The sequence below is a fragment of the Staurois parvus genome, unplaced genomic scaffold (assembly GCF_062004578.1).
Source record: "Staurois parvus isolate SC_StPar_1 unplaced genomic scaffold, SC_StPar_1.0 ptg001754l, whole genome shotgun sequence".
Classification (NCBI taxonomy): Eukaryota; Metazoa; Chordata; class Amphibia; order Anura; family Ranidae; genus Staurois; species Staurois parvus.
In genome coordinates, this window is record NW_028319550.1 from 511,013 (window position 1) to 583,101 (window position 72,089).

The window sequence follows — 72,089 nt, forward strand, 5'->3', positions numbered from 1 at the left end:
CCATCTCCCTGCTGACATTTACCTACAAACTCCAGGAACGCTTAGCCTACAATCACCTGAGCTCCTCCCTCACCGACAACAACCTTCCTGACCCTCTACAGTCTGGCTTCCACCCCCTACACTCCACTGACACCGCCCTACTAAGACTCACTAATGATCTACTAACTGCTAAAACCAATGGCCACTACTCCGTACTCCTCCCAACCAATGGCCACTACTCCGTACTCCTCCCAACCAATGGCCACTACTCCGTACTCCTCCCAACCAATGGCCACTACTCCGTACTCATCCCAACCAATGACCACTACTCCGTACTCATCCCAACCAATGGCCACTACTCCGTACTCATCCCAACCAATGGCCACTACTCCGTACTCATCCCAACCAATGGTCACTACTCCGTACTCATCCCAACCAATGGCCACTACTCCGTACTAATCCCAACCAATGGCCACTACTCCGTACTAATCCCAACCAATGGCCACTACTCTGTACTCATCCCAACCAATGGCCACTACTCCGTACTCATCCCAACCAATGGCCACTACTCCTTACTCCTCCCAACCAATGGCCACTACTCCGTACTCATCCCAACCAATGACCACTACTCCGTACTCATCCCAACCAATGACCACTACTCCGTACTCATCCCAACCAATGACCACTACTCCGTACTCATCCCAACCAATGGCCACTACTCCGTACTCCTCCCAACCAATGGCCACTACTCCGTACTCCTCCCAACCAATGGCCACTACTCCGTACTCCTCCCAACCAATGGCCACTACTCCGTACTCATCCCAACCAATGACCACTACTCCGTACTCATCCCAACCAATGGCCACTACTCCGTACTCATCCCAACCAATGGTCACTACTCCGTACTCATCCCAACCAATGGCCACTACTCCGTACTAATCCCAACCAATGGCCGCTACTCTGTACTCATCCCAACCAATGGCCACTACTCCGTACTCATCCCAACCAATGGCCACTACTCCTTACTCCTCCCAACCAATGGCCACTACTCCGTACTCATCCCAACCAATGACCACTACTCCGTACTCATCCCAACCAATGACCACTACTCCGTACTCATCCCAACCAATGGTCACTACTCCGTACTCATCCCAACCAATGGCCACTACTCCGTACTCATCCCAACCAATGGCCACTACTCCGTACTCATCCCAACCAATGGCCACAACTCCCTACTCACCCCAACCAATGGCCACTACTCCGTACTCATCCCAACCAATGGCCACTACTCCATACTCATCCCAACCAATGGTCACTACTCCGTACTCAACCCAACCAATGGCCACTACTCCGTACTCAACCCAACCAATGGCCACTACTCCGTACTCATCCCACCCAATGGCCACTACTCCGTACTCATCCTAACCAATGGCCACTACTCCGTACTCTAACTACTTGACCTCTCTGCAGCTTTTGATACTGTTGACCATCCCCTCCTCCTCACAAAACACCACTCTCTTGGCCTCAGAGACTCTGCTCTCTCCTGGTTCTCCTCCTATCTATCACAGCGCTCCTTCAGTGTTACCTATAACGCTGCCTCCTCCTCTTCACTCCCTCTTTCTGTAGGGGTCCCTCAAGGATCTGTCGTTGGACCCCTTCTCTTCTCCATCTACACCTCCTCCCTTGGTCACTTGATAAACTCCCATGGCTTTAAGTACCATCTCTATGCTGATGACACACAAATCTATCTTTCTACCCCTCACCTCACCCCTTCAGCCTCCTCCTCACCTCACCCCTTCAGCCTCCTCCTCACCTCACCCCTTCAGTCTCCTCCTCACCTCACCCCTTCAGTCTCCTCCTCACCTCACCCCTTCAGTCTCCTCGCGCATTACTAACCTACTAAGCGACATATCGACATGGATGTCACTCCACTTCCTCAAACTCAATCTTTCCAAAACTGAGCTCTTAGTATTCCCCCCAGCCCGTGCCCCCTCCCCCGACTTCTCCATCAAGATCAATAATACAGCCATCAGTCCCTCCCCTCATGCCAGGGTACTAGGTGTAATCCTAGACTCCCATCTGTCCTTTCAGCCCCAAATCCAATCGCTGTCCAAATCTTGTAGACTTCGACCTCCGCAACATCTCCAACCTCCGCCACACCTCCAACCTCCGCAACATCTCCAAACTCCGCAACATCTTCAAACTCCGCAACGTCTCCAACCTCCGCAATATCTCCAACCTCTGCAACATCTCCAACCTCTGCAACATCTCCAACCTCCGCAACATCTCCAAACTCCGCAACATCTTCAAACTCCGCAACGTCTCCAACCTCCGCAACATCTCCAACCTCTGCAACATCTCCAACCTCCGCAACATCTCCAACCTCCGCAACATCTCCAACCTCTGCAACATCTCCAACCTCCGCAACATCCAACCTCCGCAACATCTCCAACCTCCGCAACATCTCCAACCTCCGCAACATCTCCAACCTCTGCAACATCTCCAACCTCCGCAACATCCAACCTCCGCAACATCTCCAACCTCTGCAACATCTCCAACCTCTGCAACATCTCCAACCTCCGCAACACCTCCAACCTCCGCAACATCTCCAACCTCTGCAACATCTCCAACCTCCGCAACATCCAACCTCCGCAACACCTCCAACCTCCGCAACATCTCCAAACTCCGCAACATCTCCAACCTCCGCAACATCTCCAACCTCTGCAACATCTCCAACCTCCACAACACCTCCAACCTCCGCAACACCTCCAACCTCCGCAACATCTCCAACCTCTGCAACATCTCCAACCTCTGCAACATCTCCAACCTCCGCAACATCTCCAAGATATGACTGTTCCTAACCCCGGAAACCACTAAGCAACTTATTCCCTCCCTTATTAAATCACGCCTCGACTACTGTAACTCCCTCCTCATTGGCCGACCTCATCGCAGGCTAACCACTCTTCAGTCTATCATGAACGCTGCAGCCAGACTCATCCACCTTACTAACCGTTCTATATCTGCCACCCCTCTCTACCAATCCCTCCACTGGCCTCCATTCAGTGTCCTCCACCCCTTTCTGCAAATCCCTTCACTGACCTCCACTCAGTGTCCTCCACCCCCCTCTGCCAATCCTTCCACTGGCCTCCACTCAGTGTCTTCCACCCCTCTCTGCCAATCCCTCCACTGGCCTCCAATCAGTGTCCTCCACCCCTCTCTGCCAATCCCTCCACTGGCCTCCACTCAGTGTCCTCCACCCCTCTCTGCCAATCCCTCCACTGGCCTCCACTCAGTGTCCTCCACCCCTCTCTGCCAATCCCTCTACTGGCCTCCACTCAGTGTCCTCCACCCCTCTCTGCCAATCCCTCCACTGGCCTCCACTCAGTGTCCTCCACCCCTCTCTGCCAATCCCTCCACTGGACTCCATTCAGTGTCCTCCACTCCTCTCTGCCAATCCCTCTACTGGCCTCCATTCAGTGTCCTCCACCCCTCTCTGCCAATCCCTCCACTAGCCTCCATTCAGTGTCCTCCACTCCTCTCGGGCAATGGGAAGCCAGTGGAGGGATTGGCAAACGGATAAAATTCAAACCATTAATAATAACATATAAAGCCATTTATAACTCCGCCCCAAATTACATCACCGATCTTGTCTCCAAATATCACCCAAACCGTCCTCTCAGCTCCTCGCAAGACCTCCTGCTCTCTATCTCCATTGTCTCCTCCTCCTCCTATGCTCATCTCCAGGACTTCTCCAGAGCTTCCCCCATCCTCTGGAACTCTCTACCCCAATATATCAGACTATCGCCTACTCTGCTCACTTTTAGGTGATCTCTGAAAACCTCTCTCTTCAGGGAAGCCTATCCTGCCCTCAGCTAATAATGGAATCTTCTATTCCTCCTACCAGCCCCTCCCCCACAGTTACTGCCTTTTGTACCACTAGCCCCTCCCTCTTAGATTGTAAGCTCCAAGGATCAGCCCCTCCCTCCTAGATTGTAAACTCCCAGGATCAGCCCCTCCCTCCTAGATTGTAAGCTCCCAGGATCAGCCCCTCCCTCCTAGATTGTAAACTCCCAGGATCAGCCCCTCCCTCCTAGATTGTAAGCTCCCAGGATCAGCCCCTCCCTCCTAGATTGTAAGCTCCCAGGATCAGGCCCCCCTCACCCTCTTGTATTGATCTGTATTGTTGCTGTATTGTCTCCCGTTATATTGTAAAGCGCTGAGGACACTGTTGGTGCCATAAATCCTGTATAATAATAATAATAATAATAATAATAATAATAATAATGATATAAATCCTGTATAATAATAATAATAATATAAATCCTGTATAATAATAATATTAATAATATAAATCCTGTATAATAATAATATTAATAATAATAATAATAATAATATAAATCCTGTATAATAACAATAATAATAATATAAATCCTGTATAATAATAATAATATAAATCCTGTATAATAATAATAATAATAATAATATAAATCATGTATAATAATAATAATAATAATATTTTAAGGGGTTTATGCAATCTTCAGGCCTAAAATGTTTTTTTTAAATATGTGTGCAAAAAATGCAAAAACAGCTTAAAACATATTTAGAGCGCCACATGTTGCCAAGCCCCCCAACCGTCACCCCCCATCAATGCATTTGTGGTCCTTCTCGGCTTCCTGCAGACTTCCACCTGACAACACTGGAGGTGGTGTCACTCAGGCCGTAGCTGAACGCAGGGCAACCCTCCACAGCATGCAGCCATAACATGCCATCCGCAGAGCTCCAATATCTGGAATCCAGGAGGACAGACGTCTGCCTCATCTATGACCTTCACAAGGTACGATTTGCTGGATTCCCGAGGCCTGGAATCACTTCCACAAATATTTCTGGGAATAGAGAGAAGTAGTGAAATCCAACTTGATTGAACTCCACATTCAGCAACTAAACGCATTTATTGACACTATCATCGTTCAACGAGAGAAATATTCGTATTGTCTAAACATTTCCCTCCCTCCATACCTAAACATGTACCATCCAGACCCGCTGACTGCGGTCATTTGTTACATTTGCAGTGATAATCCTCGGGGAGTCCACCACACACTTCCCTGCGTCACGTCAGCGCTGGCAGATTCATGTTCCCGTCACACTCATAACAAGGACAGTTTTTGTTGGAAAAAAAATGTTTTTTGATATCAATAGTTCTACCAATACTTGGGATCTGTTCTTCTCTTCCCTTGTCCTGTGCTCCGCGATGTCCCCCCTGCAGTGTCCCCTGTAATGTCCTCCGGCTGATGCCGGCATCTGTCTTCCGGGTTCCGTTCCCTGCGACGTCATGACGTACGTGGGACGGAACTGGCGGGAAATGTAAAAATGTGAAAAAGTGACATTCACTAAATCCACTAAAATCACATAGTATAACATTCCTGTATCAACCCATTTCACATACATTGTGTCCCGAGTGCTTTGTCCAGCGCCCTGCCTGCATTTTTACCGCCCTTTCTGCCTGGAAACTGAGAAACGTCCATGGCGTCCAAAAAGCGTCCCTTTATGTCAGACGCGGTTTTAGACCGGCTAGAGAACAGCGATAGTAAATCAGAACCACTTGCAGAATTGAGTGATAATGATTGGTGGGGGAAATTCCTCATCAGACACTGAAAACGATTCTGCGACTGAGCTCAGCGATGGGCCAACTTGGCGCTATATTTCACATTTCAGTGTTTTTGGTGATTATATTATTGAATTACATTTATTATATTATTATTATTTATGATTATTTATTATATTATAATTTATGATTTCGTGTTTCAGATTCTCCTCCCCGGGATGGTTACTAGACTCTTGTCCGGACAGATTTCAGGGAGTTATTCCTAAAAATTACAGCCTACAATACAAAAAATACACATTTCCGTGCAAAAAAATGTACCGCTTTGAGCACAGAAATCCTGACATCATCAGACCGCCAGGGAGGCTGCAAGAAATATTTTACAAGAAAGGAAAGCTATGAGTCTGTAATGTACATCACACACCAACATTGTATGATACGTCACGCGTGTTCACGTGACTTCACATTAGTTGTGTCCCCATTACAGCGCCTCCCTCAGGTATATCAGATCACTGCATGGAGTCCTCCCAGATCACTGCATGGAGTCCCCCCAGATCACTGCATGGAGTCCCCCCAGATCACTGCATGGAGTCCCCCCAGATCACTGCATGGAGTCCTCCCAGATCACTGCATGGAGTCCTCCCAGATCACTGCATGGAGTCCCCCCAGATCACTGCATGGAGTCCCCCCAGATCACTGCATGGAGTCCCCCCAGATCACTGCATGGAGTCCTCCCAGATCACTGCATGGAGTCCTCCCAGATCACTGCATGGAGTCCCCCCAGATCACTGCATGGAGTCCCCCCAGATCACTGCATGGAGTCCCCCCAGATCACTGCATGGAGTCCTCCCAGATCACTGCGTGGAGTCCTCCCAGATCACTGCGTGGAGTCCCCCCAGATCACTGCATGGAATCCCCCCAGATCACTGCATGGAGTCCTCCCAGATCACTGCATGGAGTCCCTCCAGATCACTGCATGGAGTCCCTCCAGATCACTGCATGGAGTCCTCCCAGATCACTGCATGGAGTCCCTCCAGATCACTGCATGGAGTCCCCCCAGATCACTGCACGGAGTCCCCCCAGATCACTGCATGGAGTCCCCCCAGATCACTGCATGGAGTCCCTCCAGATCACTGCATGGAGTCCTCCCAGATCACTGCATGGAATCCCCCCAGATCACTGCATGGAGTCCTCCCAGATCACTGCATGGAGTCCCCCCAGATCACTGCACGGAGTCCTCCCAGATCACAGCATGGAGTCCTCCCAGATCACTGCATGGAGTCCCCCCAGATCACTGCATGGAGTCCCCCCAGATCACTGCATAGAGTCCTCCCAGATCACTGCATGGAGTCCCCCCAGATCACAGCATGGAGACCCCCCAGATCACTGCACGGAGTCCCTCCAGATCACTGCATGGAGACCCCCCAGATCACTGCACGGAGTCCCCCCAGATCACTGCATGGAGTCCCCCCAGATCACTGCATGGAGTCCCCCCAGATCACTGCACGGAGTCCCCCCAGATCACTGCATGGAGTCCCCCCAGATCACTGCATGGAGTCCCCCCAGATCACTGCATGGAGTCCCCCCAGATCACTGCATGGAGTCCCCCCAGATCACTGCATGGAGTCCCTCCAGTTCTGGAGTAAGAAACATTGTATTATTTATCATCTGCTACAACTGGCCAACATTATCCCGAGCAGCTGAACGTGTCGCTGAACCCCCAGCAGTGAAATCAGGCTGTAGACGCAGCAAAGCATGCTTGTTGTACTCACTATGGAAAGGGTAATCCTCCACACTGTGTAAAAAGGCTGTTTGATCCTGTCTTCTCTGATCCTCCCCTTCTTTTACTGTCCCCAGTACATCTGCTGATAGTACAGAGCTCTAGGAGTCACTCTGCACATGCTCAATTTAGTGTGTATGGCTATAGAGTTTTTTTTCTTTGGGAGGGTGCATGCAATCAGCACAGGGCCAATCAACACTGTCCAGACAGAGGGTCAGGGGTCATGCAGCTTCATAGGACAGTCAGAAGAGAATGAAAACACAGCTCAGCTGGACACTGATAGAGGTCACAAAACTGCTCTATACTGCTGATGAGAAAAGGGAAATAGCAGTTTATATTTACTAAAATAATTGCATTTCCTTGTTCTATGTACTGTGGGAGACCAGATATAGTGAATGCGGGGTCCGGGGAGACCAGATATAATGAATGCGGGGTCCGGGGAGAGCGGATATAGTGAATGCGGGGTCCGGGGAGAGCGGATATTGTGAATGCGGGGTCCGGGGAGAGCGGATATAGTGAATGCAGGGTCCGGGGAGAGCGGATATTGTGAATGCGGGGTCCGGGGAGAGCGGATATAGTGAATGCGGGGTCCGGGGAGAGCGGATATAGTGAATGCGGGGTCCGGGGAGAGCGGATATAGTGAATGCGGGGTCCGGGGAGAGCGGATATAGTGAATGCGGGGTCCGGGGAGAGCGGATATAGTGAATGCGGGGTCCGGGGAGAGCGGATATAGTGAATGCGGGGTCCGGGGAGAGCGGATACAGTGAATGCGGGGTCCGGGGAGAGCGGATATAGTGAATGTGGGGTCCGGGGAGAGCGGATACAGTGAATGCGGGGTCCGGGGAGAGCGGATATAGTGAATGCGGGGTCCGGGGAGAGCGGATATAGTGAATGCGGGGTCCGGGGAGAGCGGATACAGTGAATGCGGGGTCCGGGGAGAGCGGATATAGTGAATGCGGGGTCCGGGGAGAGCGGATATAGTGAATGCGGGGTCCGGGGAGAGCGGATATAGTGAATGCGGGGTCCGGGGAGAGCGGATATAGTGAATGCGGGGTCCGGGGAGAGCGGATACAGTGAATGCGGGGTCCGAGGAGAGCGGATATAGTGAATGCGGGGTCCGGGGAGAGCGGATACAGTGAATGTGGGGTCCGGGGAGAGCGGATATAGTGAATGTGGGGTCCGGGGAGAGCGGATATAGTGAATGTGGGGTCCGGGGAGAGCGGATACAGTGAATGCGGGGTCCGGGGAGAGCGGATATAGTGAATGTGGGGTCCGGGGAGAGCGGATATAGTGAATGCGGGGTCCGGGGAGAGCGGATATAGTGAATGCGGGGTCCGGGGAGAGCGGATATAGTGAATGCGGGGTCCGGGGAGAGCGGATATAGTGAATGCGGGGTCCGAGGAGAGCGGATATAGTGAATGCGGGGTCCGGGGAGAGCGGATACAGTGAATGTGGGGTCCGGGGAGAGCGGATACAGTGAATGCGGGGTCCGGGGACAGCGGATACAGTGAATGCGGGGTCCGGGGAGAGCGGATATAGTGAATGCGGGGTCCGGGGAGAGCGGATATAGTGAATGCGGGGTCCGGGGAGAGCGGATATAGTGAATGCGGGGTCCGGGGAGAGCGGATATAGTGAATGCGGGGTCCGGGGAGAGCGGATATAGTGAATGCGGGGTCCGGGGAGAGCGGATATAGTGAATGCGGGGTCCGGGGAGAGCGGATATAGTGAATGCGGGGTCCGGGGAGAGCGGATATAGTGAATGCGGGGTCCGAGGAGAGCGGATATAGTGAATGCGGGGTCCGGGGAGAGCGGATACAGTGAATGTGGGGTCCGGGGAGAGCGGATACAGTGAATGCGGGGTCCGGGGACAGCGGATACAGTGAATGCGGGGTCCGGGGAGAGCGGATATAGTGAATGCGGGGTCCGGGGACAGCGGATATAGTGAATGCGGGGTCCGGGGAGAGCGGATATAGTGAATGCGGGGTCCGGGGAGAGCGGATATAGTGAATGCGGGGTCCGAGGAGAGCGGATATAGGGAATGCGGAGTCCGGGGAGAGCGGATATAGTGAATGCGGGGTCCGGGGAGAGCGGATATAGTGAATGCGGGGTCCGGGGAGAGCGGATATAGTGAATGCGGGGTCCGGGGAGAGCGGATATAGTGAATGCGGGGTCCGGGGAGAGCGGATATAGTGAATGCGGGGTCCGGGGAGAACGGATATAGTGAATGCGGGGTCCGGGGAGAGCGGATATAGTGAATGCGGGGTCCGGGGAGAACGGATATAGTGAATGCGGGGTCCGGGGAGAACGGATATAGTGAATGCGGGGTCCGGGGAGAGCGGATATAGTGAATGCGGGGTCCGGGGAGAGCGGATACAGTGAATGCGGGGTCCGGGGAGAGCGGATATAGTGAATGCGGGGTCCGGGGAGAACGGATATAGTGAATGCGGGGTCCGGGGAGAGCGGATATAGTGAATGCGGGGTCCGGGGAGAACGGATATAGTGAATGCGGGGTCCGGGGAGAGCGGATATAGTGAATGCGGGGTCCGGGGAGAGCGGATATAGTGAATGCGGGGTCCGGGGAGAGCCTTCCTGTAGACATGGAGATGGGGGTGCCGCCATGTTGGATGTGATGTCAGAAGTCCCAGCACTCCAGTGACAGTCTATAGTATTCCCCTTCTCTCCTCCCCCAGCACTGCTTCTAAGGTTATGTAGGGAGGGGAGGAGGGGAGGAGCTGGGCCAGCACAGACAATAATTATACACTGCCAGAAGGAGGGAGGGGCTGTGCCAAGCAGATGACTTTTCCTGGAGGAGTCACATTTTCTATCAAGTTAAACAAACAAAATGATTTATAGAAATAAAAAACTCTGATAATTATCTGCTTTTTACTGGAATTGAACAAATGTGTTGCTGAGTGAAATGTTGTCCTTGTTGTGGTCACAATTAGTGGGTGTTAGCAATACAAACTGGTGCAACCAGGGGCAGACTGACAACTCATGGGGCCCCGGGCAATAGGGGATCATGGGGCCCCTGTGTCCTTGTCCACACTCAAACCACACCCAAAAAAGCCTATGAAAAAGATACCAGGGGCATCTCATGGGGCCCCCTACTGACCCCGGGCCCTCGGGCAGCGCCCGAGTTTCCAAACGGTCAGTCCGCCCCTGGGTCCAACCCACCATCTGAAGAGACCCACCAAACCCAACAAGTCTACATCGAAGTCTAAGCAGAAACAATATTTCTCATGAACATAAAATCTCAGCGTTCACTCGTTGTATTTGCCGAAAAAGCTGAACCAATCGGATGTTGAATGTCATTTCCTTCGAGCTTCGAGTTCACTTCGGGAAGAATGTTTCCACCTCTATGAGATGCTGGTGTTCGGGAATCCTGCGGACGCGGACTTTGTGAGCGACGATGGAAGACATTATTATTACTCTTTGGCCTTCGCTTCATTGTCTGCAAATTGTACTTCTTGGCTTTGACCAAGTGAGGTGAAGCGGCAGAAGAAAGGAATCCACGTCCTTCCCATTCCCAGACTAACATGCAATATTGGAATTCAGGAATTCTTGTACTTGTGATTTATAATTCTGGCCGTTTCAGAGATTATTGTAGCGCGGGATCCAATCCCTCGTTAGATACACAATGAGATGTGGAACCAGAACCCGAGGAACAGAGAAAAGTCAACTTCAGTCAATAAGGGGAAGCTGCGTTCACCTGAATACCTGAACATGCGCAAGGCAAGGAAACCCAGCCTGTCCCTTACAATGCACATGATTGGATGGTTGCCGGGGGGCGTTGCCTCATTCGCTAAGCTGGGAACTTGTATTGTGCTGATTGGACAATCCCCAATCAGTTTGTAAATCTATCTCTCACCCCTCGCCTCACCCCCTCAGTCTCCGCCCGAATCACCCGCCTACTGAACGACATATTGGATTGGATGTCACTCCACTTCCTGAAACTGATCCTCTCCAAAACCGAGCTCCTAGTCTTCTCCCCAGCCCGGACCCCCCACCCCGACTTCTCCATCACGACCAACAATGCCACCATCAGCCCCATCCCCAAGCCAGGGTACTCGGTGTCATCCTAGACTCCAATCTGTCCTTCCAGCCCCAAGTCCAATCGCTGACAAATTCATCCAGACTCCGCCTCCGCAACATGCAGACTCCACCTCCGCAACATCTCCAAACTCCGCACGTTCCTAACCCCAGAAACCACTAAACAGCTCATCCACTCCCTCATCATATCACGACTCGACTACTGCAACTCCCTCCTCACTGGCCTGCCTCGCCACAGGCTATCCCCGCTTCAGTCCATCCTGAATACGGCTGCCAGACTCATTCACCTTTCCAACCGCTCCATCTCCGCCACCCCCCTCTGCCAATCCCTCCACTGGCCTCCACTCAGTGTCCTCCACCCCCCTCTGCCAATCCCTCCACTGGCCTCCACTCAGTGTCCTCCACCCCCCTCTGCCAATCCCTCCACTGGCCTCCACCCCCCTCTACCAATCCCTCCACTGGCCTCCACTCAGTGTCCTCCACCCCCTCTGCCAATCCCCCCACTGGCCTCCACTCAGTGTCCTCCACCCCCCTCTGCCAATCCCTCCACTGGCCTCTACTCAGTGTCCTCCACCCCTCTCTGCCAATCCCTCCACTGGCCTCCACTCAGTGTCCTCCACCCCCCTCTGCCAATCCCTCCACTGGCCTCCACTCAGTGTCCTCCACCCCTCTCTGCCAATCCCTCCACTGGCCTCCATTCAGTGTCCTCCACCCTTCTCTGCCAATCCCTCCACTGGCCTCCATTCAGTGTCCTCCACCCCCCTCTGCCAATCCCTTCACTGGCCTCCACTCAGTGTCCTCCACCCCTCTCTGCCAATCCCTCCACTGGCCTCCACCCCCCTCTGCCAATCCCTCCACTAGCTTCCCATTGCCCAATGGATAAAACTCAAAATCCTAACACTGACGTACAAAGCCGTCCACCATACTGCCCCGAACTACATCATTGACCTGATATCCAAATACCACCCAACACGCACTCCGCTCCTCACAAGACCTCCTTCTCTCTAGTTCCCTGGTCTCCTCCTCCCATGCCCAACTGCAGGACTTCTGCAGAGCTTCCCCCATCCTCTGGAATTCCCTACCCCAATCCATCAGACTATCACCTACCCTCCTCACCTTTAGGCGCACCCTGAAAACCCATCTCTTCAGGGAAGCCTACCCCACCCCCTGCTAATTGCCGATCTCCTCCGCTCTTCCTACCACTCCATCCCCCACAGCTATCTCCTCCTGTGCCACCATCCCGCCCTCCTAGATTGTAAGCTGCAAGGCGCAGGGCCCTCGAACCCCTCATGTATTGTATTGTAACTGTACTGTCGCATGTTCTGTCCCCCTTTGTAATGTACAGCGCTGAGCGAACTATCGGTGCTATATAAATCCTGTATAATAATAATAAGTCCCGCCCACCTGGTCATGAAGGTCATAAATAACGAACTTCATTCTAACACTTGAATGGAACCACATTTGGCTGTACCAGTAAAATTGTGAAACGAGGAGAGAAGTCGGCTTCTGCCGTATCTGTAGGACACGGATTAGTGTTTGGATGGAATACCAATAATACTTTCCAAGGTCCGTCTTCTCCAGAAATCACCATAATACAGAACCCAACATGTGCATCCCACCCATTAGGACATTCTTCGGCTGGGATGGAAATGACGCATGTCTAAGTGCCGGGCTGCTGACCTCTCCTACATCCCGTGTAGCAGCCGGTCTGCTCAGCATCACAATGAGAGATATGTGTTTATTTCCCCGCAGGTTCCACTCGGCTCCTCCCATCATGGAGACCTCCGTAGGTCAGCCTGGCGTCTCAGCCAATGTTCAGCAGACATCTACAGCACTTTACAAGGAACCTACAATGGTCCTGCTGATCATTTGTATTTGTTATGGTGACGGATACAATTTACAGTTTTGAAATGTTCTTCATTTTTAGTCTGGTAAATATTTCAGATTCATATTTTGTATTCTAATTCTTAGCCAATAGGGGCGGCTCTTCTTTGGGTTGTCCACAAACCATGGTGAGAAGGCTTTTTGTCTACAGAGATCATTAGCTCGAGTAGAAGAGGAACTCCAGACAAATCTGCGGGTATTATTATTATTTTATTATATATTTCAGGTCCTTCAATGTACGCAGCGCTTTACACATATATTGTACGCAGGGGTGTATGTACCACAAGGCACTTACCTAGGGCGGCACTTTTCAGGGGGGCAGCACCTCCCCCTGGAAGAAGGGATGGAAGAAGGGACATGTGCACCATGGGAACCAGGTGGGATCCAAGATAGGCTGTGGGCCGTTTGATGGTGAATGTAGAGCCTGGCTCTCTCTCCCAGGGATGTCCAGAGCTGAGGATGAGTCTCTCTATTGCCGGGGGGAGGGGTAGCGGAAGGCTCTCCCAGGTAGGGTGCAGGGGTATTGTTGGTCAGTGTCATTCTCTCTCCGTGGGAGGGGGAAGGGGGAGTTGTGTTGGTTGGTGTCTATGTGGGCTTACGGTTTTTGTGTTGCCTAGGGCAACACAAAACCTAAATACACCCCCGATTGTACATTCACATCAGTCCCTGACCCTCAAGGGGCGTACAATCTAAGGTACCTGGCCCTCAATAGGCGTACAATCTAAGGTACCTGGCCCTCAAGGGGCGTACAATCTAAGGTCCCTAACTCACATTCATATATACTAGGACCAACTTAGACAGGATCCAATTAACCTCCCAGCATGTCTTTGGAGGAAACTGGTGTACCTGCAGGAAACCCATGCAGGCACAGGGAGAACATGCAAACTCCAGGCAGGTGGTGCTGTGGTTGGGATTTGAACCAACGACCTGAGTACTGCCAGGCGGAAGTGCTAACCAGGGGCGGACTGACCATTTGGAGACAGAGTCAGTAGGGGGCCCCATGAGATGCCCCTGGTACATTTTTCATAGGCTTTTTTGAGTTTGGGCGAGGCCCCATGATCCCCTATTGCCCGTGGGCCCCATGAGTTGTCAGTCCGCCCCTGGTGCTAACTACTGACCCAAGGGCCCAGGGTCAGTAGGGGGCCCCATGAGATGCCCCTGGTACCTTTCATAGGCTTTTTCATAGGCTTTTTTGGGTGTGGTCAAGGACACGGGGGCCCCATAATCCCCTATTGCCTGGGGGCCCCATGAGTTGTCAGGCCGCCCCTGGTCTCCAATATAAAGTTCGTAAATAAACAGTTCAAAAAGTGAATAAAAACAGTTCAAAAAGTGACTCTTGTGCTCTTACTATTCTGGAACCGGTGTCTGGGCAGTAATATTGTAAGTAATGCGCACTCACCGGACGCGCATATAAAATGCGCCTTTTTATCAATCTACCAAGTGTCATCAAGGGGAATCAGGAACTAGGTGGTCTTCCCTCTAAGGGATGGTCATCAGACCCCCACATTTCTGTAAGATATTGCACCGCTTCACCTTAGGGTTACGGGCTGTAAACGTCTTGACAATGTTGTGCACGGTGGACGCAGGAACATTAAGATCTGTTAATTGATACCGGCGAGTTTAATTACAAATTACAGCAGCATCACAAACGTGGAATGCCATTATTTCTGACAATTTTGAGAAGGTGCCAATAATTTTGTCCGGTCCATATTTGGGGTTCTGCGTGGAATGGGTCCGATTTGGCTTGTTGTTTCTACACTTTTTTTGCGTCATTCCGATACAAACAAAAGAAACAAACACGAGAATGCCGAAACATTTTGCAACAATTTTCCGGGCGAATTGGTGCGTTATCCGACAGAAATGCAGGGGTGCCAATATTTTTAGGCTATGACTGTACATATATTAGGGCCAATCATGGGTGGACTAACAACTTATGGGGCCCCCGGGCAATAGGGGATCATGGGGGCTCCTGTATCCTTGCCCACACTCAAACCACACCCAAAAAAACATTTGTGTACCAGGGGCGGACTGACCATTTAGAAACTCGGGCACGGGTCAGTAGGGGGCCCCATGAGATGCCCCTGGTACCTTTTTCATAGGCTTTTTTGAGTTTGGGCAAGGACACAGGTGCCCCATGATCCCCTATTGCCTGGGGGCCCCATGAGTTGTCAGTCCGCCCCTGTTGTGTATAGATATAAAAAACATGAGAAATACCCTTTTTCCCCCTTTTCTTATAAGTGATCACATTTCCTCTGTTCTCAGCTGGAAAGAGAGCCGGGGGAGGAGAAACCACAGTACACTGATCTTGCCAGTGAATGGCTGTGTCAGCAGAAGTTAATCTTTGGAGGAGAGCAGGCTGAGCTCCCAGCGCAGCTAGAGAAATGGCCACACTGTGCTGTCATATGCCTAGTGTAGTCAGTTTTTAATAGTAAAGCAGAGGGACTGGCAGGAGTTCTGGAAGATCTGGCATTTCTGCCAGTACTCTGCATGGCCGCAGAAGGACACATCAGCCTCAGTTTGGTGCCAGACGGCCTTTAAAAGGAGGCTCATCACTTCCTCTGGTTGTTGGATGATCTCTAGCTCCCCGTTCCCTGTTCCTGGTTCCTGTAACTTTGACCTGTGATTCCTGTTACTGACTCGGCTTCCTCCTGGACCCGTCTACTCTGCCTTACTCCTGATCTGACCTCGGCTTGGCTTACGGGTACCCTCTCTCGCTCCCCTGTGTATGACCTCGGCTATCCCACCTGACCATGTCTGCTCTGATTCCCACCTAGTACCTGACCTTGCCTTGAACCGACTACCCAGTAAACATCTAAATCCCGGAAGAGCTTGCATACTACGCACAGGCGCCTCCTGTCTGCAGACCTATCTCCGTGCACCAGCTGTGCTTCTGGGTGGACCACCAACCAGCACTCCTACAGGCGACCTGTGCCACTTTGGGCCTGACTCCTGCTGTCCCACTCTCAGGGAAGTCCGGAACTTAGCCGCAAGGGAAGCCCTCTCTCCATTGGCCTCCATCACCAGGTACGTGATAGTCCGAAACGTATCCGCAAGGGAAGCCCTCTCTCCATTAGCCTCCATCACCAGGTACGTGATAGTCCGAAACTTATCCGCAAGGGAAGCCCTCTCTCCATTAGCCTCCATCACCAGGTACGTGATAGTCCGAAACTTATCCGCAAGGGAAGCCCTCTCTCCATTGGCCTCCATCACCAGGTACGTGATAGTCCGAAACTTATCCGCAAGGGAAGCCCTCTCTCCACTGGCCTCCATCACCAGGTACGTGATAGTCCGAAACTTATCCGCAAGGGAAGCCCTCTCTCCATTGGCCTCCATCACCAGGTACGTGATAGTCCGAAACGTATCCTCAAGGGAAGCCCTCTCTCCATTGGCCTCCATCACCAGGTACGTGATAGTCCGAAACATATCCGCAAGGGAAGCCCTCTCTCCATTGGCCTCCATCACCAGGTACGTGATAGTCCGAAACGTATGCGCAAGGGAAGCCCTCTCTCCACTGGCCTCCATCACCAGGTACGTGATAATTCCTGCCTGCAGTGATGCTTAAAGTACTGGGAATGGGGAGAAGGAAGAGAGGAGCTGCTCATACTTCCATTCCCTTCACTGTCCACCAGAAGTGATGAGTGGAGGTCCTGCATAGGTTCCACACTGTTGGCTTGGCACTGATACTCTTCTGAATACTCTTCCTCATTAAGCACAAGTAATGTCATGTGGGAGAGTGCCAACCTTCCCATACACAACAGTATTGGGCCCAGGGGTGGACTGACCGTTTGGAAACTCGGGCACTGCCCGAGGGCCCGGGGTCAGTAGGGGACCTCATGAGATGCCCCTGGTACCTTTTTCATAGGCTTTTTTGAGTTTGGGTAAGGACACAGGGGCCCCATGATCCCCTATTGCCCGGGGGCCCCATGAGTTGTCAGTCCGCCCATGATTGGGCCATTAAACTTTGCCCCTTTCCCCATGTTACATCAAACATAAGGTAAGTAAAAGCTGCTGGTGGGGCCTCTATTAAAGAGAACCTGCCGCTTTGCCCTGCATGGGCAGAGGTTCATGTTAAGGACATCTGCTGGTGAAGGGTATGAAATCTTCTGGCTTCAAATAAATGTATTTTTAAGATGAATTGTTTTTAAGATTTGATCTAGAGATGGAAATCTATGTTTTCCCATAATAACAATCAGGCCAAATATATATATAATTTCTTACAATGGTTGGCCAGCTGTTTTTCTATTCTTGTCTAGGTATGAAGTAGAGCCTCTTGTGCTGACCTCAGGGGGGATGCATTGCTGTAGGGTTTCTCAGGTGGGGTTCCATGGAATCCTAGGGTTCCTCCAGTGGTTGCTGGGGGTTCCTTGAGCGATTTCTGTCTCTCAGATTGGTTCCCACGGACACCGTTGGTCTTTCAGCTATCTGTAAGGGGATAATTCTTCCCAATGACCACAAGTGTAAGGATCGTTCTTCCCCCTGATCATCATGTGATGTATCATACGTTGTGGAGATAGTCATTTGTAGCCGGGATTTCCTGAGACCATAATGTTTTTTCAAGGGTTCCTTTGTTTAGAAAAGGTTATAAAGTCTGGTCTAGATGATTGCATGGATGGGTATGGATGGATATGGATGGGTATGGAAGGGTATGGATGGATATGGATGGGTATGGATGGGTATGGATGGGTATGGATGGATATGGATGGATATGGATGGGTATGGATGGATATGGATGGGTATGGATGGGTATGGATGGATATGGATGGGTATGGATGGATATGGATGGGTATGGATGGGTATGGATGGGTATGGATGGATATGGATGGGTATGGATGGATATGGATGGGTATGGATGGATATGGATGGGTATGGATGGATATGGATGGGTATGGATGGGTATGGATGGATATGGATGGGTATGGATGGATATGGATGGGTATAGATGGGTATGGATGGATATGGATGGATATGGATGGGTATGGATGGATATGGATGGGTATAGATGGGTATAGATGGGTATGGATGGGTATAGATGGATATGGATGGATATGGATGGGTATGGATGGATATGGATGGGTATGGATGGATACGGATGGGTATGGATGGGTACGGATGGGTATGGATGGATATGGATGGGTATGGATGGATATGGATGGGTATGGATGGATATGGATGGGTATGGATGGATATGGATGGATATGGATGGATATGGATGGGTATGGATGGATATGGATGGGTATGGATGGATATGGATGGATATGGATGGATATGGATGGGTATGGATGGATATGGATGGGTATGGATGGATATGGATGGATATGGATGGATATGGATGGGTATGGATGGATATGGATGGGTATGGATGGATATGGATGGATATGGATGGGTATGGATGGGTATGGATGGATATGGATGGGTATAGATGGATATGGATGGATATGGATGGGTATGGATGGGTATGGATGGATATGGATGGGTATGGATGGGTATGGATGGATATGGATGGGTATGGATGGGTATGGATGGGTATGGATGGATATGGATGGGTATGGATGGATATGGATGGGTATGGATGGATATGGATGGGTATGGATGGGTATGGATGGGTATGGATGGATATGGATGGGTATGGATGGGTATGGATGGGTATGGATGGGTATGGATGGGTATGGATGGATATGGATGGGTATGGATGGATATGGATGGGTATGGATGGGTATGGATGGATATGGATGGGTATGGATGGGTATGGATGGATATGGATGAAGGAGTAGCTCTAGGTCTCAGCATCAAAGCAAGTATAGAAAAGCTGCAGTCAAACGCAATTGTAGAAAATGGACAAACTGTCTTTATTACCCAGAAATCATCTTTCTTCTTGTCACGTCAGATCTCTACCTCTCTCAGACGGCACAGATAGTTGTCGTTCATCTAAACCTTTCAATCCCGAGGCCTGCAGGAGTTAAAACAATAGATGGGAAATGGTGAGTTTGGTCAGAGAAATTCACATCTCAGGAGATTTAAGAGACATCAAACTACGTGAGGAATAGGAAGTATGGTGAGTCATATGGGGTCATAAAAACACAAATAACAAGTCTGAGCTTTGATCTTCACACAATAAGAATGTCTTTCGAAATCAGAAGATACGTTTCTAACAAATGTGTGAGCAAAACCGAGAACCACAAACCGAGCCTGAAAACCGCTGGGAATGGATGAAAAGCTGACCTGCTGTACATAGAACTGGGTGGAAGGTATATTGAGGGAAAGGCAGATGATTGTATCTGAACACAAATCGATTTCATTATGGATCAAGCAGTAAGGGGTTCAAATCTGCCAGTTTTCCATTTGTCTTCTGCGTCCCCTTAGGCCAGTGTTTCTCAACTCCAGTCCTCATGGACCCCCAACAGGTCATGTTTTCAGGATTTCCCTCAGATGAAACAGCTGTAGTAATTACTAAGGCAGTGAAACTGATCAAATCACCTGTGCAAAATAATGGAAATCCTGAAAACATGACCTGTTGGGGGTCCATGAGGACTGGAGTTGAGAAGCACTGCATTAGGGAAATGTCTGTTTACTTTCTCTCTCGTAGGCACCACAGAAAGTTTGAGGAAATCTCTCTAAATCCCTTCAGTTTTCACTAGAACAATTCATTGAAAGATTTTCCTCTGTTCCTCTTCTGGTGACAACTCAAAATGTTGGGATTTTCCCTCACTTCCGGTTCCAGTGACAATGTTGATTAGGACCAATAGAGAGGATTAATCTATCCAGCAGAGGCTCAGACCAATAAAAACCCGAGTTTCAGACCCTTTAGTCACTTCACTACCACAGGTCAGATCAAAGACACTATGTACAAAGCTAATCTGAGCGGCTCTATACCTTGCGATCACTACGATCAAAATCATAAATGTAAACACTCTAGTGTTTACATTCGAGACTCCTCCCCTTCCTGAGGATTTCTCAATGAGGGTAAATGAATGACGGAATTGCAGGCAGTTGCAGATTCATAGTGAGGGCTTTTATTAGATTGTGAGATTGCCTTTATCAGTCTGAAAACAAATCAGATTACTTCAGCTACAATACTGCGTGGCAGAGTAATTGTCAATCAAACTATCACACCACTGAAAGCTGAGCAATGGCCTGGTAACCAAGGGGTGTATACAGGCTGGTACTCAAGTGTTTAAAGGGATATCATGGGTATTTTAGGATCTGATAGGTATTAATTAGAGATGAGCGAAGTATTCAAAAATTCGATTCGGCTGATTCGGCGAATTCGCGGAATAAATTCGATTCGAGTCGAATATATTCGCTGCGAATTTAACTTATAAAAAGGGTGTTTTTGTTCTAGGCTTCAGAGAGCCTTCATATTAGTGCAGAACACTGTACCTTTAATGTAAATGCCCTTGGAGTCTGCTGGGGAAGAGAAATAATACTGTCAGTCAGTATGACATGCAGATGAGTGCCGTCCATCTTAGAATCACCGCACACTTCACTCATTTGGCCAGTCACGGGGCCAAAACCAGAGTGTGGAGCCACAGTGTGGCGGTGGAGGCAGCAGCAATGGGAGGCCATACAGCACCCTATGACAAAATGGAAACCAGCAGCAGTGTGAGGAGACCTGAAAGTGGCACATGGCAGAGTGTGGCGATGGAGGCAGCTGCAATGGGAGGCCGTACAGGGACCCATGAGACACTCTGGACCTGGCAGCAGCATGAGGAGGTGGTACAGGGGCCCATGACAGATTACGGGCCTGGCAGCAGCATGAGGAGTCAGTACGGGGGCCCATGGCAGATTACAGGCCTGGCAGCAGCAATGGGAGGCCCGTAATCTGCCAGCACCCTATGACAAAATGGAACCCACCAACAGTGTAAGGAGACCTGAAAGTGGCACATGGCAGAGTGTGGCGATGGAGACAGCAGCAATGGGAGGCCGTACAGGGACCCATGAGACACTCTGGACCTGGCAGCAGCATGAGGAGGCAGTACGGGGGCCCATGGCAGATTACGGGCCTGGCAGCAGCAATGGGAGGCCCGTAATCTGCCAGCACCCTATGACAAAATGGAACCCACCAGCAGTGTGAGGAGACCTGAAAGTGGCACATGGCAGAGTGTGGCGATGGAGACAGCAGCAATGGGAGGCCGTACAGGGACCCATGACACACTCTGGACCTGGCAGCAGCATGAGGAGGCGGTACGGGGGCCCATGACAGATTACGGGCCTGGCAGCAGCATGAGGAGTCGGTACGGGGGCCCATGGCAGATTACGGGCCTGGCAGATGACGACGAGGCTGCCAAGTGCGATCAGCCTCATCATCATCAATTAGGGTCTCCGCCTCACTACTAGCCCCCTCGGCTGCGTGTGGGTCAGGAGACAGACCTGTCTCTAGACCGGCTACCGAGCCACTCTCCTCGCCACTACTTCTTCGCCTGGCTGCTGAAGAGGCGGATGTCTCCCCCCGTTCCTGACCGCCCTCTGTTAGCTCTTCCTCACTGTACAGTGGGGCTGGGCCCACAGCATGCGATACTTCGCTTGGTGAGGGAACACCAAAGGACAGGGGCAGGTAGAGGACACGTGATTTCAGTGGGCTTGCTGATCGTTGCTGATCGTTGTAAGCACCCCTGTCAGTGGGAAATGGTTTGTCTTAACCCTCTAACTGCTGCAAGTGCCGAACAGCTTGTTGTAATGCCTTCCCCTGACATTCACTCTGAATTGATTGGTATTATTTACTGCCCATCACTTATGGAACACCCTGCCGTGATCCTGCTTGCAGGATGTTAAAAGCCCACAAGATGGCAGCGTCCTGAAGCCCAATTGTTCAGGCCCCGTTGCAAAGCTTTGTGGGATTTGTAGGCTGACTGCAGGAATTTGCTGTGTGACAGAAGGCCTAACGAACTAGATATCCCAGAGGAGCTGGCGTGTGGGTGGAGGCAGATAAATACAGAGGCACAGAAACCCAGGGCAGGAAGTGAGGGGTGAGAGCTGGAGAACATGTGTGGGAGAGAAGACCGTGTGGGATGCCAGAGGACAGGGGCAGGCTAGGCCTCAGAGAGAGAGAAGGAGAAGCTGCTGACCACTGATGAGTCTGGTGAACTGTCCCGCGGGTCAGTGGTCCAGAGTGCCGTTGTCCAGAGGGAACGCTGAAGGAGGTTTTCTATCCGGTTCTGCATCCAATCACCTTTGTAGTTTGTCTTATCCATAATAATGCCGGAATCTGTAAGAGAGGAATGTCTGTGATGGCGGACATATTTTTGAAGACTCTACAAAATGTCAGCCGCTCTCTCAGGACACAAAACATTTCCATCTGCCGTGACCGCCATTTTCTTGAAGATAAACAATATTTCCAATACAAAATGGCAGCAGACTGGGCATACGCTGTACGTCATAGAGTTACTAAGCTGCCATCTGCTGGCCGTTCCTGGAAGCGCTCATTGATTTTCTATACCAGAGAATTAAAGCTACTTTGTCGCCGCCCTGTGGAAAGATCTGTTAGTACACAAAATGACATTACTGCACTGCCATCTGCTGGATGATCCTGGAAGAGCTCACAATTATTTTCCTATAAATAGAATATAACTGGTACTCTGCTGCTGCCTTGTGGATGGATGTGGTAGTACTTTGTATTTCTAAGCACAGAACAAGAATGGACTTCGTTGCCATCTGCTGGCTGAGCCTGGAATGACTCCCACCAGAGGTCTGATAGAATATTATTCCTCCCGGAAGTAGTAATCTGCACAATTTCCTTACTTTCTACAGTGGAAACAGAACTGATATGTGGAGGAGGCTGATCCTTGGGTTCTGTCTACTGCGACCCCCATCTTGTTGAAGACCGTCCATGTTTTCTCCCTTCATGGATGGAGCCTCGTGCATGCGCAGTATAGTATTCTCCTTGGCAGTATGTCCAGTCACACATATCTATCAGGCAGCCATTGTGTTGAGGATAATACATAAAATGATATAATCAGGATCCCCTTCCTGGGTAGTTCAGCCCCGCCCCTCCCACCGGTTGGCTGGTCTCTAGTCTTTGATTTATCGTTCGGTTTATAGTTACCTAATAAATAATGGATGGATATAGATCGCCAAATCAGGGGGCGGGGATACATGATCTCAATTAAACTCCAGTCAATAAGGAGATAGGGGCGGAGCCTCACAACCACACGCCCTGGAACGGAATTGTAAGAAAATATTGTCTTTGATGGCAGCCATGTTATTTAAGATCAGGCCATTTTCTCCTCTCCATAATGGCAGCTGATCTGCATAAGTGCAGTACATAGAACAGAAATGTCCGCCACGGCCATTGTTTTCTTCAGGATTTGGTAATTATTTCCCATAAACAATGGCAGCAGACTGGCCATGCGTCTTATATGTCCTGCAATGTGCCGCCATCTACTGGCTGAACCTCGAAGAGCTCACCTTGATTTTTCTATAGACAGACTAATACTGGTACTTTCCCGCCACCTTGTGGATGGATGTGGTAACACTTCATATTTCTAAGCACACGATATGACAGGACTCCGCTGCGATCTGCTAGCTGAGCCTGGGATGACTCCCACCGAATGTCTGACACAGAATATTATTCCTCCCAAAACACATGTGTAGGGAAGGAGCAAGAGGCTACACAGATTCAGGATTTTCTACAGGAGAATAAGAACTGGATATGGAAAGGAAGCTGTTCTTCGGGATATCTTTTCATGGCTCTCCTTTCCAAGATGGCGGAACAGACATGCGCACAAGTATGTATAGTAGAATATGTATAGTATGTTTAGTACTCGCTAGTTGTATGTCCATTCACACATCTTTCAGTCCGCCATTGTGTTGAGGTTAATACAGATAATTATATAATGTATATCATTGTATAGTAACACATGAAGAGTCATACCAGGATCATCCACAAGGTGGAAGCCGAGTGTCGGTATTATTATGTGTATAGAAACACAGGGGGGTCATACCAGGATCATCCATAAGGTGGAAGCCGAGTGTCGGTATTATTATGTGTATAGAAACACAGGAGAGTCATACCAGGATCATCCATAAGGTGGCAGCCGAGTGTCGGTATTATTATGTGTATAGAAACACAGGGGGGTCATACCAGGATCATCCATAAGGTGGCAGCCGAGTGTCGGTATTATTATGTGTATAGAAACACAGGGGGGTCATACCAGGATCATCCACAAGGTGGCAGCCAAGTGTCGGTATTATTATGTGTATAGAAACACAGGAGGGTCATACCAGGATCATCCACAAGGTGGTAGCCGAGTGTCGGTATTATTATGTGTATAGAAACACAGGGGGTAATACCAGGATCATCCACAAGGAGACAGCAGAGTGTCTGTAATATATGTATAGTAAAATAGGGGGGTCATACCAGGATCATCCACAATGAGGCAGCAGAGTGTCTATAATATTATGGATGTCATACCAGGATCATCCACGAGGAGGCAGCAGAGTGTCGGTGATATTATGGGTGTCATACCAGGATCATCCACAAGAGGGGGCAGAGTGTCGGTGATATTATGGGTGTCATACCAGGATCATCCACAAGGAGGCAGCAGAGTGTTGGTCATATTATAGGTGTCATACCAGGATCATCCACAAGGAGGCAGCAGAGTGTCTGTAATATTATGGGTGTCATACCAGGATCATCCACAGGGAGGCAGCAGTGTGTCGGTAATATTATGGGTGTCATACCAGTATTATCCACGAGGAGGCAGCAGAGTGTCGGTGCTATTATGGGTGTCATACCAGGATAATCCACAAACAGGCAGCAGTGTGTCAGTCAAATTATGGGTGTCATACCAGGATCATCCACAAAGAGGCAGCAGAGTGTCAGTCATTTTATGGATGTCATACCAGGATCATCCACAAGGAGGCAGCAGAGTGTCGGTCATATTATAGGTGTCATACCAGGATCATCCACAAGGTGGCAGCCGAGTGTCTGTATTATTATTTGTATAGTAACACAGGGGGGTCATACCAGGATCATCCACAAGGAGGCAGCAGAGTGTCTGTAATATTATGGGTGTCATACCAGGATCATCCACAAGGAGGCAGCAGAGTGTCGGTGATATTATGGGTGTCATACCAGGATCATCCACAAGGGGGGGCAGAGTGTCGGTGATATTATGGGTGTCACACCAGGATCATCCACAAGGAGGCAGCAGAGTGTTGGTCATATTATAGGTGTTATACCAGGATCATCCACAGGGAGGCAGCAGAGTGTCGGTAATATTATGGGTGTCATACCAGGATCATCCACAAAGAGGCAGCAGTGTGTCAGTCATTTTATGGGTGTCATACCAGGATCATCCACAATGAGGCAGCAGAGTGTCAGTCATTTTATGGGTGTCATACCAGGATCATCCACGAGGAGGCAGCAGAGTGTCGGTGATATTATGGGTGTCCTACCAGGATCATCCACAAGGGGGGGCAGAGTGTCGGTGATATTATGGGTGTCCTACCAGGATCATCCACGAGGAGGCAGCAGAGTGTCGGTGATATTATGGGTGTCCTACCAGGATCATCCACAAGGAGGCAGCAGTGTGTCGGTCATATTATGGGAGTCATACAAGAATAATCCACGAGGAGGCAGCAGAGTGTCGTAATATTATGGGTGTCATACCAGGATCATCCACGAGGAGGCAGCAGAGCGTCAGTAATATTATGGGTGTCATACCAGGATCATCCAGGAGGAGGCAGCAGAGCGTCAGTTATATTATGGGTGTCATACCAGAATCATCCACGAGGAGGCAGCAGAGCGTCAGTAATATTATGGGTGTCATACCAAGATCATCCACAAGGAGGCAGCAGTGTCGGTCATATTATGGGTGTTATACCAGGATCATCCACAAGGAGGCAGCAGAGTGTCGTAATATTATGGGTGTCATATCAGGATCATCCACGAGGAGGCAGCAGAGTGTCAGTAATATTATGGGTGTCATACCAGGATCATCCACAAGGAGGCAGCAGTGTCGGTCATATTATGGGTGTTATACCAGGATCATCCACAAGGAGGCAGCAGAGTGTCGTAATATTATGGGTGTCATATCAGGATCATCCACGAGGAGGCAGCAGAGTGTCAGTAATATTATGGGTGTCATACCAGGATCATCCACAAGGAGGCAGCAGTGTCGGTCATATTATGGGTGTCATACCAGGATCATCCACAAGGAGGCAGCAGAGCGTCAGTAATATTATGGGTGTCATACCAGGATCATCCACGAGGAGGCAGCCGAGTGTTGGTCATATTATGGGTGTCATACCAGGATCATCCACAAGGAGGCAGCAGTGTGTCGGTCATATTATGGGAGTCATACAAGAATAATCCACGAGGAGGCAGCAGAGTGTCGTAATATTATGGGTGTCATACCAGGATCATCCACGAGGAGGCAGCAGAGCGTCAGTAATATTATGGGTGTCATACCAGGATCATCCACGAGGAGGCAGCAGAGCGTCAGTAATATTATGGGTGTCATACCAGGATCATCCAGGAGGAGGCAGCAGAGCGTCAGTAATATTATGGGTGTCATACCAGGATCATCCACAAGGAGGCAGCAGTGTCGGTCATATTATGGGTGTTATACCAGGATCATCCACAAGGAGGCAGCAGAGTGTCGTAATATTATGGGTGTCATACCAGGATCATCCACAAGGAGGCAGCAGAGTGTCGTAATATTATGGGTGTCATACCAGGATCATCCAGGAGGAGGCAGCAGAGTGTCAGTAATATTATGGGTGTCATACCAGGATCATCCAGGAGGAGGCAGCAGAGTGTCAGTAATATTATGGGTGTCATACCAGGATCATCCACAAGGAGGCAGCAGTGTCGGTCATATTATGGGTGTTATACCAGGATCATCCACAAGGAGGCAGCAGAGCGTCAGTAATATTATGGGTGTCATACCAGGATCATCCACGAGGAGGCAGCCGAGTGTTGGTCATATTATGGGTGTCATACCAGGATCATCCACAAGGAGGCAGCAGTGTGTCGGTCACATTGTGGGTGTCATACCAGGATCATCCACGAGGAGGCAGCAGTGTGTCGGTCACATTGTGGGTGTCATACCAGGATCATCCAGGAGGAGGCAATGCGGTTTTATTTTAATTAATCTTAGGAGTCATACTAATTGTGGCCACAGGGCGGCAGTACTGATTATTGATAGTATTACTGCGCATGCCCATGCCGCCATTTTGGTCTTCAGGAAGATGGCGGCTACAGCGGACAGGTCTCAGCGCACAGGTCACAGGGGACAAATCTTCAGGTTTTATTTCTTTATATAACATGCAGAACAAGGATCTCCTCAGCAATCGGCGATGGTGTCATCACATTCCCGCTATTCCCATCTCCGGGGTCGCGGTGTGAAGGATCGCATCTGTTTCCCCAAAGAAAAATGGCGTCCCAGTTCAAAACATATTAATCAGCCAATAGGTATGGTGAGGGGCGGAGCCTAGTAACATTTCCCGCGCTTGTCATTGTAAATACAGTTTCTGTCAGTTTCGCTCAGCCCTCCATCATCCAATCACCTCCCTGGATTGTCTTCTCCATAATCATGCCGGAACCTGAGAGAATCTGGAAGAGAGGAATGTCTGTGATGGCGGCCATATTTCTGAAGGCTGTTCAAAATATCCGGTGATAACAGACACATCCACAGGGCGGCGACAAAGTACCTGTTATATAGAGAATCAAGCTGAGCGCTTCCAGGAGCGGCCAGCAGATGGCAGCTATGTATGACGTACAGCGCATGCCCAGTCTGACGCCATTTTATAGTAGATATTTGTATCAGTCTTCGAGAAAATGGCGGTCACGGCAGACGGAAATGTTTTGTGTCCTGGGAGAGCAGCTGCCACTGTGTTGAGTCTTCAATAACATGTCCGATATCACAGACACTTTTTCATATTTTCTCTCCAGATTGCGGCATTATTTTGGATAAAACAAACCAGGGCCGTGATTGGATGCGGAAGGAGAGCTGAGCGAACTTGACAGAAACTGTATTTACAATAATAAGCGCCGGAAAACATTTCCGGCTGCCGTAACCGCCATTTTCTCGAAGATATAATATATTTCCACAATAAAATGGTGTCGGATTGGGCATGCGCTTTACGTCATTCAGATACTTAGCTGCTATCTGCTGGCCGTTCCTGGAAGCGCTCTGCTTGAGTTTCTATATGACAGGTACTTCGTCGCCCCCTGTGGATGTGTCTGGTAGCACACGATATGACAGGACTGCGCTGCCATCTGCTGGCTGAGCCCGGAATGACTCCCAGCGGAGGTCTGACAGAATTATTCCTCCCGATACAATCGGCCGGGAAAGAGGAATTCCTGCAGTTTCAGCATTTCTACAATACAAACAGAACTGATGTGTGGAGGAAGTTGTTCCTATCTGTCTTCAGTGGCCGCCATCTTATTGAAGACCATAAATTGCTGTGTACCTGTCAATGATGGAGGCCCGGGCATGCGCAGTAGTATGTATGGTGGGACATGTATTAGTTTGTATACTATATCTTTATTTGTATGTCTTGTCAGACCGCCATCGTACTGAGAATGATAGAGAACTCCATCATTCCCTTCATGTCCGCCGGGTTGTGCGGCTCCGCCCCCTATCTTCCGATTGGCTCATCTCTAGCCTATGATAGATTGCTATAGATGGGGGACACTAATTAGAAAGCAGCCAACCAGAAGGTAGGGGCGGTACACCGGTAATCATACAAGGTGACGTCATCTTCTGCCCCACCCCCGGAAGTCCTTTTGTAAAGCGGGCGGGAAAGTGATAATGGCGGGAGTGTCGTGTTCTCTGGGTGTGGCTGAGGAGGATGGAGCCTGAGGTAAAAATGTCTGCTATGGCCGCTCCATTGTAAAGTCCTTGTACTCCCCCCCCCCCCCCGCCATACCCTGTACCCCCTCTACTCCCCCCCCCCCCCCCCCCCACATTGTACCCCCTCTCCTCCTCCCCCCTCACACACTGTGCCCCCCTCACCCCCCAACACACTGTACCCCCCTCACCCCCCCCCGCACACTGTGTCCCCCCCCCCGCCATACCCTATACCCCCTCTCCTCCTCCCCCCCCCCCCCCCCCACTGTGCCGCCCCCCTCCACAGTCTTTGCCCCCCCCCCTCCTCCACAGTCTTTGCCCCCCCCCCCTCCTCCACAGTCTTTGCCCCCCCCCCCCCTCCTCCACAGTCTTTGCCCCCCCCCCCCCCTCCTCCACAGTCTTTGCCCCCCCCCCCCTCCTCCACAGTCTTTGCCCCCTCACCCCCCTCCACAGTCTTTGCCCCCTCACCCCCCTCCACAGTCTTTGCCCCCTCACCCCCCTCCACGCATTGTGCCCTGTGCCCCCCTCACCCCCCCCCCCCCCCATGTATCCTCACGATGGGATTATGTACAGGCATGGAATAAGTTGTACTGGGGTCCCGGCGTGGCCCTCTGGCGCTATGGGTCCTGACTGCACTATGGGCCCGCTGGCGCTGTGGGTCCTGGCGTGGGCCCTCTGGTACTATGGGGGGTTTTCAGGAAGTGAAGTTAGATCTCACAATCTGCATTGTTTGGGTTGGATGGTCTGGAGATGTGGAGGCGGTCCTTGGGGATGATATCCAGGAGGCGGTCCTTGGGGATGATATCCAGGAGGCGGTCCTTGGGGATGATATCCAGGAGGCGGTCCTTGGGGATGATATCCAGGAGGCGGTCCTTGGGGATGATATCCAGGAGGCGGTCCTTGGGGATGATATCCAGGAGGCAGTAATTCCGCACACTGTGTTCAGCCTCTGTCATGTCAGGTTACTCCGTGTCTTCTGATGGTTCTCTCTGACCCGGAATATTGTCCCCTTTCAGCTGGTCTGAGGAGTGAAGAGAGAAGCTGTGATCTGCCAGATGTCAGAGACGTCCCGTCATCTACAGAGCACTTCTCCTGGTAGGACGATGGGAAGAAGTGATGGAGCAGCGAGGACACCCGGAGACTTGAGGTAGGATGACTTCACAAGCACATGTCAGATACCAACCTCCTCGCTGCTGATCTTTGTGAACTATAACATGGGACTGAGCAGCGGCTGGGATTTACACTCACGGTCACCCAGATACCAGCCTCTTCATTACCGCTCAGCAGCTGAGACACTGTGATAGGCCGGAATTCGGGGGGGTTGGGGCTCCATGACGCTGAGTAAAGCATTTGGTGTTTGTGGCTCCATGACGCTGATTAAAGCATTTGGAAAGGCTGTTTACAAAAAAGTAACAAATATACTTACCTGCTCTGTGTAATAGTATTGCACAGAGCAGCCCCGAATGTCCTCTTCTGGAGTCCCCAGTCAGCATTCTAGGCTCTTCCTCTTTGTTTGACCCCAGTAGCAAGCCACTTACTGTGCGGCACCCCGGGGCTGCGGTGTCACTCGGAGAGAGCCGGAGTATCAGACAGACGGCAGGTGCATGGCCGGACGGCTGGCGGATTATTAGAGCTGAGCAACTTATCCTATACCGCATATCATATATGTGAGTGTACCTGTTGGAAAGTAATAAAGGAGAAACCTTTTTATAAGGATAAAACACGATGTCTGGCAATTTGTCCCCACATATGGAAAAACGCACATGGGCTAATTGAGGATAACGCATATCCACGTTCTTACCATCCGTAAGGGAGGAATTCCATCCAAGCAGGTTCCATAGGAGGTGAACCACAAGTGTGTATAGCCTAATTGCAGGCTAACAAGGAGGTGAGCGCACATCTTCACCAATTAAGGATTCAAAGAAAGTCACAGATTCACAAAAAGTCACCAAATCAAGATTTAATCAAGCACAAAGTCACTGAATTTAAAGGACATTTATATCACAATTATTTGGCAGTATATAAAATAATTTTTTTTTTTTTTTTTGTATATTCACTATTTATGATGTATATTCATTTTCATATGTTTTAGTACATAATTCACCATTTATTGGTTTTGGGGTTAATATCTTCACATTTACATATATATTAGTGGTTTACTTTTTCTCAAATAACCTTTTGATTTTTCATGTTTTTCGTTTACCACCTGAGAATATATTTGCACACCAGGGGTAATTAGATATATATATCAAAGATATTTTCACTGGGAGTGCAACACATCATGTATTATTGACTTTTTTGACACAGAGGTAGTGTTGTGTTTAGTGTTTGCGATCCTATTTATATTTGGGACAGTGAGTGTCCAGTTTCTTGATTTTGAGAGGTTAATATTGGGTGGATATAGACTGGCTCGCAAGTCACACAGATATTTGCTGACTGCTATTGGTACCCATGGGCCCACCCCTAGGGTGTTTTTGAGCCCCCTGCCTGAGGTCCCGAGGTCCTGACCCTTTGCCTGTTCCTGCACCTGCTCGAGGGACTACCCCTCGAGGATCAGGAGGCTTAGCCTCCAGCGTCCCCCCCCACCTCTCCCCACCCTCCCTGGGGGAAGGGATGTTTTCCGGGGAGAGGGGGGGAACAAGGGCTGCGGAAGAGGGGGGGATGTGGGGGGGAGGGGAGAGGGTGGGTGATGGGGGGAGAGGGAGGAAGGAACAGGGAGGCTTGTGGAGAGGCAGAGGAGGGGGGAAATTCTGTGCCGCTATCCAGAGCCAATTTCCCCACCTCATCTCTTTTGGACCGTCTTGGGGCCGGAACCAGGATTTCTTTGACTGGCCCCTGCACCCCCTGCTGGCCTTTTACCAGCTGCTCCACACCACCATCCTGCGATCCTGCCACCACCTGTTTCCTCCTCTCCAGGCACCTCAACTGGGACGGGGTTTTCCTCTTCACTGCCGGGTCTGCCCCCCGCAGAGGTTGCCTCTACCGCACTCGCTGGGGCCTCACCCGCCTGCCCACTTGATGACCCTGAGGTGTACCCCCTAAAGGCCCTAGGGCATCTACTGAAGGGGTGGCCCATCTCCCTGCATAGGTTGCAACAGATCAGGTGGCAACTCTCCGCCTGGTGTCCCACTCCATTACACCTAATGCACTGTGCCATGGTGCAATCTGCACTGAAGTGCGTGGGGCTCCCACATTTAAAACAGAGGCGGGGCTGCCCAGGGTAAAACACCAGGATCCTGTCCCGGCCAATAAACGCGCTAGGTGGCATGTGCACCACCGTGTGCCCCCCTCCTGTCAATTTTCACCCTGGCAGTCCATGCCCCAGTCCAAATCCCCTTCTCGTCCCGGCTCTTCACCAAAGGTGACTGTAACTTGCCATACCTCCCCAACCAGGTAGCAATATCTTCCGGAGGAAGGGACTCCGAACGAGTGTTTATTTCCTCCTGACGAGATAGGGCTATCACCCTAAAGTCCTTCCACTTCCCCCGGCCTCTTACCACCTCATAACGAGAGAAAATCCACTCCATCACCACTGGGGTGATGAAGCTTACATCGAACTCGGTGGTGTTGTGGGGATGAATCACAGCAAAGATCTCCGCCACCCTGAAGCCCAGTCCCAGGACCATGTCCACCACCTGGCCCCTACTGGGGCACTGACCCAACCCCTGAAACCTTAGTTGGATAACATTCCTCTTACGTTCAGGGCCTCCTATCCCCCTGGACCAAACACTCCCACCATGGCCCTGCCCCCCCCCCCCCCCCCCCCAGGATCTCTCGGAAGGCCTGGGCGCCATGCTGGCCGTAGAAGTGGTCCAACCTCACCTGCACGCCAGCCACCTTGGCAAAGGTTTTTTCCCTCCTTCAGTGCCGACAGCAGGCTGACTTCTTGTGACATACCTAGTGTCCTGGGGGGTTCCACCAGTAGGCTGGCTTCCTGTGACCCGCCTGGAAGCCTTGGGGGGTTCCACCACCCCTGCCTCAGCAGCCATTACTGGTGCCTGGCTGGGCACGATCCCCAATATCTCTGCCCTCCTGTCCCTCCGTACACTACCCAAGGGATCCGCCAACTCTGCAAGGACCCCCGCATTATCCACCAGGGTCTCCCACTCAACAGGCCACACAGGGGCAGGCGCCTCACCCGTGTCCGTGGGATCCACCACAACCCCTACTACCTCCCGCTGGGGTTCCTCTAGCTGTTTAATAAAGGACAGGGCTGGACAATCCTCCTGGAGGGGCCCTATAGCACAGTTCCTCCACACACTCTGTACCTGAGCCCCTGGCAGGCTCTCCTTACTTCAGGTTACCCCTCACATACAGCCTGTCGTGGAAAGTGAGCCAGGCCTGGTCCCTAAATTTCAAGGGAATCCATTCCAAATGAATCAACCGTAAACCCTCCCTCATAATATGGCCAGGGCAATCTTTCAAGGCCAGCAGTGAATGAAAGGCGGTCGCCACAACCCTCTCACCCAGGAGTTTCCTAGGGAGGGATCTGACCTCCCCCGCCATCGCCTGAGTAACTTCAGGCTCGGGGCCACATAAGCTGGGAGCTTAACATGCAGGCTTTTAACTAGCCCGCCACTCTCCCAACAGCTCAGAAAGGGTCTAAACCAAATCCAAAACCGTCCTACCCATGCAGGCGCTCTCTCTGCTAGCATGTTACTAAAGTTATGTTTTATGTTTAACTTCAGAGAAAAGAATACAATTGGGTTGACCATACCTAGGCCACCCTCCTGCCTGGATGAGTAGGTTACATCCCGCCTGACAAGGTTCAGCCTGTTCCCACATAAAATCTGGAAGAAATAGCTGAAAATCCTTGTATAGAGCGATTCTGGTAAGAGGCAAACAAAGCTCCCATACAAAAAGATGGGAATCAGGAAAGTCTTAATCAAGTCAACCCTTTCCCTCAAGGAGAGCCGCCACCCCTTCCAGCATCTCACCTTGGCATCAGCCAGCCTGGCCTCCCAATTTGACTTGCTATAATCAGCAGGGCCGAAATTGATGCCTAAAACTTTTATACTCTGCTGAGGCACAGGGAAGGTGTCCGGAAGTGAAAAACTCTCACCTTCCCTACCCATCCAGAAGAATTCACATTTGTCCTGGTTGACCTTGGAGCCTGATGCCTCGGAATACTGATCCATTACTGAGACCACCTCCTGCGCCTCTTCAGTCCCAGAGATGAAAACAGAAACGTCGTCAGCGTAGGCTACGACCTTCAGGGACAGATCCCCAGTGGCACCCACCGACACCCCGCCCAACACTACACCATCCAACCTCCTAATAAAGGGGTCAATAGCGAAAGCGTAGAGCAGAGGGCTCTGCGGGCACCCCTGGCGCACACCGGACCCAACCCCAAAAGGCTGCCCAACCCAGCCATTCACCAACGTGAAGCTCTCCGCCTCTTTGTACAATGTCTTAAGCCAGCTAATAAACCTCCCCCCAGGCCATACCGGTCCAGGAGATGCCAGAGGTACTCGTGATCGACTCGATCAAAGGCCTTTGCCTGATCCACTGCCAGCAGAAACTTCCCCCAGCCCTCAGCCTTACACCGCTCCAGAGCCTCCCGGACAGCTAACACCGCTGTGAAGGTGCTCCTGCCCCGGACCGAGCAATGCTGCTGGCGAGAAAGTAAATCTGCCACTGACAGGCGCCAGAGCAAGATCCAGAATCTTTCTATCAACATCGAGAAGGCTAATGGGGTGCCAATTCTCAATAGCCGAAGGATCCTTACCCTTTGACAGGAGAATTACAGCAGACTGCCTCATGGAGGGAGGGAGCGACCCCTCTTCCAGACAGCAATTATAAACCTCCGCAAGGTGAGGTGCCAAGCTGGACTTAAAGGTTCTAAAAAACTCAGCTGTCAAACCGTCTGGCCCAGGGGTCTTCTTACTGGCCAAACTGTCAATGGCTTTGGACACGTCTGCTGTAATTTCCTCTGTCAAACTTGCAGACGAGACATTACCTTCTAAACCTGGTGTAGACTCCAAAAAGCTCAACATCCTTTTCCGGTCGAGGTGCTTCTCACTCAGGAATCTTCATAAAAGGACCTAGAGACCTCCAAGATTCCTGACCTGGATCTTGTCAGGGACCCCATACTATCCCTCAAGCCAGAGACCGTCTTAATCGCTGCACTCTGCTTACAGTTCTGAAAAGGTTAGGCGAGTGGTACTTTCCATAATCCCTCTCCAGAACCAGAGGCGCGCCGGTCGTACTGGTACTTCCTAAGAAGAAGCTTCACCTCTGAGATTGCCCCTAAATCTCCACCGCTAGAAACAAGGCAGTCGAGCTTCCTCCGCAAACGCTGTTCGGCAATATATTTAGCTGTTTTTCTTTTCCCTATGGCCCTGAAAAACCTGCCGATCCGCATCTTGGTAAGCTCCCACCACTCCGACTTACTGTTGCAGAAAGCCAGCACAGTCTCCTGAGCCTGAAAGAACGCCTCAAAAGATCGTCTCACCTCCTCGTCTTCCAGCAGAGCCGACTTCATTCTCCAGATGCCCTTCCCTCTCAGTGGCGCATCTGAAACATTCAAAGTCACAGTAAGTAAAAGGTGATCAGAAAACTCCACCGCCCGACACTCAGGGGCTGAGAAGGCAGAGTCCTCCTTCAAAAAAAAACCTATCCTACTCTGACAATTACCTCTCCTATACGTGAAACCAGTGCTGTCCGGGTTGCGCCTAACCTGGACGAGGCCGGGGAGATAACTTTATTCTTCCCTCTCCCTCTTACCTTCGTCCAACCCACCTCCACCACCGGACCCCCAACAGGATCCCCTTAACAGCCTCTTCCTTCCCCTCTACCTTCTTGCCTACCCCAGCACGACCCCTCCAGCGCCTCCTGGGCAGTAACACTGGTGGGGGGACCACCCTAGGTCCGGACATACCAGCCCCTTTAGCAGCCTCTTTCAATTTTGACCCTGGGGGAACAGACACAGCAGGGGGTTTAAACACCACAGGGGCAGGGGAAGACAGACCCACAATGACAGACGCAATATCTGCAGGGGCAACAGACACAACAGGAACCACAGGGGAGACACCTTCCTCTACTACTGCCGGACCCAATCTTTGCCTGCCTCCATCCTCGCCAATTCCGCCACCACCTCTGACTGGTCGTGCGGGGCCTCTGGGCATTGAGAGTACGCATGCCCCAAACGCAAGCAAAGATTACATCTGATCTCGTTGCAGTCTTTCGCCACATAGCCCACCTCCTGGCAGAGAGAGCACCGCAAGACCGCACAGGATGAGGCAAAGTGCGACTTGCTGCCCCCCCCCCTGTGACAGAGCCTTGGCTGCCCAGCATAGAAAATGATTAATCTGTCACGGCCTATAAAGGCCGAGGAGGGAATGTGCCGCACAACATTTTCTGATATCCCCAACCTCATTGTGACCATCCACCTGTCCAAATCCCCCTATCATCATTGATCTTACCCAAAGGGCCTAAGACTTCCCCATACCGCCGTAGTCAGATCAAGATGTCTGCAGGGGGGCTGGACTCATTTCTGACCAGGATTGTGATATTTTTGACCAAGGGCTGGCGTGACACCACTTTGGGGACTAAACCTGCCCATCTCTCAGACCCCTTCCATCTATCATCGTACTTCTGCCAAAATATGTCAAGAGTATCGCTCCTGACAAATGACACATCGTACTCTTCCCAATTCCACCGGTGCAATAAGGGCAAAGATGTCGCTAGCGTTAAACCCCATCTCCAATAGGCAATCCACCAATTCCCTCCTAGGGGGAGCACCCTGGCCACACCATTTGAGCTGTACCACATCCCTGCGCCTCACAGGCCTTGAGATGGCTGCCCTCACAGCCGCTGCATAACTAGGGCCACCCGACCCAGAACCATGGACAGGGGCCCCAGCAGCTGCAGCATAGCTTACTGCAGCCGACCCTGGGGCAGACACAAGGGCACCAGCAACCACCCCCTCCCCTCCGCCCACAACAGCCAGGCACTGGGGCATTTTCAGCCACAGCTTTCTTTCCACCCTTGGCAACAGGGCCAGACCCAGGGACACCATCCACAGCTGCATTGCCACCAGCCTTTGCAAGCTGGCCAGGCACAGAAGCATTATGGTAGTGCCTTAATATTTTTCTCCCCTTGCAGGGACTGACCCAAAAGCATTACCAGGTACAGCACTACCATCCCTTCCAGCCTTAGGAACGACACCACAGGGGGCATCCGTCACCACACTACTCCCAACCCCAGAGCCCTGGCTGGGCACCGTGACCCCACTGACAAGTACCGGCCACCGACTGAGGCAGAGCAGAGACAGGGGATGGGACACCCGGGATGACCACAGGGGCACCAGGCATAGACCCAGGGGCACCAGAGAGGAGGGCAGTGGGAACACTCAGACCTTACAGCAATGTCCTCCACATCTACAATTGTCCCACCGTCCATCCCCGAGTCCACAGGGTTACCAACCAATACTGAACCTGCCACACCACTATCTTGCACCGGCCCAGATGACAGGCCCACACCAGTGACCTTCTCCGGCAGCCTCTGTAGCTTCACAAACACTGCCTTCTCGATTTGCCCTTTGCTTCAGAGGCTGGGGGACCCCGACCTCCTCAGGACCCTCCACATCCGAGTCACCCGACCCGAATTGGAAGCACCTCCCGTGCAGCAGTGACTCCAGCTCTTGGACAAACTTCATGGCTCCTGCTGCCTCCACCTGGGAGCCCCAATTGGGCGGCTGCTGACCCGGGGGGGGACAAGCTCCAACTCCTCCGCCCCCTCCGGTATTTGCTCCGGCAATGCTGCAAGCTGATCCGGCGTGGCCATGCTAGGACTGCCGGATCCGCCCCCCCTGCTGAGTTTGTCTCTGTCTCTTTTGTAGGGGCCGCACTCGCTGGGGACTCACCTGCTGGAATCTCGCCCGCCTGCCCACCTGACAATCCTGAAGTATACCCCCTAAAGGCCCGGGGGGCACCTACTGAAGGGGTGGCCCATCTCCTTGCACAGGTTGCAACAGATTAGGTGGCATCTCTCTGCCCGATGCCCTACTCTTACATCTAATGCACCGCTCCATAGTGCAATCCGCGCTGAAGTGCGTGGGACTCCCACACTTAAAACCGAGTCGGCGCTGCCCAGGATAGAATACCAGGATCCTCTCCCGGCCTATAAATGCGCTGGCTGGCATGTGCGCCACTGTGTGCCCCCTCCTGTCCAACTTCATCCTGGCAGTCCATGCCCCATTCTAGATTCCTTTCTCATCCCGGCTCTTTACTAAGGCAGACTGCAAGTGGCCAACCCTCCCCAACCAGGTGGCTATATCCTCTGGAGGAAGCGATTTCATTCCGGACAAGAACAGTAATGTGTTTAATCTCTTTCTGGCGAGATAAAGCAATCCCCCTGAAATCTTTCCACTTTTCCCAGCCCCTTACCACCTCAAACCGAGAAAGGAAAAACTCCATCACCACTGGGGTGACGAAACTCACATCAAATTCATTGGTGTTATGGGGGTGGATCACAGCGAAAATTTCCGCCACCTTAAACCCTAGATCGAGGACCATATCCAGCTGCAATAGCGCCAATGAACGCCGTACCTGCTCCCTCCGAGCCACTGTCCACATCCGGGTCTGCGGCCACTGCAGACTCCGCCCCCCGCGTGGACTGGAAGTGACGTCAGATGCCGATCGCGTGGGCGCTATCTTGGACAAAAGGCCATCCACGGCTGGCAGGGACACAACCCCCCCGCCATCTCTGGCTCCACTGCCGGTGAAGACTGGAACAGCAGTACGAGCCGCCATGCTACCTGGCTCGTCCTGCTCCATCACCTCAACTTCCAACTCTCCCAGCTTACCTCCCTGGAGCGCGGACCCGGACAAGGATTCACCGCCAGGGCACTCCTTTGCTGGTAAGATCACTTTTGGCTCCTTTGTAATCTCTACACACAGACATCCTAGGGAGCAAGACCACGGGGGTCCTCACCATTCCTGTTGACCCTTTCACCCCAGGCACCACGGTTGGGGTTCCCACCACCTCTGCTGAGGAGGAAGGGCTGCAGGTCTCCCTGGGTTTCACAGGGGTTCCTTTGATTGTTCATACCATGGGTCGTCTTGGTCTCTTCCCGTCGTACTGCTGAATTTGCATTCCCTTTGTCTTTACCGCCTTTCTTGCTCACCACCTCTTGCTTTTTTTTTTTTTTTGGGGGGGGGGGCACTGGACACATCCACTGCCCAGGTTTCTGGAGCCACGGGGGGTCCCACCACCCCTGATGAGGTAGCGGCGACAGACCCTCTTGGCTTTGCAACCAGGCAGGTATGAGCATCAAGGTCCACAGGGGGCTCCACCATCCCTGATGAAAAGTCAGTGGTTTCTCCAACCATAGTGACTTCACCTCCCTCTTTAGTAGTTAGGGCCACAGGGGGTTCCTCCACTCCTGGGGGAGCAGCAGCAGCCCCTTCCGGCTTCACAGCTGAATAGCCAGACCTGCAGGGGGTCCCACCATCCCTGTTGCAGTGGCAATAGCTGCTTCCGGCCTTGGCGCCAAGTTCACCTCCCCCTCCTGTGTGGAAATCAGGGCTGCGGGAGGTCCCACCATCCCTGGTGAGGCAGCAGTACTGCTCTGCTTGGGAGCCAGGTTTGTTACAGGGGGTCCCACCATCCCTGGTAAGGCTGCCGTATTCTGCTTGGGAGCCAGGTTTGTTGCAGGGGGTCCCACCATCCCTGATGAGGCAGCAGTATTGCTCTGCCTGGGAGCCAGGTTTGCAGCAGGGGGTCCCACCATCCCTGGTAGAGCGGCAGAAGCCCCTCCTGGCTTTGCCGCCATGTTGGCTACACTTTCCCTCGGCTCAGAACCCACGGCTGCAGGGGATCCCACCATCCCTGGCTGCACAGTTGTAGCCAGGGCTGTGGAGTCGGAGGAAACTTTGGGTACCTGGAGTCAGTCGGCAAACAATGCTCCGACTCCGATTAAATTTAAATTGGAATTAAAAAAAAAAAAAAAAGCAAGTTTAAATGTCCCAATTCACAAAAAGTTCTAATTAATGACTTCTCTACTTCTCTCTATCGTTAGTGATGTGGCCAGAATAGTGACTGCAATGCCACCCACCCGTCAGTGTCGAAAGATTATTTTCAGCCCTAAAATAATAAAGTCTGACTTATGAGCCTCTCAGGATCTGGCAGAGGCAATTCTCTTCCTTCGAACTCTACATTCCATTGATGTGCATTTGCTGAGCCTAGAACTACATTTCAGGATGAATATAAACCATTTCTAGGTTTTACAGATTGTGTTTTTGGTTCATATAGATAAGCTTTGTTTTTGTTCTAAAACAACCAAATAATGTGGTTTGTATTCCTGGACTGGTGAAGTTCCTGAGGTTTCTGCTGCTACTATCCAGCCACTTGATTGATTAATAAAACTTTGTTTTCATTGTGTTTGTCTTTTGCTTAAACTGTTCAATACAGTAGACTGTTGGCTCCCCAGCCAGTAGTCCTGTGTAATGACATGTATGTTGCCTTTCTTTCCTTCAAGGAATGTATAAAATACATTCGCATATTAATACAGAGGAGTCGGGGAGTCGGAGGTACACAAAACTGAGGAGTCGGAGTCAGAACATTTATCTACCGACTCCACAGCCGTGGTTGTAGCAGCCGTGCAGACTTCACCTCCTCCTTCCTATGCCGGTGGGGCCATTCTTCTAGCGGACTGGGTACCCCGTTCGTTGGCCCCTGCATTCTTACCAGTATGCCCCCCCAAAAAGTCCCATTCCCCTTGTCCATGCTTGCGCTGGTACAGGAATACCCCCCACAGTCAATTGGCCAAGGGCTAATGTCCAGCCTACGTCCATATTCCCATAAATTGAGGACCTGGGATATGGACGTGATGCGTATGGAGCCAATTCTATTGACTGACGGATTGCGGACTTTCTCTGACTTGCTCCAGTCGCAGGATAATTCTTGGTAAAAGTTTTATTTCTCTTTTATTTTATAGTCAATAGCCAATTATGTCTTCTTGTATTTTCTGTAACTTTTTATACTTTGTACATATTTTATGCACTGCCCACTTTCGGGATATTAAATCATAAAATTAAGAAGTGACTTCTGGGTACTAAGCTCGGGCTCATATCTCCGGAGAGATTGTATTGTATTGCAGTGTCTTTATACGCTCGGTCAAGTTCATTGCCAATCTGTGTGCACATGCATTGCGTGTTGGCAGATTGCATGCAGATTGTAAAGGTAACAGGTCTGCCAGACGGAGATCTGTGTGTGGTGGCCCAGCATGCCAGTAAAACTGTTGGGTGGTGGCAAGCTACCGTTTGTGGTGTCTGGTGTGGGGGGGTGTGGACAGTGGAAGAGTGATTAACACTGGGGTTCTAGCTTGTAGGACAGCTGGAGGAATCCTAGAAGGGTGTGCGATTGCTAGGCTGCTCCTCAACCCTTAGTGTGCACCAGATTGTATATAAGATTCGTGTCTGCCTGTGTGTGGTCAGCCAGCTGGATTGGAGTGGAGTCTCCCTCTAGTGGTGGCCAGAGGCAGTGCGGGCTGTGAAAGTATATCACGGCCGGTCTTCTATACTTATATATATTCAGATCAAGTCCCCCTTATTCCCTCTGACCCCAAGTCATGGCCACACTTGCGCCCTCCTCGGTTAGCTAGTCGCTGTGGGTGTGGGTTGGATCCGTGACATATCTACTTTGTTGATGGATCGTGTAAAAAGAATGATATGGGCACAAATCAAACAGGGTATGCCGTTGTAACACATGACCAGGTTGTTGAGGCAGGTAAACTATCTAGTTCTTAGCCCAACAAGCAGAGATCATAGCTGTAACAAGGACATGTGACCTAGGTAAAGGGAAAAAGGTGAACATATACACAGACAGCCAATATGCCTTTTCCACCATACATGTGTTTGCACAACGATGGAATAATAGAGGTATGGTCACATCAACAGGCAAACCCATTGTACGCAGAGATCTCATTCTGGCCCTGTTAGACATCGTACAAAAGCCAAGTCAAGTAGCTATATGCCAATGTGCAGCACATAAGAAAGGTACAGACCCAATCACATTAGGGAATGCCCTAGCAGACAGAGCAGCAAAAGAGGCAGCTGAAGGCAAACAAGAAATACACTCCTATCTGGCAGAACCAGCAGAAATGCAGAAAGCAATAGATGAAACATGGCTGATGGAAATGCAAGGGTCAGCACCCGGGACTGAGAAACAAAAATGGTTATCAAAAGGGGCCGTACAGGTAAAAGGTATCTATACAAACACAGATGGTAAACCTATCTTGCCTACTTCATTGTTTAGTAATATTGACCTAAAAAACCCCACTGTGTCTATCACCCACAGTCTGCAGGCACTGTGGAAAGACATAACAGTACTATAAATAATAAACTAAGAAAGCTAATGGAGGAGAATGGGGAAAAACTGGGTTCAGTGTCTACCAATAGCTTTATTGAGCATGAGAATAACCCGCACAGCAAAAGGGTTGTCACCTTATGAGGTGCTGTATGGTAGACCATACTACATTCCACAGCTCAAGCCATTTGCTAGGGAAGATGAAGAAATGGATTGCGAACTAGCAAACTACATGAGAAAATTACTGGTGTCTAAGGAAGTCTTCTCTCCAAACTCTTACAGGTCAAGAAACACCAACCGAGCAGGACACGCTTCTCCAACCAGGAGATTGGGTTTGGATCGATATAATCAAGAGAAAGCAGTGGTCAGATCCAAGGTGGGAAGGGCCCTATCAGGTACTGTTGTCCACATCCACAGCAGTCAAAATAGCAGAGTACCTCAGATACACCTTTCACATTGCAAAAGGGCAAGGAACTTAGGGTCAGACCAGGGAACGCCCACGGAGCCTTGAGTGTAAGTCCGCCTACAAAGGGGAGTGACTCCAATAGGGACCACCCGTCTCAAACCCGGTGAAGAAACATGGCACAATATAGGTTCACAGGGGCGGTAAAACCGCTTAGGGAAACACAACTGCTAGAACCAGGATACTTTACCAAAACATGGACAGGTCGATTCCTAATAGGGATGATGACAGTGGGAAGCATTGTAACATTAGTACTAATACTCTGGTGTATTTTTTTATTCTGTTTTTGGATCTTGAGGTTTAGATTCCAAAGGGAATTGACAAAAGGCCCAAACGGTGACCTGATAATCACTATAAATGAAGGACCCATCAAAGCAGTCAAATTTGACGCATGCCAGGTGGTAGAATGCCCACACAATTGGATACTTAGATATAGCAATTAGGAAAAGTATGTGTGGAGCTGCCACCTGTTCTTTGTGGTCTGAAGTACGGTGGACTACAGATTTAGATGGTTACCTAACCTCTTCAGCTCAGGTTCCCCCACAAAAAGGTCTAGTGCAACGTTTAAGCTTGCATAAGCTACCACCACAGGGGGATGACTATAATCAACTGTTACTAGTCTTGAGATCTGCAACAAGGGAGGATTCTGAAACCGATAAGTTAGGTATCCATATACTCCTGGGAAAAGATGCAGTGGGAACAATACAGATTCAAGTGCTTGGGAAAGGACAAGTTGCACCCCCAGTCACCAGCATGCCACTAATAAAGCTCCGCCCAGACCTGTTCAAAACTAACTTTACTTACAAAGAATAAAACTAACTTTACTTATAAAGAACAGTTAAGTATAGAAACAGGGTTTGGGGATAAGAATGAGTGGATAGAATGGGTCAGATGGACAACCAAGACCAATGGGCTGGGAAACTGTTTCTCGAGTGCCAACTCACGGCCTCAGCTAGCGACTGTCCCTTTCCTGACTGAGGAAACAAACCTGACATGTATAATAAGAATGTTTAAGGAAAACATCACAAATACTGAGTGCAAGGAGGAGCGGAAATTGTATTTACCCACCAGGATGCGGAGCATACCTCCCTCTGTTAGAGCAATCCCAGGAACTTTCACCAGCTTTGTTCACCATCATTCCCATTGTACAATGTATTTCAAACATTCCCTGGGACCTGATACTAATTATGAGAAAAATTACCTACATTTTCAGGTGTCAGAATTTCCCTAAAAACTTTGTATTGGAATCAGGAAGGAAATAGCATGGCCACCTGTCTCCTTCCCGATGAAGTATTCAAACTTTACAGAGAAAGCACTGTACCCCATGTGTCAATCACTCGGAGTACTTCGGTGGAGTGGTATGAGCTGGAGGATATTTTAATTGACTGGGTACACGAGACCTGAGCAACAAAGCAAAGGAAATTCAGTCTTGTAACCTTAACTGGGTCACACAATGTACATCAGGAGTACATCTTTCAGGAGGAGATCATGAAAATGAATGATTGGTCCTCTTGACCCGGGAGGAAGAGGATGCACTAAAACATCCCCGACCACCTTTGGTGAAAAGGAAAGGGTGATGTAGGACTAATTAAAACAGCAAGTGAGGTACAAATCACCCCTAAAAGTACTATGAGACCACATCAAAAACCGTACCCTTTGAGAAAAGATACAGAGGTGGGGGTGGATCCTGTAGTCGGAGAACTGTTGGACAATGGTATAATCATAGAATGTCCAGATTCACCCGGCAATACACCTTTGTTTCCTGTCAGAGCCACAAGGAGGCTGGAGACTCGTTCAGGACCTGCAGGCAATAAATAAAGCAGTGGTGCCATGGGGTCCAGTAGTGCCTGACCCCCATGTCCTCCTGAACGATCTGCTCTCCTGAGGATTTACCCCCCTTCCTGACCACGCCTCTTTTTGCTACTCGGCGCTGCACTAATTCAACTGATAATTGTGCGGTCACGCAATGCTGCACCCAAACTAAATTTACGTTCTTTTTTTTCACACAAATAGAGCTTTTTTTGGTGGTATTTGATCACCTGTGTGCTTTTTAATTTTTCATGCTATCAAAAAAGCCGAACATTTTGAAGAAAAACAATATTTTTTTCTTTCAGCTATAAAAAATATATTGTAAACTCAGTTATAAATTTATGTCAAAATGTATTCTGCTACTTTGTCTTTGGTAAAAAAAAAATCCCAATAAGTGTATATTGATTGCTTTGTGTGAAAGTTATAGCGTCTACAAACTGTGGTATAGATAATGGAATTTACACAGCTTTTACTTTGACTGCTCATCACATTTCTTGAGGTGCTAAAATACCAGGATAGTAGACAAACACCCCTAAATGATCCCTTTCCGGAAAGTAGACACCCTAAGCTATCTGCTGAGGCATATTGAGTCCATGGAAGATTTATTTTTTTCCACAAGTTTCTGGAAAATGACCAACTTTTTTTTTTTTTTTTTTCACAGTAATTCCACATATACCCATGGCATGTGTGAGCAGTAAATCATATAAATGACAATTTTGTGTAAAAAAAAAAAATATATATATATATATATTTAAAATTTTTTATATTTATATATATATTTTTTGTCATTTTCCAAAAACTTATGGTAAAATAAAGTCTTCTACACCTTGTTCCAAATTATTCTGCAAATGATATTTTTCTCATTTCCCTCAATTGATGTAAATAACAGTCAGCATAATTCTCATGTTACAATTATTAAGAGTACAATTCACATTTTATTGAACAAACCTCCTAATAACAGGATTTTTGTTCCGGATTATTCCGCACAGGAAGTTTCAAAACACTTTCTAGGTTGTAAAGAACTGAAAATTGTCATTTGTTGTGTTTGCAGCAAATTTACTGAAATCAAAAGCTATTTCAATCAAACTTTTACCAACATTGTAACTTTGTAACCATTTGAAGCGGTCACGTTACATTGTAACATAGGAGCCCTTATCTGATAGCAGATCACAAGTCTGGCATCCATTGAACTTGGGAGTTTTTGGACAGTTTCTGCTTGAATTTGTTTGCAAGATGTCAGAATCTCCTCCCAGAGCTGCTGTTTGGATGTAAACTGCCTCCCACCCTCATAGATCTCTTGCTTGAGGATGCTCCAAAGGTTCTCAATAGGATTGAGGTCAGGGGAGGATGGAGGCCACACCATGACTTTCTCTCCTTTTATCCCCATAGCAGCCATTGATGCAGAGGTATTCTTTGCAGCATGAGATGGTGCATTGTCATACATGAAGATGATTTTATTACGGAAAGCATAGTTCTTCCTTCTGTACCAGGGAAGAGAGTGGTCAGTCATAAACTCCACATACTTTGCAGAGGTCATCTTTACACCTTCTTGGACCCTAAAGTGGCTGACCAGCTCTGTTCCCATGATTCCGGCCCAAAACATGACTCCACCACCGCCTTGCTGACGTCGCAGCCTTTTTGGAACAGGGTGGCCGTCCACCAACCATCCACTACTCCATCCATCTGGACCATCCAGGGTCGCACGGCACTCATCAGTGAACAGGACTGTTTTGAAAATGAGTCTTCATGTATTTTTCTGCCCAATGCAGCCGTTTCTGCTTGTGAGCATTGGTTAGTGGTGGCCGAATAGAAGGTTTATGCACAGTTGCAAGACTCTGGAGGACTCTACACCTTGATGTCCGTGGGATTCCAGAGGCACCAGCAGCTTCAAATATCTGTTTGCTGCCATGTAATGGGATTTTAGCAGCTGCTCTCTTGATCCGATGCATGGATCTGGCAGAAATCTTCCTCAATGTGCCTTTATCTGTACCAACCCGTCTGTGCTCTGAATCAGCCATAAATCTCTTCATAGTGCGATGATCACGCTTACGTTTTCCTGAAATATCGAATGTTTTCATACCTCGTCCAAGGCATCGAACTATTCCACTCTTTTCGGCAGCAGAGAGATCCTTTTTCTTCCCCATATTGCTTGAAAATGGCGCTCTGCTTAATAATGGGGAACGCCGTCCTTTAGGAGTTTTTCCTGAAATTGGGCTCACCGGCCAATCTAATTATCACAGGAGTCCGAGATTGTTTTCAGTGATCAAAAGAGCCCTGACACACAATGCCATCCATGAGTTACACTGACAAACAAAATATTTAATCTTTGTGACACTTAAATAGAATTTTGCATAATAATTTGGAACGGTGTATACTAGTAATGGAGGTTTATTGTGCTTGTGTGTTCCTGGCAATCAAGGGGTTAAATGTGATGACTGGCGTACTGACGGGCTATCTGACGCTATCTGGGAGGGGTGTGAAAACCGTGGGAGCGTGAATCACGTGTATATATACTGTGTGTGTGTGTGTGTGTGTGTGTGTATATTTAATTATGTAATTTTGTGCACCCATGCCGCCCTGTAGCAGTATTTTTGTTATAGGGCGGTCAGGAAGCGGTTTGTGTTACGTTGCTGCGTTGCTTTAACTGACAATTACGCGGTCATGCAACACTGCACCCAAATTAAATTTACATCCTTTTTTTTCCCCACAAATTGAGCTTTCTTTCGGTGGTATTTGATCACCTGTGCGGTTTTTATTTTTTGCACTATAAAAAAAAAAAAAAAAAGCTGACAATTTTGAGAAAAAAACAATATTTTGGACTTTTTGCTATAAAACATGTCCAGTAAAAAATCAAATTTCGGCCAAAATGTGTTCTGCGACATGTCTTTGCTAAAAAAAAAAAATCCAAATACGTGTAAATGAATTGGTTTAGGTGAAAGTTATAGCGTTTACAAATGGCGGTATAAATAAATGTGAGCGCAGCACTTGGCAAATAGAGGAAGCGTCTAGCATATAAAGGGAAACCTCAACACCTTCAAAATAACAGATATAAATATCAATATGCAGCGCTATTAAATAGACTTATTAATATGCAAAGGAAAATGAGCACTAAACGGTAGTGCAGGAGTAGTGCAGTGGTGGTCACCTCTAATGGTGACGTTTACAGTCTATATTGACCAACTGATGGAGTGATAGTGGTAGTCCAATCACAGAGTGGTATAATCAAAAGTAGTGCTCCTGTGTTCCGTGCCTTTTGATAGCTGACGGGAAAATACGATATAATAATGATGTCATCCAGGTCTGGTCTAGGGTTTTGAGGTCATCAGGCTCATCAGTGGACTCTCAGAGATGAAACAATTCACACTCGGGAGTCCCCTTCTGCTCTGACTCATCAAGATAGCTCAGCACCCTGATTGCACCTTCCCAAGTAGCTCCATCTTATAGGCTCGAAATAACCAAGCCAAGGGGCAAAAATGGTACTAATAGTTTAGTATGTTTATTGCAATAAAGTAAGATCCAAAATGAAAGTAAATAACTCGCATGTAGTCAATAATAATGGCCGCCAGGCCTTCCTCTTGGCCGTAAGCGGCTAGGGCGTCAATTGGGTAGGTTCCTCTGACATGTTTCGTGCACAAAGCACGTTTTCAAAGGGGTAAGAGCTGCCCACAAGACGCCAGATATTTATAGCAGATTGCACTGGCACCGATGCGTGCCGCGTGGAGGAACATGCGCATGCGCGACCATGTCATCCACCGCATTATGCAGAACATTATACGCATGCGCAAGCACGTCACTCGCCCCATCACGCAAACGGATGTGCACATTCGTCACCGCCCGCTAATGCGCGAGTTAAGGCCGAGATAGTGATATGCACGTCACTCAGCCACAGGGAAAACCGTGCTAAATTTAATAAAATCAGAGTATCAAGAAATGGCGGTATAGATACTGGATTTTAAATTTTTTTTTTTATATACTAATTATGGCGGCGATCAGCGACTTATGGCAGGACTGCGGCAGATATTCTGACACTGGGGGGGAACTGACTTGGGGTCACTGACATCACCAGTGACACCAATACAGTGATCAGTGCAAAAAAAAAAAAAACACTGACACTGTACTAATGGCACTGGGGAGGAAGGGGTTAACTTTTTTAGGTAATGAAAGGGTTAACTGTGAGGGGAGCGTTTTACTCGGGGTCGGGGGTGTGTACACAGGAACATGCTGATCCTGAGAGAGAAACTCTTCTATCAAGATCAGCGTGCTCGGAACTGACAGGGAGCGAAGCTGCAGTGTAAACACTGCAGCCGTGCTCTGTCAATGATTGCTGGTTATCGCCAGGACCCGGCAAGTAATGACAGGCTGGGACCCGGTGATTGACACCCATGGCCGCGATCAGCGGCACAGGTTGCGTGCGCCCCCTACCTGTTTTGCAGAATGACGTTTAAAAACCTGATTCTGCGCAGCGGTGCTGCTTTGCCGCAGTAAAAACACTGTGGCTGGACGGCAACCAGTTAATCCTTCCACACTCATGCCTACACCCATTGAAGGGGATCCACATGACTGTATAGCCCAAATTGATGAAAGAATACTTCCTAGAAAAGATCTCACAGATGTGCCACTTAGCAATGCTGATATTACCTACTTTGTTGATGGATCGTGTAAAAAGAATGATATGGGCACAAATCAAACAGGGTATGCCGTTGTAACACATGATCAAGTTGTTGAGGCAGGTAAACTACCTAGTTCTTACTCAGCCCAACAAGCAGAGATCATAGCTTTAACAAGGACATGTGACCTAGGTAAAGGAAAAAAGGTAACCTGTGACGTACATGTAAGATTTGAGTAGCTGAGATGAGATCTGTAGAAAATATGACAATGTAGATTTAGCATTCCACGTTATAATAATATAAGATGTGTTCAGGATTCAGTCAGAGACATGTGGTCACTAATTAGCATCAGAAAGGGACAGAGCATCCTCTGGAAGGAGGTGACACCTGGATTCCAAACAGATTTGTCACCTTCTGGGAAATCTGGAAGGAAAAGGCTGAAGACAGTTCGGCTTCATGACACAGCGGGAGACCAGAGGTGGTTCCGATGTGTCTGGGAGCTTTGAAGTATATCAGCAGATCAAAGGAATATATTTCATCTCTCATAAAAGCTAAAATATTAGTTGCAGAGATGAAAATACTTTCTTCTGATTGGACACACTGTAGGCTACACCTGCATGTAAAACTGTATTTGTAGCCTATGTAGGATCCAAAAGAAATGCAGAAAATGGTTATATGGCGCCTGATTGCGACAGCTGAACAGTGATTGGTACTGTTGCGATCGGACTGATGCGCTGGTGTCGGCAATTCAATCCCTGACTTGGTGATTCAAACTGTTCCTGGTCCAGTCGACTTTGGGCATTTCAATACCCAGAACGTTCTGTGCGCTGGTACAGGAACACCCCCCAGAATCAATTGGTCAAGGGCTAATGTCTAGCCTACGTCCATATTCCCATAAATTGAGGACCTGGGATATGGACGTTGTGATGCGTATGGAGCCAATTCTATTGACTGACGGATTGCGGACTTCCTCTGACTTGATCCAGTCGCAGAATAATTCTTGGTAAAAGTTTTATTTCCCTTTTATTTTATAGTCAATAGCCAATTGTGTCTTCTTGTATTTCTTGTATTTTCTGTAACTTTTTATACTTTGTACATATTTTATGCACTGCCCACTTTCGGGATATTAAATCATAAAATTAAGAAGTGACTTCTGGGTACTAAGCTCGGGCTCATATCTCCGGAGATATTAGATTAGATTGTATTGCAGTGTCTTTATATGCTCGGTCAAGTTCATTGACAATCTGTATGCAATTGCACTGTGTGTTGGCAGATTGCATGCAGATTGTAAAGGTAACAGGTCTGCCAGACTGACATCTGTGTGTGTGTGGTGGCCCAGCATGCCAGTAAAACTGTTGGGTGGTGGCAAGCTACCGTTTGTGGTGTGTCTGGTGTGGGGGTGTGTGGACAGTGGAAGAGTGATTAACACTGAGGTTCTAGCTTGTACGATAGCTGGAGGAATCTTAGAAGGGTGTGCGATTGCTAGGCTGCTCCTCAACCCTTAGTGTGCACCAGATTGTATATAAGATTCGTGTCTGCCTGTGTGTGTGGTCAGCCAGCTGGATTGGAGTGGAGTCTCCCTCTAGTGGTGGCCAGAGGCAGTGCGGGCTGTGAAAGTATATACTTATATATATTCAGATTAAGTCCCCCTTATTCCCTCTTACCCCAAGTCACAGCCGCACGTGCGCCCTCCTCGGTTAGCTAGTCTCTGTGGGCGTGGCGTGTGGGTTGGATCCGTGACATATTACCTACTTTGTTGATGGATCGTGTAAAAAGAATGATATGGGCACAAATCAAACAGGGTATGCCGTTGTAACACATGATCAGGTTGTTGAGGCAGGTAAACTACCTAGTTCTTAGCCCAACAAGCAGAGATCATAGCTTTAACAAGGACATGTGACCTAGGTAAAGGGAAAAAGGTGAACATATACACAGACAGCCAATATGCCTTTTCCACCATACATGTATTTGCACAACGATGGAATAATAGAGGTATGGTCACATCAACAGGCAAACCCATTGTACGCAGAGATCTCATTCTGGCCCTGTTAGACATTGTACAAAAGCCAAGTCAAGTAGCTATATGCCAATGTGCAGCACATAAGAAAGGTACAGACCCAATCACATTAGGGAATGCCCTAGCAGACAGAGCAGCAAAAGAGGCAGCTGAAGGCAAACAAGAAATACACTCCTATCTGGCAGAACCTGCAGAAATGCAGAAAGCAATAGATGAAACATGGCTGATGGAAATGCAAGGGTCAGCACCCGGGACTGAGAAACAAAAATGGTTATCAAAAGGGGCCGTACAGGTAAAAGGTATCTATACAAACACAGATGGTAAACCTATCTTGCCTACTTCATTGTTTAGATATGCAGCCTTATTGAGCCATGGGCAGAGCCATGTTTCAAAAGGGGGGATGGTACAGATGATTAACAAAGTGTTTACAACATAGGGGTTCACAAATTACTCAAAAAATGTTTGCCTGACCTGTGTGACTCACAACAAATATCATGCGCAAGGGGTGCTAAGACCTCTAAGAGGCCAATTCCGTAAGCCTCCCTACCCCTTTCACACGATATGTATGGATTTCATTGAACTAAACAAATGGGAAAATAAGAAATATTGCCTGACAATTGTCGATCTCCACACAAAATGGGTGGAAGCTTTCCCTCTGACACACCCTGATGGGCAGTCAGTTGCCAAGGCAATTATAAAGGAAAAAGTTCCAAGATTCGGGATCCCTTCCATCATTTACAGTGATAATGGTTCACATTTTGTAAACCAAACAATACAGATTGGCAAATGGTATAATATTGACCTAAAAAACCCCAACTGTGTCTATTACCCACAGTCTGCAGGCACTATGGAAAGACAGAACAGTACTATAAATAATAAACTAAGAAAGCTAATGGAGGAGACTGGAAAAAACGGGGTTCAGTGTCTGCCAATAGCTTTATTGAGCATGAGAATAACCCGCACAGCAAAAGGGTTGTCACCAACAGAGCAGGACACGCTTCTCCAACCAGGGGATTGGGTTTGGATCAAAATAAGAGAAAGCAGTGGTCAGATCCAAGGTGGGAAGGGCCCTATCAGGTACTGTTGTCCACAGCAGTCTAAATAGCAGAGTACCTCGGATACACCTTTCACATTGCAAGAGGGCAAGGAACTTAGGGTCAGACCAGGGAACGCCCACAGAGCCTTGAGTGCAAGTCCGGCTACAAAGGGGGGTGACTCCAATAGGGACCACCCGTCTCAAACCCGGTGAAGAAACATGGCACAATATAGGCTCATAGGGGCGGTAAAACAGCTTAGGGAAACACAACTGCTAGAACCAGGATACTTTACCAAAACATGGACAGGTCGATTCCTAATAGGGATGATGACAGTGGGAAGCATTGTAACATTAGTACTAATACTCTGGAATCTAAACCTCAAGATCCAAAAACAGAATAAAAGAATACACCAAAGGGAATTGACAAAAGGCCCAAACGGTGACCTGATCATTACTATAAACGAAGGACCCATCAAAGCAGTCAAATTTGACGCATGTCAGGTGGTAGAATGCCCACACAATTGGATATTTAGATATCGCAATTACGAAAAGTATGCGTGGAGCTGCCACCTGTTCTTTGTGGTCTGAAGTACGGTGGACTACAGATTTAGATGGTTACCTAACCTCTTCAGCTCAGGTTCCCCCACAAAAAGGTCTAGTGCAACGTTTAAGCTTGCATAAGCTACCACCACAGGGGGATGACTATAATCAACTGTTACTAGTCTTGAGATCTGCAACAAGGGAGGATTCTGAAACCTATAAGTTAGCTATACATATACTCCTGGGAAAAGATGCAGTGGGAACAATACAGATTCAAGTGCGCTTGGGGAAGGACAAGTTGCACCCCCAGTCACCAGCATGCCACTAATAAAGCTCCACCCAGACCTGTTCAAAACTAACTTTACTTACAAAGAACAGTTAAGTATAGAAACAGGGTTTGGGGATAACAATGAGTAGGTAGAATGGGTCAGATGGACAACCAAGACCAATGGGCTGGGAAACTGTATCTCGTGCCAACTCACGGCCTCAGCTATTGACTGTCCCTTTCCTAACTGACGAAACAAACCTGACGTATAATAAGGATGTTTAAGGAAAACATCACAAATACTGAGTGCAAGGAGGTGCAAGCTTTGTTCAACATCATTCCTGTAAAATACGGTATTGTCTCGATATTTTATTAACTTGTATTTGGTGAGAAAAGTTCAAAATAGAAAGTCCTTCCAACTCTTGCATAAACTCAAAAATTGATTTAATAATAATGCTGCATAAAATTAGACATAAAATATTGGAATACAGAATGTTTTTAGATAATGTCCAAAAAATATAGTTAAAATAAAACTTGTATGTAATTGTGTGGTGCGAAGCTGTGTGTCAAGAATCTAGGCTTCTAAAAATGTGTCCCTAAAAAGTCTTTGTTCTGCTCCTTAAAGAGCATTCAGCCCCCACCATCTCCTAAAAGTGGGCTGGTATTCTCTTGTAGTCCCACAATGATAAATGACAACAGATGTATTAGTCTTCTTCCCTCGCCTCAGCGTCTGAGTGAGACCTTCGCTTACAGGGGAGGGATAGCTAAACTAATTACTACCACATGTTGCTTGAATGTAGAGATAAAACCCAAGGTATATATACATGTGTGTGTGTGTGTGTGTGTGTGTGTGTGTGTGTGTGTGTATATTCACATAACTATAAAAAAGTCTATTTATCTTTTCCCAATCTAGAACAAATAGGAATATAACAACTCAATTATTCTATTAAGATCCAACTCATTCATACATGTGTTAGTACTGTTAATAAGTAGATATTAGGTTAAGGAAAGCTTCTAACATTTCCCTCTCAAAATGATCGATTTTATCAAATCTTAATCATTTTCCTTCATCCATTTATACAGATTCTCTTCACTTTTGTATCCATCCATCCATATGGTTTTAGGTCTTAAGATAATTGATCTGAACATATTTTCAACTTGATTCTATAATGGGAAAATGATTATTTGATACATCTTTTGTTTTGTATCACATAAACATATTTTATTTTTCCTTTCCTTTCACCAAATAATTTATCCCCTTAATAAATGTATAACTGTAACATTATAGTACAATACTTTAAAGTGTGTCACTTAAAAAATAGATGTTTCATATTTTCCCTCCACAATGTGTAGCACACAGTTCTATAATCCATACAACTTTTCAAATTTCCTTAACATTTGAACATAACATATGTTCCCTCACTTCAATTCATTCATGTATATCAAATGATTTAAATAAATAAAAAAATAAAAAAAACATACATATAACAATGTAAAGCCTGTCTCAGTTTTCCTATATGTACCTTAGGAAAACTTATCTCTAGCTTAATTAACAGATGTTCTGACTAATTAGTGACTCTGTTGTAACAGGTTTAACCCCTTCACTTCTGAAAGTACATAGTGTGTGATTGCAAATGTTCGTGTGAAAACGGATCTCATCTTCATATGGTAAACATGTCAAAATAAAATGTACACACAAAAAAAAATATATCTGACGAATGAATTATTTCATCAGTAGTCAAAAGTCAATTGTGTTAAGTTCTTCCTCTGAGATGCAATGAGAATTCTTTCTTTTAGCACTCTGTAAAGTTAGAATAACTTTATTGAACATAAAAAGACAACAAAAACTGATGAGTGAAATTCTTGTTGCAAAGCTTCTTCCAGAATAGATTTCCTTCTCGGAAAATGTACGATCATCTGGAAGGTTTAGAAATATTTCAGTTTTCTTCTAGCAGTTACTCTTAGGTCATTTCCTGTGACAGAAATGCAGTATCATTATTTTGGCGTTGATAATTTTACATGGATTAATCCTCTTACATGTATCTATTAATAATTACATATCGCAATCGCAAACATTTCTGGTCATGACACGGAAGACATATTTTGATTAACATTTCTTGACTTGCATTGTTCTATTTTTTCTAAAATGGCCTAAATTCTTCTACAAGTGTTCTGTGAATTTGGATATAACCGGACGCTACATCTCCTTTATTGGTCATGATTCAGAAACCTTGTTTTCAAAAACAAAGGTTTTGTATCAACCCAGAGATGCCAAGGGATTATGCCTTTGTTCTTATCTCTCTAAAATTGGAAATATGCGTAACTGTTTTCTGTGTTGACTTCTTGTAGTGTTAGACTGTTCTGCAGTAATACATACCGGTTGAAAACTTTTCTCAGTTCTTATGCTGAACACAAGAGGTAAAAACTTCTCGCCTACAACTGTACAAACATGTGTTGGTATGTTTTCCTGAAAATGTCCTTCTGTTACATCTATGTGCATGCATTTGGATGAAAATGTTTTGTACCGTTTAGGATAATTTTCACGACTTTCTGTTGAACCATTTTCCTCTAGGAGACGTTTTAGTGATGAATCGGGTGTCTGTAATATGATCTTACTAGATCTCACGATGTTTTCAGTTACCTTGACTGCAAAGAAAACACAATAATTTTTTCATAGGTGCATCAGTTTTTCTCCATATTTGTCAAAGCTCTTGAGAAGGAACCTATTTTCTGATTACCTTCTTTTAATTGAGACAAGGTTGCTGAGATTGCATTATTGGAACATTGCTTTCTAATACAAAAGGAATTTTACTACAAAACTCAACAGTACTTAATGTAGTAGCATTCTACAGATCCCTTTTCAACAGTTCAAAGGCTTCTTTCTCAGTTTGATCCCATTGATCAAATACACCATCTTTTTGTCTCAGACGATCAAATAATGATCTAGACTTTGCTGCAAAATTGGGTATGAAATATTTACAATGATTTACTTCACTCAAAAACTGATGCAAAGCCTTGCGATTTGTTGGAATTGGATAAGCAGAACTAGTTTTAACTTTTTCTTGCAATATCGGTCTCTGTACATGGCTAATTTGCATATGAAGGAATTCCACCTGTCTTCATCAACTGAACTTTCTCTGTATTCAATTTCAATCCTGCTGTTTGTAACAAAGTGAATATCTCAGACAAGAGTGATATGTTCAGTTATATTTTGTGTAGACAAGAGAAGCGTGCCTACATGCTGGACAATACATTCTGGCCTAGAGAATTTAGATATTTTTCCCAAATACTCATGAACAATGCCATCACTCACATCCAAGCCTGGAACTAACCTCGTGAATGTTTACGTTTCTTTGCTGAAGCTAAAGGCAAGTTTATATTGACAACTCTTAGCTAATGGTGCAGAAAAATGGTTATTGGCAATTTCAAGTACAGAGAATAGTTTGTCCTTGGCATCCAGATGTGACATTATGTTAAAATCAGGAACAATAGATTTGTTATTTGTGATGCATTTGTTCAATGTCCTGAAATCAACTGATAAAGAATATGAATATCGGCTTTCTTGATAGGCCAAATACAATTATTCACCACTGATTGTACTTTCTTTAAAATTCCTTGCGATCAGGTGTCATGTGTACCCAGTCAATTAAAATATCCCCCAGCTCATACCACTCTGCCAAAGTATTTCCAGTGATTGATACGTGGGGTACAGTTCTCTGTAAAGTTTGAATACCTCATCGGGCAGGAGACTGGTGCCATGCTATTTCCTTCCTGATCCCAATCCAAAGTTTTTAGGGTAATTCTGACACCTGAAAATGTAGTTTATTTCTCATAATTATCAGGTCCCGGGGAATGTTTGAAATACATTGTACAATGGGAATTGTTAGAAGCTTTCCTTAACCTAATATCTGCTTATTAACAGTACTAAACTATGTATGAATGAGTTGGATCTTAATAGAATAATTGAGTTATTTTTCTATTTGTTCTAGATTGGGAAAAGACACAGATTTTGTATAGTGTGAAAAAAAAAAAGAAAATATATATATATATATATATATATATATATATATATATATATATATATATATATATATATATATATATATATATATTGGGGTTTTATCTCTACATTCAAGTAACATGTGGTAGTAATTAGTATAGCTGTCCCTCCCCTGTAAGCTAAAGTTTCACTCCGACTCTGAGGGGAGGGAAGAAGACGAATACATCTGTTGTCATTTATCATTGTGGGACTACAAGAGAATAACAGCCCACTTTTAGGAGATGGTGGGGATCGCACGATCGCCTCCCTCAACATGCGACAATCGCACGACCGCGACCAACAGTACGTCTCGACCGTGGCATCAGACCCCAGACCTTCTTACCAAGCTCGTGACCAAAGGACCGGACGATCTAAAACCGCTATGTGACGTGCGTAACAATGCCACTCAGCTGCGCCCTGCACAACGATTGTCCAGCTAATGGAATGCAATCGACGCACCGGTAGCCTGAATGCGCTTGTTACTGGCTCGGGTTAATTACGCAACTAACCCTTCACACTGCCACCACCCCTTTTTGTACAGAGAAAGGGGAAACTCTCTTTATCAAATATATACTGTAATGCTTGAAAAGTCGCCTGTCCAATACGGTCACCGCAGGCAGATTGGGCAGAGGATTAAACAAACACAGTAGCGTCTCTTCAGAAGGCAGGGGTTCGTAAATTGCAAGTAAGCGCTTAGAAACAGTTTGACTCTTTTAGTAATCTTTCTTTCTGAAAGTGTTAAACAGGAGCGATAAAATATTTACAAAGAAAATGTAACTAAGTTATATATTATTATACAGTATTTATAAAGCGCCAATAGTTGGCTCAGCGCTGTACATTACAAAGGGGGACATAACATGTGACAGAACAATACCAATACAATGCAAAACATGAGGGGTGCGAGGGCCCTGCTCTTTCGAGCTTACAATCTAGGAGATTTATATATACATAGAAAACAGCACAGCAAAGAGATAACAGGGAGAAGTTAAAAGGTTAAATTACTTGCCATGTTCAGCCTTAAGGTAAGCAGATCCAAGTTGCAGAGCGAAGGGTCTTTGATCTCCTGCTGTTACGATGTTATAATTGGTAGATGTGTTTAGCTTTTCTTTTTAGGCTTGCCAGCCTGTCTTTTAAAGTCCCCCAGCAGGGGGGTGGCTCTGAGTAACTGGCTAATACCCTGTTTTGGGCGGGATCATAGGATGGACTCTGCATTAAAACTGACAGCTTCATAATCCATGATATGAAACATAGGTGACAGTTGACCTGAGGAACTTTCATTTAACTTCTGTCACCTGGCAGGTAGGGTTTATGAGGTTCTAACTTCTTTCAAGTCCAGGGAACAAACTACCTTATCTTGGTTAGGAGGTGTGAGTTTACACAGGCCTTGGGACAGAGTCTGCTGTCTCTATGGGGGGGGCTTTGTAGCGCTGGGCCCCCTGCTGCTCCAGCCTGCCAGCAACTTTTAACACACCCACATCTGTCCCTGTGCCTCTCAGGAAGGGAGGGGGTAGGGAATAAAGGATTGAGTAATACAGCAATGGAGGTTTATTGTGCTTGTGTGTTCCTGGCAATCAAGGGGTTAAATGTACTGACGGGCAATCTGACTCTATCTGGGAGGGGTGTGAAAACCACGGGAGCGTGAATCACGTGTATATATACTGTGTGTGTGTGTGTGTGTGTGTATGTATGTGTATGTATATATGTGTGTGTGTGTGTGTGTGTGTGTATGTATATGTATATGTAGAGATAGAGTGTGTGGGTGCGCGATTTTGTGTTCCTTTGCCGCCCTGTAGCAGTATTTCTGTTATAAGGCGGTCAGGAAGCGGTTACGGAAGCGGTTTGTGTTACGTCGCTGCGGTACTTTGACAATTGCGCAGTCATGCAACACTGCACCCAAATTAAATTTACATCCTTTTTTCCCCACAAATTGAGCTTTCTTTCAGTGGTATTTGATCACCTGTGCGCTTTTTATTTTTCACGCTATACACAAAAAAAGGCCGAAAATTTTGAAGAAAAACAATATTTTTTACTTTCAGCTATAAAAAATATATAGTAAACTCAAAGTTAGTTATAAATTTAGGCCAAAATGTATTCTGCTCCATGTCTGTCTTAAAAAAAATTCCCGATAAGTGTATATTGATTGCTTTGTGTGACAGTTATAGCGTCTACAATCTATGGTATAGATACTGCAATTTACGCCATTTTTTTTACTATACAGCGCTGCGCTAGTTTAACGGACAATTGCGCGGTCATGCAATATGGTACATAAGTGAAATTTATGTCCTTTTTTTTTTTTTCCACACAAATAGAGCTTTCTTTCGGTGGCATTTGATCACCTGTGCGCTTTTTATTTTTGGCGCTATAAACAAACTTTTTAAGAATTTTTTTTGAAAACAATATTTTCTCATTTCGGTCATAAATACCCAAAAAAACTAAAATTTTGTCATAAATTTAAGCCAAAATATATTCTGCTACATGTTTTTGGTTAAAAAATATCCCAGTAAGGTGTATATTTATTGCTTTGTGTGAAAGTTATAGCGACTACAAACTATGGTATAGATACTGCAATTTACAGCTTTTACTTTGACTTCTCATCACATTTCTTGAGGTTCTAATATACCAGGATAGTACAAACACCCCCAAATGACCCCTTTTCGGAAAGTAGACACCCTAAGCTATCTGCTGAGAGGCATATTGAGTCCATGGAAGATTTATTTTTTTTTTTCCACAAGTTTCTGGAAAATGACAAAAACAGTAAATCATTTAAGTGACACTTTTGTGTAAAAAAAAAAAAAAAAAAATTCATTTTCCAAAAACTTATGGTAAAAAAATAAAATTCTTCTACACAGTGTTCCAAATTATTATGCAAATGATATTTTTCTCATTTCACTAAATAATTGATGTAAATAACAGCATAATTCTCAGGTGACAACTAGAAGAGGACAATTCACTTTTTATTGAACAAACCTCCTAATAACAGGATTTGTGTTCCGGATTATTCCGCACAGGAAGTTGCCAAACACTTTCTAGGTTGTAAAGAACTGAAAATTGTCATTTGTTGTGTTTGCAGCAAATTGACTGAAATCAAAAGCTATTTCAATCAAACTTTTACCAACATTGTAACTTTGTAAACATTTGAAGCGGTCACGTTACATTGTAACATAGGAGCCCTTATCTGATAGCAGATCACAAGTCTGGCATCCATTGAACTTGGCAGTTTTTGGACAGTTTCTGCTGGAATTTGTTTGCAAGATGTCAGAATAGCCTCCCAGAGCTGCTGTTTGGATGTAAACTGCCTCCCACCCTCATAGATCTTTTGCTTGAGGATGCTCCAAAGGTTCTCCATAGCATTGAGGTCAGGGGAGGATGGAGGCCACACCATGACTTTCTCTCCTTTTATCCCCATAGCAGCCATTGATGCAGAGGTATTCTTTGCAGCATGAGATGGTGCATTGTCATGCATGAAGATGATTTTATTACGGAAAGCATAGTTCTTCCTTCTGTTCCAGGGAAAAAAGTGGTCAGTCATAAACTCCACATACTTTGCAGAGGTCATCTTTACACCTTCGGGGACCCTAAAGGGGCCGACCAGCTCTGTTCCCATTATTACGGCCCAAAACATAACTCCACCACCGCCTTGCTGACGTCGCAGCCTTGCTGGAACAGGGTGGCCGTCCACCAACCATCCACTACTCCATCCATCTGGACCATCCAGGGTCGCACGGCACTCATTAGTGAACAGGACCGTTTGAAAATGAGTCTTCATGTATTTTTCTGCCCAATGCAGCCGTTTCTGCTTGTGAGCATTGGTTAGTGGTGGACGAATAGAAGGTTTCTGCACAGTTGCAAGACTCTGGAGGACTCTACACCTTGATGTCCGTGGGACTCCAGAGGCACCAGCAGCTTCAAATATCTGTTTGCTGCTATGTAATGGGATTTTAGCAGCTGCTCTCTTGATCCGATGCATGGATCTGGCAGAAATCTTCCTCAATGTGCCTTTATCGGCACCAACCCGTCTGTGCTCTGAATCCGCCACAAATCTCTTCATAGTGCGATGATCACGCTTACGTTTTCCTGAAATATCGAATGTTTTCATCCCTCGTCCAAGGCATCGAACTATTCCACTCTTTTCGGCAGCAGAGAGATCCTTTTTCTTCCCCATATTGCTTGAAAATGGTGCTCTGCTTAATAATGGGGAACGCCGTCCTTTAGTAGTTTTTCCTGAAATTGGGCTCACCGGCCAATCTAATTATCACAGGTGTCCGAGATTGGTTTCAGTGATCAAAAGAGCCCTGACACACAATGCCATCCATGAGTTACACTGAAAAACAAAATATTTAATCTTTGTGACACTTAAATAGAATTTTGCATAATAATTTGGAACAGAGTGTATACTAGCAATGGAGGTTCATTGTGCTTGTGTGTTCCTGGCAATCAAGGGGTTAAATGTGATGACTGGCGTACTGACGGGCAATCTGACGCTATCTGGGAGGGGTGTGAAAACCACGGGAGCGTGAATCACGTGTATATATACTGTGTGTGTGTATATGTATATATAGTGATTTTTGTGCACCCATGCCGCCCTGTAGCAGTATTTTTGTTATAGGGCGGTCAGGAAGCGGTTTGTGTTACGTCGCTGCGTTACTTAACTGACAATTGCGTGGTCATGCAACACTGCACCCAAGTTAAATTTACATTCTTTTTTCCCCACAAATTGAGCTTTCTTTCGGTGGTATTTGATCACCTGTGCGGTTTTTATTTTTTGCACTATAAAAAAAAAAAAAAGCTGACAATTTTGAGAAAAAAAACAATATTTTGGACTTTTTGCTATAAAACATGTCCAGTAAAAAAATCAAATTTCGGCCAAAATGTGTTCTGCGACATGTCTTTGCTAAAAACAAAATCCCAATACGTGTAAATGAATTGGTTTAGGTGAAAGTTGTAGCGTTTACAAATGGCGGTATAAATAAAAGTAAATGTGAGCGCAGCACTTGGCAAATAGAGGAAGCGTCTAGCATATAAAGGGAAACCTCAACACCTTCAAAATGACAGATATAAATATCAATATGCAGCGCTATTAAATAGACTTATTAATATGCAAAGGGAAATGAGCACTAAACGGTAGTGCAGGAGTAGTGCAGTGGTGGTCACCTCTAATGGTGACGTTTACAGTCTATATTGACCAATGATGGAGTGATGGTGGTAGTGAGTCTAATCACAGAGTGGTATAATATCAAAAGTAGTGCTCCTGTGTTCCGTGCCTTTTGATAGCTGACTGTAAAATCCGGTACAATAATGCACTTACCAGACGTACATATAATTAAAGCATTATATGTATAATGTGTGATGTCATCCAGGTCTGGTCTAGGGTTTTGAGGTCGTCAGGCTCATCAGTGGACTCTGAAATGAAACTAGTCACACTCGCGGGTCCCCTTCTGCTCTGACTCCTCAAGATAGCTCAGCACCTTGTTTGCACCTTCCCAAGTAGCTCCACCTTATAGGCTCGAAATAACCAAGCCAAGGGGCAAAAATGGTACTAATAGTGTAATATGTTTATTGCAATAAAGTAAGATTCAAAATGAAAGTAACAAAACTCACATGTAGTCAAAAATAATGGCCGCCAGGCCTTCCTCTTGGCCGTAAGCGGCTAGGGAGTCAGGTAGGTTCCCCTGACATGTTTCGTGCACCAAGCACGTTTTCACAGGGGTAAGTGCTGCCCACAAGACGCCTGATATTTATAGCCAATTGCGCAGGCGCCGATGCGTGCCGTGTGGAGGAACATGCGCATGTGCGACCATGTCATCAACCGCATTATGCGGAACATTATACGAATGCGTGAGCACGTCACTCGACGCATCACGCAAACCGATGTGCGCATGCATCACTACGTCACCGCCCACTAATGCCCATGCACGAGTTAAGGCCGAGATGGTGATATCCACGTCACTCGACCCCAGGGAAAAGAGTGCTAAATTTAATAAAATCAAAATACCAATAAAATGGCGGTATAGATACTGGATTTTTAATTTTTTTTTTTTTTTTTTATACTAATAATGGCGGTGATCCGCGACTTATGGTCGGACTGCGGCAGACATTCTGACACTGGGGGGGAACTGACTTGGGGTTACTGACATCCCCAGTGACACCAATACAGTGATCAGTACAAAAAAACACACACTACTGGGGAGGAAGGGGTTAACTTTTTTAGGTAATGAAAGGGTTAACTGTGTGAGGGGAGTGTTTTACTAGGGGTCGGGGGTGTGTACACAGGAACATGCTGATCCCGAGAGAGAAACTCTTCTCTCAGGATGAGCGTGCTTGGAACTGACAGGGAGCAAAGCTGCAGTGTAAACACTGCAGCCGTGCTCCCTGTCAGTGACTGCTCACGGCCGCGATCAGCACACTCCCTACCTGTTTTGCAGAATGACGTTTAAAAAGGTGATTCTGCACAGCGGTGCCGCCCTGCCACAGTAAAAAGTCAAGGCCGCACATGCACGCCTCGGTTAGCTAGTCGCTGTGTGCGTTTGGCTTGGATCCGAGACCTATTGCCTACTTTGTTGATGGATCGTGCAAAAAGAATGATATAGGCACAAATCAAACCGGGTATGCCGTTGTAACACATGATCAGGTTGTTGAGGCAGGTAAACTACCTAGTTCTTACTCTGCCCAACAAGCAGATATCATAGCTTTAACAAGGGCATGTGACCTAGGTAAAGGGAAAAAGATGACCTGTGACGTACATGTAAGATTTGAGTAGCTGAGATGAGATCTGTAGAAAATGACAATGTAGATTTAGCATTCCATGTTATAATAATATAAGATGTGTTCAGGATTCAGTCAGAGACATGTGGTCACCAATTAGCATCTGAAAGGGACAGAGCATCCTCTGGAAGGAGGTGACACCTGGATTCCAAAAAGATTTGCCGCCTTCTGGAAAATCTGGAAGGAAAAGGCTGGAGACAGTTCGGCTTCATGACACCGCGGGAGACCGGAAGTGGTTCCGATGTGTCTGGGAGCTTTGAAGAATATCAGCAGATCAAAGGAATATATTTCCTCCCTCATAAACGCTAAAATATTAGTTGCAGAGAGCTGAAAATACTTCCATCTGATTGGACACACTGTAGGCTACACCTGCATGTAAAAACTGTATTTGTAGCCTATGTAGGATCCCAAAGAAATGCAGAAAATGGTTATATAGCGCCTGATTGCAACAGCTGAACAATGATTGGTACAGTCGCAATCGGACTGATGCGCTGTTGTCGGAAATTCAATCCCTGACTTGGTGATTCAAACCGTTCTTGGTCTAATTGACTGGGCATTTCAGTACCCAGAACGTCTTGTGGGCTGGTACAGGAACACCCCCCAGAGTCGATTAGCCCTTGGTCAATGTCCAGCCTACGTCCATATTCCCATAAATTGAGGACCTGGGATATGGACGTTGATTCATATGGAGCCAATTCTATTGACTGACGGATTGCGGACTTTACCTGACTTGCTCCTGTCGCAGGATAATTCTTGGTAAAAGTTTGATTTCTGTTTTTATTTCCCTTTTATAATCAATAGCCAATTGTGTGTCTTCTTGTATTTCTGTAACGTTTTATACTTTTACTGCCCACTTTTGGGATATTAAATCATAAAATTAAGAAGTGACTTCTGGGTACTAAGCTCGGGCTCATATCTCCGGAGATATTAGATTAGATTGTATTGCAGTGTCTTTATACGCTCGGTCAAGTTCATTGTCAATCTGTATGCAATGGCACTGTGTGTTGGCAGATTGCATGCAGGTTGTGAAGGTAACAGGTCTGCCAGATGGAGATCTGTGTGTGGTGGCCCAGCAGGCCAGTAAAACTGTTGGGTGGGGGCAAGCTACTGTTTGTGGTGTGTCTGGTGTGGGGGTGTGTGGACAGTGGAAGAGTGATTAACACTGGGGTTCTAGCTTGTAGGACAGCTGGAGGAATCCTAGAAGGGTGTGCGATTGCTAGGCTGCTCCTCAACCCTTAGTGTGCACCAGATTGTATATAAGATTTGTGTCTGCCTGTGTGTGTGGTCAGCCAGCTGGATTGGAGTGGAGTCTCCCTCTAGTGGTGGCCAGAGGTAGTGCGGGCTGTGAAAGTATATCACGGCCGGTCTTGTATACTTATATATATTCAGATTAAGTCCCCCTTATTCCCTCTTACCCCAAGTCATGGCCACACGTGCGCGCCTCGGTTAGCTAGTCTCTGTGGGCGTGGCGTGTAGGTTGGATCCGTGACATATGACTTACTTTTGTTGATGGATCATGTAAAAAGAATGATATGGGCACAAATCAAACAGGGTATGCCGTTGTAACACATGATCAGGTTGTTGAGGCAGGTAAACTACCTAGTTCTTAGCCCAACAAGCAGAGATCATAGCTGTAACAAGGACATGTGACCTAGGTAAAGGGAAAAAGGTGAACATATACACAGACAGCCAATATGCCTTTTCCACCATACATGTGTTTGCACAACGATGGAAAAACAGAGGTATGGTCACATCAACAGGCAAACCCATTGTACGCAGAGATCTCATTTTTGGCCCTGTTAGACATCGTACAAAAGCCAAGTCAAGTAGCTATATGCCAATGTGCAGCACATAAGAAAGGTACAGACCCAATCACATTAGGGAATGCCCTAGCAGACAGAGCAGCAAAAGAGGCAGCTGAAGGCAAACAAGAAATACACTCCTATCTGGCAGAACCAGCAGAAATGCAGAAAGCAATAGATGAAACATGGCTGATGGAAATGCAAGGGTCAGCACCCGGGACTGAGAAACAAAAATGGTTATCAAAAGGGGCCGTACAGGTAAAAGGTATCTATACAAACACAGATGGTAAACCTATCTTGCCTACTTCATTGTGTAGATATGCAGCCTTATTGAGCCATGGGCAGAGCCATGTGTCAAAAGGGGGGATGGTACAGATGATTAACAAAGTGTTTACAACATAGGGGTTCACAGATTACTCAGAAAATGTTTGCCTGACCTGTGTGACTCGCAGCAAATATCATGCACAAGGGGCGCTAAGACCTCTAAGAGGCCAATTCCCTAAGCCTCCCTACCCCTTTCACACGATATGTATGGATTTCATTGAACTAAACAAATGGGAAAATAAGAAATCTTGCCTGACAATTGTCGATCTCCACACAGATTGGGTGGAAGCTTTCCCTCTGACACACCCTGATGGGCAGTCAGTTGCCAAGGCAATTATAAAGGAAAAAGTTCCAAGATTCGGGATCCCTTCCATCATTTACAGTGATAATGGTTCACATTTTGTAAACCAAACAATACAGATCGGCAAATGGTATAATATTGACCTAAAAAACCCCACTGTGTCTATCACCCACAGTCTGCAGGCACTATGGAAAGACAGAACAGTACTATAAATAATAAACTAAGAAAGCTAATGGAGGAGACTGGGGAAAAAACTGGGTTCAGTGTCTGCCAATAGCTTTGAGCATGAGAATAACCCGCACAGCAAAAGTGTTGTCACCTTATGAGGTGCTGTATGGTAGACCATACTACATTCCACAGCTCAAGCCATTTGCTAGGGAAGATGAAGAAATGGATTGCGAACTAGCAAACTACATGAGAAAATTACTGATGTCTAAGGAAGTCTTCTCTCCAAACTCTTACAGGTCAAGAAACCAACAGAGAAGGACACGCTTCTCCAACCAGGGTATTGGGTTTGGATCGAAATAATCAAGAGAAAGCAGTGGTCAGATCCAAGGTGGGAAGGGCCCTATCAGGTACTATTGTCCACATCCACAGAAGTCAAAATAGCAGAAAGAGTACCTCAGATACACCTTTCACATTGCAAGAGGGCAAGGAACTTAGGGTCAGACCAGGGAACGCCCACAGAGCCTTGAGTGTAAGTCCGGCTACAAAGGGGGGTGACTCCAATAGGGACCACCCGTCTCAAACCCGGTGAAGAAACATGGCACAATATAGGCTCATAGGGGCGGTAAAACAGCTTAGGGAAGCACAACTGCTAGAACCAGGATACTTTACCAAAACATGGACAGGTCGATTCCTAATAGGGATGATGACAGTGGGAAGCATTGTAACATTAGTACTAATACTCTGGAATCTAAACCTCAAGATCCAAAAACAGAATAAAAGGATACACCAAAGGGAATTGACAAAAGGCCCAAACGGTGACCTGATCATTACTATAAACGAAAGACCCATCATAACAGTCAAATTTGACGCATGCCACGTGGTAGAATGCCCACACAATTGGTTATTTAGATATAGCAATTACGAAAAGTATGTGTGGAACTGCCACCTGTTCTTCGTGGTCTGAAGTATGGTGGACTACAGATTTAGATGGTTACCTAACCTCTTCAGCTCAGGTTCCCCCACAAAAAGGTCTAGTGCAACGTTTAAGTTTGCATAAGCTACCACCACAGGGGGATGACTATAATCAACTGTTACTAGTCTTGTGATCTGCAACAAGGGAGGATTCTGAAACCGATAAGTTAGGTATCCATATACTCCTGGGAAAAGATGCAGTGGGAACAATACAGATTCAAGTGCTTGGGAAAGGACAAGTTGCACCCCCAGTCACCAGCATGCCACTAATAAAGCTCCGCCCAGACCTGTTCAAAACTAACTTTACTTAACATTTAAGTATAGAAACAGGGTTTGGGGATAAGAATGAGTGGATAGAATGGGTCAGATGGACAACCAAGACCAATGGGCTGGGAAACTGTATCTCATGTGCCAACTCACGGCCTCAGCTAGCGACTGTCCCTTTCCTGACTGACAAACATTCTTATTATACATGTCAGGTTTGTTTCAAGGAAAACATCACAAATACTGAGTGCAAGGAGGAGCGGAAATTGTATTTACCCACCAGGATGCGGAGCATACCTCCCTCTGTTAGAGCAATCCCAGGAACTTTCACCATCTTTGTTCACCATCATTCCCATTGTACAATGTATTTCAAACATTCCCTGGGACCTGATACTAATTATGAGAAAAAATTACCTACATTTTCAGGTGTCAGAATTACCCTAAAAAATTTGTATTGAGATCAGGAAGGAAATGGCATGGCCACCTGTCTCCTTCCTGATGAAGTATGCAAACTTTACAGAGAATTGTACCCCATGTGTCAATCACTGGAAATACTTCAGTGGAGTGGTATGAGCTGGAGGATATTTTAATTGACTGGGTATACATGACACCTGAACAACAAAAAGAAAATGGAATTCAGTCTTGTAACCTTAACTGGGTCACACAATGTACATCAGGAGTACATCTTTCAGGAGGGTATCATTAAAAAGAATGATTGGTCCTCTTGACCCGGGAGGAAGAGGATGCACTAAAACATCCCCGACCACCTTTATTCAAAAGGAAAGGGTGATATAGGACTAATTAAAACAGCAAGTGAAGTACAAATCGCCCCCAAAAGTACTGAGACCACATCAAAAACAGTACCCTTTGAGAAAATATGCAGAGGTGGGGGTGGATCCTGTAGTCAGAGAACTGTTGGACAATGGTATAATCAGAGAATGTCCAGATTCACCCGGCAATATACCTTTGTTTCCTGTCAGAGCCACAAGGAGGCTGGAGACTCGTTCAGGACCCGCAGGCAATAAATAAAGCAGTGGTGCCATGGGCTCCAGTAGTGCCTGACCCCCATGTCCTCCTGAACGATCTTCAGCCTGAGAAGAAGGTATTCTGTCATTGATATAAGCAATGCTTTCTTTTCGATACCTGTGCATAAGGATAGCCAGTTTTGGTTTGCATTTATGTATAAACAAAAAAGTACACATGCACAAGATTACCGCAAGGATATTGTGATAGTCCTACAATTTTCTCACAAGAAATGTCAAACAATTTGTCCAGATTTGTACCTCCATGTGGGAGCCAAATACTTCTGTATGTGGGTGACATATTGGTGGCATCCCCCACAGAATTGGGCTGTAGGGAAGACACACTGGCCCTATTGTCCTTCCTGGCTGAGCAGGGACATAAGGTCAGTAAAGATAAACTACAACTATGGAAGGAACAGGTAAAATACCTGGGATACACCCTTTGGCAGGAAGGTAGACACCTGGACAAGGGTCGCAAAGCAGCTATACTTCAGGCCTCAAAACCACCCACCAAAAAGGAAATGTCTTTCCTTGGGATGGCTAACTTTTGCCGATCATGAATAGCAAATTATGCAACAAACGGCTCCACTAGCAGAACTGATTTATAGCACCTCCAGGTCGGCCAGAGACCAAATACAATGGACATCTAAAGCGGCGGAGGCCTTTGTTAAAATTAAACAATTAATTGTGAGCTCGGCGGTCCTGGGGTTTCCTAATTACAGAAATGTTTTCTATCAAATGATAGACTGCAAGAATGGGTACATGACATCTGTCCTCACTCAGATATACGGTGACAAACACAAACCAATTGCATTCTATTCTATCAGATTGGATCCGGTAGCACATAGTTTGCCCCATTGTGTTCAAGCCGTTGTAGCTGCTTCAATGGCCATTAAGTCCTCAGGAATGATAATTCTCTTTCACCCTCTTGTTCTGAAGGTCCAACATGCCATTTCAGTAATCTTGCTCCAGGACAACATTTCCTTTCTGTCCCCAGCAAGACATCTTTCATGTATGACCACCCTCTTAGGACAACCTCACATCACCATTGAAAGATGTACTACCCTTAATCCTTCCACACTCATGCCTACACCCATTGAAGGGGATCCACATGACTGTATAGCCCAAATTGATAAAAGAATACTTCCTAGAAAAGATCTCACAGATGTGCCACTTCGCAATGCTATTACCTACTTTATTGATGGATTGTGTAAAAAGAATGATATGGGCACAAATCAAACAGGGTATGCTGTTGTAACACATGATCAGGTTGTCTGAGTAAACTACCTAGTTCTTACTCAGCCCAACAAGCAGAGATCATAGCTTTAACAAGGGCATGTGACCTAGGTAAAGGAAAAAAGGTGACCTGTGCCGTACATGTAAGATTTGAGTAGCTGAGATGGGAGCTGTAGAAAATATGGCAATGTAGATTTAGCATTCCATGTTAGAATAATATAAGATGTGTTCAGGATTCAGTCAGAGACATGTGGTCACCAATTAGTATCTGAAAGGGACAGAGCATCCTCTAGAACAGTGGTTCTCAACCTGTGGGTCGCGACCCTTTTGGGGGTCGAACGACCCTTTCACAGGGGTCCCCGAAGACCATCAGAAAACACATATATTTCCGATGTGTAAAGAGCAGCTACTGTGTAGAAAGCAGCTGCTGTGTTGAAAGCAGCTACTCTGTTAAAAGCAGCTACTGTGTTGAAAGCAGCAGTATTGGAGGTAAAACGACACTCATGAATTATAATTACTGGGTAAATAATTTTATGGTTGGGGCCACAACATGAGGAACTGTATTAAAGGGTCACAGCATTAGGAAGGTTGAGAACCACTGCTCTAGAAGGAGGTGACACCTGGATCCCAAAAAGATTTGTTACCTTCTGGGAAATCTGGAAGGAAGAGGCTGGAGACAGTTCAGTTTCATGACACAGCGGGGGACCAGAGGTGGTTCCGACGTGTCTGGGAGCTTTGAAGTATATACACAGATCAAAGGAATATATTTCATCTCTCATAAAAGCTAAAATATTGCAGAGAGATGAAAATACTTCTGATTGGACACACTGTAGGCTACACCTGCATGTAAAACTGTATTTGTAGCCTATGTAGGATCCCAAAGAAATGCAGAAAATGGTTATATGGCGCCTGATTGCGACAGCTGAACAGTGATTGGTACTGTCACGATCGGACTGATGCGCAGGTGTCTGAAATTGAATCCCTGACTTGGTGATTCAATCCGTTCCTGGTGCAATAGACTTTGGGCATTTCAGTACCCAGAACGTCCTGTGGGCTGGTACAGGAACACCCCCCAGAGTCGATTGGCCAAGGGCTAATGTCCAGTCTACGTCTATATTCCCATAAATTGAGGACCTGGGATATGGACGTTGTGATTCGTATGGAGCCAATTCTATTGACTGACGGATTGCGGTCTTTCTCTGACTTGCTCCAGTCGCAGGATAATTCTTGGTAAAAAATTTTTTTTTCTTCCTTTTTTTATTTTATAAATCAAAATCATGATAAGGTACAGTATCCCAAAAATAGCCAAAATACCTAACACCTAAAGCCTAGAAGTCTAACTTTCACCCTTGAGAGTGTGATTAAATCATACCTCAATATGCTCAACCCTACTGCTACATTCAAACTACAAAAAGAAATACTAGATGTGATATCCCCAAAAATTCTAAATAAAAAAATGTGATGTAAATAAAGTCTCCATAAGTCCCGCAGTGATACACTTGTGTCCAAAACGAAGTCATACACTATATATATATATATATATATATATATATATATATATATGGCAAAGAAACCACACTTTTATACCACCAAGGGTATAAACAATCCAAGGAAAGCTTCCCAGCCTGTGTATTATTCTTTCATATGTCCTCACAGCCTCATGGATAAAAGCTCATAGATGTCATCAGGACCTTGAGCAGGAATACTCAGTAGTACCCATGCTCCATCGATACACATGATTTATGGATAGGATATATAGTGTAATTCCGTATATAGTAAACAAATAACACATTAAAACCAAGTAAAAATCGCCAAAAATCCCATATTCCAAACCTCTGCAGTTCCTCCGATTTGCATCTTACGTCACTTCCTCTTCTGTTTCACAAGCACGATATCACGTTGAGTTCACTTGGTCATGTATATGATCACGTATGATGTGAAGTGGCACATATGGTTATTTTGAGTATTACTGTTCATTTTTTTTAAGGATAAAACACTATATAGATTTTCTCTTTATGAGGTTCACGTTGATGTTTGGAGCCATTTGGAAGGTTCCCCTATTGGG

General features: G+C 47.0%; 2 long non-coding RNA genes across 3 annotated transcripts; one reads left to right on the forward strand and one right to left on the reverse strand.

The window, feature by feature from the left end:
• The first annotated feature begins 28,778 nt into the window (after positions 1-28,778).
• Positions 28,779-44,971, forward strand: LOC149434400 (uncharacterized). The gene is made up of 3 exons (XR_016308663.1): positions 28,779-29,099; positions 30,103-30,233; positions 42,680-44,971. It is a non-coding gene; the product is annotated as an uncharacterized LOC149434400 (long non-coding RNA).
• An 8,590-nt stretch (positions 44,972-53,561) lies between these two features.
• On the reverse strand, positions 53,562-58,814 carry LOC149434401 (uncharacterized). Of its 2 annotated transcripts, XR_016308664.1 has the most exons (4): positions 58,180-58,814; positions 55,660-55,780; positions 55,512-55,573; positions 53,562-55,107 (listed from the first exon to the last, which is right to left on the reverse strand). It is a non-coding gene; the product is annotated as an uncharacterized LOC149434401 (long non-coding RNA). The 2 variants fall into 2 exon arrangements; XR_016308665.1 differs by lacking the exon at positions 55,512-55,573 and having other exon boundaries at positions 58,180-58,809.
• Positions 58,815-72,089: the final 13,275 nt, after the last annotated feature.